The sequence below is a fragment of the Pecten maximus genome, chromosome 12, assembly GCF_902652985.1.
Source record: "Pecten maximus chromosome 12, xPecMax1.1, whole genome shotgun sequence".
In the NCBI taxonomy this organism is placed as follows: Eukaryota; Metazoa; Mollusca; class Bivalvia; order Pectinida; family Pectinidae; genus Pecten; species Pecten maximus.
This window is the reverse complement of record NC_047026.1, coordinates 17,796,192-17,857,864: the sequence shown is the minus strand read 5'-3', so window position 1 is coordinate 17,857,864 and position 61,673 is coordinate 17,796,192. Positions and strand designations below refer to the sequence as shown.

At 35.5% G+C, this 61,673-nt stretch overlaps 2 protein-coding genes across 3 annotated transcripts; both read right to left on the bottom strand.

Moving 5' to 3' along the window:
• Positions 1-8,072: 8,072 nt before the first annotated feature.
• Positions 8,073-44,446, bottom strand: LOC117339316. Of its 2 annotated transcripts, XM_033900844.1 has the most exons (14): positions 44,260-44,446; positions 37,729-37,784; positions 36,091-36,286; positions 26,352-26,422; positions 26,068-26,184; positions 24,068-24,145; positions 22,413-22,452; positions 21,299-21,577; positions 20,295-20,389; positions 16,236-16,364; positions 13,607-13,681; positions 13,217-13,252; positions 12,429-12,579; positions 8,073-11,973 (listed from the first exon to the last, which is right to left on the bottom strand). In XM_033900844.1, exons 2-14 carry the CDS (start codon positions 37,749-37,751, stop codon positions 11,668-11,670), a joined length of 1,596 nt encoding a protein of 531 aa, XP_033756735.1. In that variant the 5' UTR covers positions 37,752-37,784; positions 44,260-44,446; the 3' UTR covers positions 8,073-11,667. The 2 variants fall into 2 exon arrangements, with proteins under 2 accessions (XP_033756735.1, XP_033756734.1); XM_033900843.1 differs by lacking the exons at positions 37,729-37,784; positions 44,260-44,446 and having other exon boundaries at positions 36,091-36,406.
• A 7,070-nt stretch (positions 44,447-51,516) lies between these two features.
• On the bottom strand, positions 51,517-54,143 carry LOC117339990 (methyltransferase-like protein 24). Its single transcript, XM_033901718.1, has 4 exons — positions 54,019-54,143; positions 53,255-53,329; positions 52,272-52,422; positions 51,517-51,849 (listed from the first exon to the last, which is right to left on the bottom strand). The coding sequence occupies exons 1-4, from the start codon at positions 54,141-54,143 to the stop codon at positions 51,541-51,543; spliced, it is 660 nt and encodes a 219-aa protein (XP_033757609.1). The 3' UTR covers positions 51,517-51,540.
• Positions 54,144-61,673: the final 7,530 nt, after the last annotated feature.

Genomic DNA, 61,673 nt, shown 5'->3' with positions numbered 1-61,673 from the left:
TAACGACGTACTAGAACCGTAAGTTATGATCGTTCAAAAAACGTCCAAATTTTTTCTATTTATAGATCTGTGACCTTAACCGTTGAACGTATGACCATAAAATTGCACCAAGATCGACAACTTGATATTGTCTATCATGTACTAAGATATAAACGTTCTATCTGCATTCGTTTTTGAGAGATTTTGGTCACAAAAAAAGTGTTAAGAATAATAATAATAATAATAAGAAGAAGAAGAAGAAAAACATAACAATAACAATAGTGATTTCCATCCGAAATGGAAATCCCTAATAAAAGGCGGCTAAAGGAAGTGTATTGTAGTGAAAGATCAACATTTGATCGTTTAAATAGAAAAGCCAAACGTCGGTACCAACTAAGTGAGCAAGCAAAACTACATGATTTACATAAAACCAACTCCGGTGAAATGTGGCGGGAAATAGGAAAGCTTGGCATGGCCAATAATAGAATGTCTAAAATTCCAATGGAAGTGGTCAATGACGGAAGTGTAATTTGTGACGTTCCGGGTGTCCTCCGATGTTGGAAGTCTAAATATGAGTCGCTTTACAATGCGACGCCTGTTGATTCTGGTTTTGATGATGTACATTTGGATAACGTAAATCGTCAGTTACAGGAGCATAATTTTCAAAGTAATATTGATATATCTATGTTAAACATTCCAATTAATTATGAGGAAGTTCGAAGTGCGGTTTTTCGAGCAAACCTCAGGAAATCCATCGGTGCAGATTGTATCCCAGCGGAGGTCCTTCGTAACAAAGCCTGTGTTGATATGTTGTTCAAAATATTTTCATATTGTTTTGAGCGCAGTGTTATTCCTTCGGAATGGTCAAAGTCTATTATTAATCCAATCCCGAAACCGGATACGCAGGATGCCAGGGATCCATTGAGCTACAGAGGATTATCGATATTGTCTATTCCCAGTAAAATTTACACCGATATTCTTGGAGTACGGCTCAACAATTGGTTAGAGCGAAATAACGTCATTTCCGATGAACAAAATGGTTTTAGAAGAAAGCGGAGCTGTTTGGATCATTACACTCCTTGTATAGTATCGTCAATAACCGTAAATTATCTAAACTTTCGACATTCGTGTGTTTTGTCGACGCGAGGAAAGCTTTTGACACTGTAAACCAAAAATGTCTTTGGTTCAAGCTGCTATCCATTGGTGTTTCCGGGAAAATGTTGGGAGCAGTACAAGCCTTGTATCGTGATGTTAAATGTGCAGTGAGACTTAATAACCACCTATCGGAATGGTTCACTGTGTCACAAGGGGTAAAACAGGGCTGTAATATCTCCCCGACACTTTTTTCTATATACATTAATGACCTTGTGCATGACATAAATGGTCTGAACTGTGGCATACCGGTAGATAACATTTACATTTCACTCCTCCTATACGCCGATGATATCGCGCTGATGGCCCCGGATGAACACTCTCTCCAACGTATGTTAGACAGTCTCGGCGAGTGGTGTAGAAAGTGGCGCTTACAGGTTAATCAGTCAAAAACCAAAGTGATTCACTTCAGAAACCCGTCGGTGCCTCAATCTCTCGTGAGCTTTACCTGCGGCGACCTTGACATTTCGACCGTGGACCGTTATAGGTACCTAGGACTATGGTTCACTGAACACCTTGATATGACTATTACTGCACGTGAACTCTCAAAATCAGCGGGTAGAGCTTTATGTGCCCTATATACTAAATTTATACTAGCTGGTGGAATGACATATTCAGTTTTTAAATCATTGTATGAATCGCTGGTTGAGCCTGTTTTATTTTACGGCGCGGGTATATGGGGCCTAAATACGTACAAGTTTATACAAACTGTTCAAAACAGAGCATGTAGATACTTTCTTGGCTGTGGAAAAAACGCATCAAATATCGCAACGCGTGGCGACATGGGCTGGGATTCCTGTATGGTGAAACAAAAACTTGAAGTGTGTAGATTGTGGCTAAGACTTCGTAGTACAGATATGGACAGAATAACGTATAAGATACATGCATGGTCTCTGTCTACTCCAAAGAGTTGGGAAACCAAAACTAAGAAATTTCTCCAGGATCGTGATCTTACAGACTTTTTAATACATGATGTTGATAAAATTCATTGTTTAGATATTGCTAAAATAGTATTAAGTAATGAGGATAGAGGAAACTGGTATAGAGATTTATGGAATGATATTGGTAATGAGAACGGAAACAAACTTAGAACTTACAGAAAGTATAAATATTGTGTTACACCTGAATATTATGTCACCACGATTATCAGTAGGCACCACCGTAAATGTTTAGCGAAATTTCGCTGTGGTAACTTAAAATTGAATATAGAGACCGGTCGGTACACTGTTCCAAAAACTCCATTACAAGAACGAGTTTGTCGATTATGTAGTTCAAACCATATTGAAGATGAAACTCACTTCCTGATTTATTGTGATTTTTACGATGATTTAAGAAATACTTTGTTGGAGCAAGCAGGAGTGTTTAATCCTACTTTTTTTGAGCTTGACTCCCAACATAAACTTATATATTTAATGAATAATAATGCACTACAGTGCTCATTATCATCTGTTTTATATAAAATGTACAGAAGACGGCAATGCTTTTAAGGGTGAGATATTTTAGAAATTGTGTCAGATTTATCTGATTTTATCATAGTTGAATATTTTATGAATTGGATCAGGTTTATTGTACATTTTAAAATTGTAATATATTGTAAGCAAATGTGACAATACTTTAGAATATTTTAGCATGTATTTCTTAAATTTAGTTAATGCATAGCTCTTATTAGATGATGATATGACAGTGTCTCATAGGTCGAAATCGGCCGGGTGTTTTAATAACTCAGTGATGAAAACTGTATTTTATGTATTGTATTGAAACATGTGACACTTGAATAAACTATTTACTTACTTACTTACTTACTTACTTATATGTCTCTGGTAATATGCAAGTTAAACGACTAGATTTCGCAAAAATTCATTTTTCAAATAAGTGATATCACCTATTCGAATAGGTGATATCACTCATTCGAATAGGTGATATCACTTAATGAAACGAATAGGTGATATCACTTAATGAAACGAATAGGTGATATCACTTATTCGAATAGGTGATATCACTCATTCGAATAGGTGATATCACCAATTGGAATAGGTGATATCACCAATTGAAATAGGTGATATCACTTAAAAATATTCTTAAGTGATATCACCTATTCGAATTGGTGATATCACCTATACGAATACAAATGTAGGTGATATCATTTATGAAATTTTATAAGTGATATCACCTATTCGAATGAGTGATATCACTATGGGGCGCCGTTTTACTATTTATTCCAATTTGGTGATATCACCCATTCGAATAGGTGATATCACCAATTCATTTTTCAAATAAGTGATATAACCTATTCGAATAGGTGATATCACTCATTCGAATAGGTTATATCACTTAATGAAACGAATAGGTGATATCACTTAATGAAACGAATAGTTGATATCACTGGGGCGCCGTTTTACTATTTATTCCTATTTGGTGATATCACCTATTCATTTTTCAAATAAGTGATATCAACTATTCGAATAGGTGATATCACTCAATGAAACGAATAGGTGATATCACTTAATGAAACGAATAGGTGATATCACTTATTCGAATAGCTGATATCACTCATTCGAATAGGTGATATCACCAATTGGAATAGGTGATATCACTTAAAAATATTCTTAAGTGATATCACCTATTCGAATTGGTGATATCACCTATACGAATATAAATGTAGGTGATATCACTTATGACATTTTATAAGTGATATCACCTATTCGAATGAGTGATATCACTATGGGGCGCCGTTTTACTATTTATTCCAATTTGGTTATATCACCTATTCAATTAGTGATATCACCTATTCGAATAGGTGATATCACCAATTCATTTCTTGTTAAAAACCAACTTAGCTAACCGAGTGTGTTCATTACGATATTACGATAACAAACAGCGTTTCCGACATGTTAAAATTTCTAAATTGGCATATACATCATGACCACAGTAACCACTTTTATTCACTTGGCATGTTTTTTGAAAATTACAAAATCATGGTCGAATTGCTATTGAGAGAAGATTATTAATCCTAATCCTAATAAGAAGACTTGAGAATTTTCAAAATGACGCAATATCTGAATGTGAATGGGGAAGGAGTAATTGCGACATGAAAGAAGAATACTCTTTGACTCTATCATCGGGATCACAAAATGTGGTTAAACCCTCGGCAGGTGGAATTGGTTTTGGAGGACTTGATCTCTGACAACTAAACAACTAATTTCACTCCGCATACACTAAGGGAAGATACCGCCAACATGCCAAACTCACAGACAGCCTGTTCTTCGCAATGACCAAAATTTCAGTAACTGAGAATGGCATTCTAAATATTCTGAGCAAAATTAACATTCATATAAGTCTACTGGTACATAAGTCTACAGGCATCAGCATCGAAGGAATTTGCTCCCGAAATAACTCTTGTTCTTAGGGGGACAAACAAATCGTTTCCAATTACCGTCCGGTATCTCTGACCTGTCTCACCTGTAATTTGCTAGAGCACGTACTATACAGACGTAATCAACATGGCCCCAGATCTAGATGTCCCACAGAAAGTCATGTAATTAATTAATCATCTCTGTCATAACCCGGAAGACAAAACCCAAACATACATGTACATTGTTTCCCCAGTACTGGATAAGATCTTTACTGCAATCACGTGACCAGTTGGTATTACTAAATGGACCTAAATCCGACAAAGCCCCTAAGCCTGAAAGTCCACCAAGTAAAAAAATGCATGATGATGTCATATACAGTAGTATTTATGAAGATATTTATGACATAATGTAGATCAGGCGAAGAAAAAGCTCAAGTAATTTCTGAAAAAAACTGCGACCCAACACTAATTCATATCATTATATATCATTATTGTTAGGAAAAGTGTAAACAAGTGTAAATTCGCATGCACGTTCGTTGCGCGACATTGAGATATCGTAACTAGGTTGGAGTATTCCCGACAGACAAAGAACGAAAACGATCTCGTGATTCAAATGGGACAATAAAGCTAAGGAGACGATACTTTTAATGTTAAAGCGAGAGAACCAAATGGGATGTCCATGTCAGTCTTTGAGCTGCTTCCTGCCAGGTGGAGTTATCTAACGTGATTTACTGTAATATTCCTTCTTATTTGCATTTGCTCTGTGTAATTTTGTGACGCATGATATGTAAATGCGGTCGTTAATTTTGACCGCTCTGCTTCATGGATATACTGGTTCTCATTGCAGAGTTCATGTATATAATGCATTGTACTCCCGCAAGCTCTTACAGCAATTGTCAATTCCTGTGGATTTATCAGTTTTATGAATCCGCCAGATTACAAATTCCGTGTAGTTTGCAGACTCGATCTCGCAGATCCGCGATTTACCTGTTGGTCATCTGAGAATTTTGCAGTACTTACAAAGAATAACAGCCGAATGACAAAATGACTCATTGAGTTTCACAGATAAAGGTCTATGATTTCAGGAAAATCAGGAGGATAAATAAGGTGGTATCAGGTATAGAAATTTAGCAAACTAGTAAAACTTGTATTTTCCCTGCAGCGATGAGCAGTGAAAGTATAAGATTTTGCAGTGAAAATATAGGTTTATATAAATCCTCTATTTATTACATTTTCCCCAGTGAAATATCGATTTTTTTTCATTCTACAGTATAAAAGTGATATTTTTCACTAGTTAGAAAAAAATCACTTTTTCTGATTTGACCAATCAGAACACTGCTTGACATATAGATATCAAAACTAGGTTGGAGGATTCCCAACGAAAGCGAGACTAAGCACTCGTGAAAAATATCAAAATATTAGCCACTCTCCTGAAATATATCTGGTATTACTGCATGGAGACACTGTTAGATATCCTCTATCTATCCAACGGCTTTGAACGTGGTAGCCCCATCAACATAATTATATACTGAACCTGAAACGCAACATCTCAATATGACCACTGAGAACATGTACTCGTATCCCTATTCTTGGCATCGTCCAGGCGAAAGTTCAGACACCCTGATAACGATAGCATGTGTTATTACAGTCTGAATGATGGGAGGACACGAGGCGATGTATCAACCACACTTTACTAGCAGACACGAAATCATCAAACTACCAAAGGAAAATGAAAAATAAGAAGTGCGTATCATATGCTGGTATTATTGCAATGTGATTGTGTGCGAGATGTTTTTGATTGGCCAATCCAATATATTGGTAGTCATCACGAGGACGGTCCTTATAGGCCTAGTGTCTATACTGTATATAAACTTTTATCCTGCAACTGCCACCGCATTGTCGGATTTACACCCACCATATATATATATTTGCTGTACGACAGTGACGGAAAACAGCTGTATTTTGGAATCTTAGCATGTGCGTCAATTCGACTGACCTACTTCAATGTGAAATAACGTTTAAAATGCGAACATATTTCTGTCATTTTTGACACTGTTTCACTTCAAAATGATTATTTTTGATGATTATTTTTATTACTGTTGCAGGATACAAATAGAATACATGGTCAGTGTCTTAAAATATAAGCTGTATTTTTGGCTCGGGGCAGAAAGACAAAAGTGGCTCGCCAAGGCTCGCCACTTTTGTCTTTCTTGACCCTCGCCAAAATACAGCTTATATATTAACACACTGACCATGTATTCACTATATATATGTATGGATCGTGGGTTGGGAATTTTTGCGAAACTCCATTTACCTCCTTTTTTTTAAACTCATATGTTTCTGATCTTTCTTTATCTTTTATTGAAGTCAAGGAGGAATGGAGCTCACAACGACGTAATCGGTGGATGGTAGATGCTTTTACGCAATGATTTAAACTGGTAAGTAAATTTACATCTCTTTCAGTAAAACCGTTTCAAAAGAGGAATCTGTCGAATATCGATAACGGTTTGCGGTTAAACTGTTACGTTTGAAATAGCCGATATATAAACAAAATTCGTACTCTAACCCGAAACCAGTAAAACGTTAGAAAGAAAACGTACTATGAGATTAATACCCTGCTGGACCCGTATTAATGAAAACATTTTCATGATCAAGCACGAGATTTGTGGTTAACCCAACTTCCTTTAAACTCATGATCACTTACTTGAAGTATTTCCGATTTTTTTTTCAAATCTATCAAAGTATTTGAGTCTGAGCACTAAATGTGTATTTGAGCTTGAGAATAGTTTCATGAATACATATCCAGGTGTTCCAGGGGGTGTAGCGTTTTCTGTTTCATTTACGACACACTCCATGTAATTCCAATCCATGCTATTTATATCGATATCCCCTCGACATCCTTGTTCATACATACTATATACATTTGTCAAATATATTTACTAATCCAGTTACATTTGTGTGCTTCGAGGTGCTAATCAACGAGCACTGGTGTGAACTTGCTTGTTAAATCTACATATCATAGTATTCCCGAATTCACTTACGAAAAAAAGAAGAGAAAACAATTCTGAAATAAGAACGGCACCATATTAAAGTCTATAAAACATAGGTAGCCATCAGCTATTTTTAGTAGCTTGATGCTGACATGTTTCGGTTAAAAGATATCTGGTTTGTGAATTAATATTGTAAATGGACAAATGCTAGTAAGTCTAGTTACATAAGTTCTCATTATTCTTCCATTAACATTCAAAATCAACGTTTAAATGTAGAACACATTCATGATACATAAAATCAGTTGTCATTAAAGGTATAATTTTAAGGTTCAATTCATCGATCAAAAAAGAAAACCTGGTTTGAAAAGAGTATTTGCTATATACCAAATAAGGTTTGCTATAATACAAATGATTATTTTCTTATAAAGAGCCTTCTTAAACATACTGCTCCTCTCCCAAATGATCTAATCTTTAACTGTTAAAGAGATTTATTCACCGCTTTGGACTGCATGCAGACAGGACAATGTTGCAGATAATTTTATTCAACCATTGATCCCAGCCATTATTAAAGTCATAAACAAGAAAACAAACGAGGCGCGAGAGATATGTATGATGGTTTTATTCAAAAGTGAAATTCCCAACAAATTATGTTTTATAAATGGTACATAAGTCCTGAGCATAAAAGCAAAGCTTTGAACAAATTGGAGTTAGTTGTGTTCACGACAATTAAGGTGGATCTAATCAGCAAGCATGTATTGACTACTAAAATCTATCAGTGTCACTATAAGTATAAATGTTTAAATCTTTGCATTGTTTTGCAATAAAATACTCTATTTATTAACAGCGTGTTGAAAGAGATTTGTTACTGAAACTGTAAATAAAAACAAACTATTATCATCCAATGTAATGTAGGAAAATATATCAGCCACTTTAAGACTAGAATGAATGGATTTAACTAAAACTAGTGACTTTATTAAAACCTAATAAAATAGATAAAGACCATTACAATATAATCTGTGAACTAAACAAGTCATGTATGGTGATATAAAAGAAAAAATACCAACAAAATGTACAAAAATGACAATAATGTTGTTAGCACCAAAACATTAAGTGATATCAATATTTTGATCTGATGTTAATATGTATTAACCTAAAAATGTTGCTTATGGACATTTGGCGAGGTCAATATGTTGTTGCACCGATCTGATAGAATCAAATGAATTATATTCTACCAGGTCGTTATAACAGCAGAGTGATCAAAGGTCCTTAATTTTTATATTTGATATGGAACTTGCTTGTTTGCAAACGGATGGAATTGCATCAAAAGTTATCTTGATAACAGGAAAATTACATTGGTTACAATAATTATGACGTCATAAACGCAATATCAATTCAGTGTTTTCAAAATTAGAAACAACCGGGCCCTGGTCAATATCTCACAATACTAACCTTCGGGTAACCATGTTTTAGCCAATGAGAAATGAGGAAAATCGGACGATATCTAATATATGATATCACATAGTCTAGAAATGTTTCTAGTACTGACGTTAAACAACTTGTTATGAAGGAATGTCTTTGTTAAATTGTGGTATCGTTCACGCCTAATACAACTTAACTGTCACAACTTGAAACGCAATGTACGTTGTAGCATTGCAGCCTGTCCATTTCAAAAATAACAAAATAAAGTTATAAATAACACACATTTAAACATTATATAGTATATGCTATTAATAATTCTATTAATCAAGAGGAACACAGATACTAGATCTAAATTAGATCTATGGAGATTGCATTTTAACTGCTTAACACACTATATAAGGAAGTCGTAGCCGTACTGATTTATCAGGGTAGGGAACTGGTCACCATGACCACATCGTCATCTATATCTTAAAGGTACTCCGCCGCCGACAAAGAGTGATATTATAAGATTGATTGAAAACAAGAATACTGTTGTAGTTTTGATACAATACCTAAAACTAAACCCTTTACACTATCACCACCCTCCAAAAGTTACATACTGTTACATACTTTACACTTTCACCACCCTCCAAAAGTTACATACTTTACACTATCACCACCCTCCAAAAGTTACATACTTTACACCGTTACCACCCTCCAAACGTTACATACTTTACACTATCACCACAGTCCAAAAGTTACATACTGTTACATTCTTTACACTATTACCGCGCTCCAGAAATACCAGCTTTACACTATTACCATCCTCCAAAAGCTACATACTTTACACTATTACCATCCTCCAAAAGCTACATACTTTACACTATTACCGCGCTCAAAAAAATACCAGGTTTACACTATTATCATCCCCCAAAAGCTACATACTTTACACTATTACCATCCTCCAAAAGTTACATACTTAACACTTTTCAGCTTTCCAAAAGCTGTATATTTTACATTATTACCATCCTCCAAAAGCTACATACTTTACACTACTACCGTGCTCAAAAAAATACCAGGTTTACACTATTATCATCCCCCAAAAGCTACATACTTAACACTATTACCATCCTCCAAAAGCTACATACTTCACACTATTACCGCTCTCCAAAGGTTACTAACTTAACACGATTACCATCCTCTAAAAGTTACATACTTTACACTTTTACCACCCTCCAAAAGCTACATACTTTACACTTTTACCGCTCTCCAAAAGTTACATAATTAACCCTATTACCGCCCTAAAACAATTCATCCAACTTTACACTATTACCACATTCCAAAAGCTACATACTTTACACTATTACCACATTCCAAAAGCTACATACTTTACACTATTACCACATTCCAAGCGATCATTCGTTTTTATGGGCGCCTCTGTATACAATGTACATTTTTTTGGCGTGAAGCAGTCGCCGAGGTAACATCTTTTATCAAATGCTTCAACACATAAAGCTCAGTGTTTATCCAAGTACACACACATTTATTCATAGTATGATGCGAGACAGACGGGATTTCCTTATGTTGATTATTAATGCTCTCTCAGATATATGTACACAAAGTTAAATATCAGAACAGTAAGACTTCCGTGTCGAACACCATAGCCTAGGATACAAAGGTTTATCACACCATGTTAAAAACACGTTTGTTCTAAGATATCACTATTTAAACCACAAAAGACAAGCGCTCATCGGACCATATAAAAAAGTGCATCACACGATCTCACTATTAAAAGCAGAGAAGACAAACGCTCCTCGCACCACGGTCAGCACAGGTCCAGATAGCTGAATATGCAACACATTATAATTAAAATTTTCAATGCATATCTACTTATGGCATGCAATTAAATATTTCTTCTCACATGTACAAATTACCTCTTGTGAAAAGGAAAGTTTGATCAGTTTGGTTCATGAGATTCATGAATTGATTTTGCACGTTTTTAATCTGTTAATCAATTTTCTTATTGTGTGCGTTCGATTCCCTTACAGTTTGTCACGTGGGGATAATTTACACGATATACATAATAAGAGATTTTTATATGAATTTCATATTTATTATTGCTCTGAGCTAACACACCCTATTGATAAGGAAATAGAGTTGTAAAAGATTCAACTTATAAACAATATTAAAAAGAAAAACTATTTACTCATTGAGCTTAAATTCATTTGCATAAGATAGTTATATCAATAGTTGTGTGTTAATGTATATTCGATTTTTGCAATATTCAATGTGTTTAGCTTGAAATGAAACACTGAAAAGTGACGGACATGGTCAATCCTTCGCGGTATTTCTATCCTCAGCTAAGTGGCACTTCGAGCATGGCATCAAAGTTGGCAAAGAGACATAAAGGCAAGATATGTTATGTAAAAGTGTTGCTTATATTAAAATTAGTCATCATATAATTAGACACACAATTGATGCGTTTCGAGAAATTTGCAAAACTACGAATATAAACTATACATGTACCATCATATGGAATTTTTGAACAGTCCTTCATAGAAGAAGTTTAAAAGATAACAATGACAATAATAAAAATGGTTTTCTAGAATAACGTGACAGTTGCTATGACTACGGAGATTTACAATCAAAGGGACCGTTGATAAATGTAATAAAATACCTACATGACAAAATGCAAAATAATCTTTAAATCCATTTGCCACCTGAAATAGTAAAATACGCAATGAGAGCTTTTTCGACAACATCTATATCAATATAGATTAAATTAAACTGTTTGAATTAAATTACATATATATTTATTAGATTTAATTGGTAGATTTTTGTCACTTTTGTCTTAGTAAATGTAGACATAAACTGATCTCTGTCATCCGGTTTCGCTAGAGCCCAAAATGACCTGAAGCCGATGTCATGAAGATTTCGTAACACTAGGAGTCTTTGGTGGTATTGGTCTCCTCCATCATCAACATCACCATGCAGCTCCAACAGTAGCTGCTTTACTTGTCTAAGTAAACCTGAACTGATTAATGAGGGCAACACTTTCCACTCGGAAGAGTCTATGTCAATTCTTAGCACGTCAAGCTGCTTCTGAAAATGAATATGTTATTGTTAATTATATGAATAATGAAGAACATGTTCTAATCGTATATTGTCTTCGCACCTTCGAGGTATTAAAGGCGAACTTGAACGCATCCATTTACATATTTAATCAGTTAGGCTGAAATCTGTTTGAGAATTACAAAATCATTATAGTCCAAACTTTCTGACGCGACTTTTATACTAACGTGCATTTTCTTTAACAAAGACACATGAAAAATCCCTGAATTTCGAATTTCTATGACATATTTCAGGGGCATACAGAATATATCTCTGTCTATCTGAAACTCACTAGAACACAGATTTTTTGAAGATAGTATGATCGAGCGTCAATGAGATATATGAAATTCTCGACATTTCTTGCTAGTCCCTATCTATGAAGTTAATTATGCAGCCTATCTATTCATATACATGTACATTATTGAATATGTAAAAACAAATCTTACATTCAAATGCCGTAATTTTTTCTTGATTGTTTTTAATGTTACACCGGTCCATATCTGTCCATCTGGTCTCCGGATGTTTGTATTTCTATCCCAGAGTGCACCACTATGGTAGATAACTGCTCCTGCCCTGTTGTTACTCGGTACCATGTCGCTGTCAACAGACAAAATCATGTTGACATTCTCATGACAAGGCCCGCCAAATCACTCATATATGGCGATGCATGTCATGGTGATTTGTGTATTAGCAAGGGAATTATACTTTCTCATTTTTGATTTTTATAACATTTTTATTTTCTACATTTTGTATTCGCCTATTGGTCGAATGGGTCATTTGAAAATTAAACTGATGCTATACATATAGTTATATACGTATTTACTTTCATAGCTTTCCTACAAGGACAAAACGTTGATGCGTTATTTGTTGAGTTTAGTTATTTTTTATTCACTGGTATTGTTTTCTACGGTAACTACCCACTTGTGTAAGAAATGATGCTAAACAACTCTTGTACGAAAGATGCGAATCCATTTGAGTACTAAAATTTGCCAATTCTCTTGTGTACGAAAAGCTGCTTATCCATATACACGTACTGTTAGTTGATAATCCAATTTTGTATTAGACCAATAATTGCATGCCATTACAAAAGTTTCTAACTCACATATCGGTTTTGCGAATCCATTTTTACCTCCAGGTGAAATTTGGTCAACAAGTCAGCTTGTTTGACTTAATATAACAGGTAAGCACAAATGTTACATTTTTAGAATTATTTTGGGGGAGGGCGTGTAATTACCTGGTACCGTTGCCGTTAGATTTTGTATTTTGATATCTGGAACAAACGAAAAGACGTTAAATCAAAAGAAGTTTTACCAAAACTATAATTTATACTGCCATCCATTTTGTGTAATGAGTAAGTATGTTGTAGACTGTATAGATATATATACATGTAGTGCATGTGATAAAACGGATATCCTATTGGCTTCCATTTTAGATATTACATTTATGGATGCATATTTTTCATTAAACTTTGACAAATCTTATTAAAATGGAAGTTTCTAATATTCAGTTCTATTATTTGTGCTTGAGTTAAGATAATAAAATACCTTATACTTTTATTTGTTAGCTACCACACTACCCATAACCTTTCTGTATTTTGAGTGTCTTATATATGTAGATATATTACCTTGGATCGAAACTATGTACTTCACATCCAAAGTGATTGGCCATTGCACTGTCGAACGCCCAATCATCGGCGGATCTATAGTGATACAAGAGTTTGTTAGATTATATGATTTACATATCCATCATAGACAGATCTAAGCCAGAGAATTAAGACAGCAAACATTTACATGTGTTAAGTCTTGATTTATTGTACAATAACCTTAACCGTATGTATGTTAAAAGTAAGTTAAAATGTTAAGATAACGAATATTTTCCATAAAAACGAGAGAGAGAGAGAATACCGACATAATAACGAAACTATAATACAGGCTCAGATTCGATTAAAAGAGGGGAAAATATAAACAACAAAAAATGAAATAAAAATGAAATAAAAAAACAAAACAAAAATGAATAAAACGCGACTAAGAGCGGAAGAATAAGCGTCTTCTGCTTCATCGACGACACACGCCATACAAATCTAGGTCACGACGACACCCGCCATACAAATCTAGGTCACGACGACACCTGCCATACAAATCCAGGTCACGACGACACCCGCCATACAAATCTAGGTCACGACCACACCCGCCATACAAATCTAGGTCACGACCACACCCGCAATACAAATCCAGGTCACGACCACACCCGCCATACAAATCTAGGTCACGACGACACTCGCCATACAAATCTAGGTCACGACGACACCCGCCATACAAATCTAGGTCACGACGACACCTGCCATACAAATCTAGGTCACGACGATACCCGCCATACAAATCTAGGTCACGGCGACACCCGCCATACAAATCTAGGTCACGACCACACCTGCCATACAAATCTAGGTCACGACCACACCCGCCATACAAATCCAGGTCACGACCACACCCGCCATACAAATCTAGGTCACGACCACACCCGCCATACAAATCTAGGTCACGACCACACCTGCCATACAAATCTAGGTCAAATCCGGGTTAAGTAACAATCTCAAATGAGTGGTGACAACGGAATAACTAGGCATACCAAATTTTTGCAAATAGCAACAAACACGTCTGACGTCGACAACTCATATTATCTAATCAGTCGATACAGTTGGTTTAAGTTCTATATTCAAGACTCAAATGAGTACACGAGACAGGGCACTAAAACTATACATAGCGAGCTACTCAACCAAACGAGTACACGAGACAGGACACACTGGGACTATACATAGCGAGCTACTTACCCAAACGAGTACACGAGACAGGACACACTGGGACTATACATAGCGAGCTACTCAACCAAACGAGTACACGAGACAGGACACACTGGGACTATACATAGCGAGCTACTCACCCAAACGAGTACACGAGACAGGACACACTGGGACTATACATAGCGAGCTACTCACCCAAACGGTTACACGAGACAGGACACACTGGGACTATACATAGCGAGCTACTCACTCAAACGAGTACACGAGACAGGACACACTGGGACTATACATAGCGAGCTACTCTCTCAAACGAGTACACGAGACAGGACACACTGGGACTATACATAGCGAGCTACTCACCCAAACGAATATATGAGACATGGCACACTGGGACTATACATAGTGAGCTACTCACCCAAACGAATATATGAGACATGGCACACTGGGACTATACATAGTGAGCTACTCAACCAAACGAGTACACGAGACAGGACACACTGGGACTATACATAGCGAGCTACTCACCCAAACGAATATATGAGACATGGCACACTGGGACTATACATAGCGAGCTACTCACCCAAACGAGTACACGAGACAGGACACATTGGGACTATACATAGTGAGCTACTCAACCAAACGAGTACACGAGACAGGACACTGGGACTATACATAGCGAGCTACTCACCCAAACGAGTACACGAGACAGGACACACTGGGACTATACATAGCGAGCTACTCACCCAAACGAGTACACGAGACAGGACACACTGGGACTATACATAGCGAGCTACTCAACCAAACGAGTACACGAGACAGGACACACTGGGACTATACATAGTGAGCTACTCACCCAAACGAGTACACGAGACAGGACACACTGGGACTATACATAGCGAGCTACTCAACCAAACGAGTACACGAGACAGGACACACTGGGACTATACATAGCGAGCTACTCAACCAAACGAGTACACGAGACAGGACACACTGGGACTATACATAGTGAGCTACTCACCCAAACGAGTACACGAGACAGGACACACTGGGACTATACATAGCGAGCTACTCACTCAAACGAGTACACGAGACAGGACACACTGGGACTATACATAGCGAGCTACTTACTCAAACGAGTACACGAGACAGGACACACTGGGACTATACATAGCGAGCTACTCACCCAAACGAGTACACGAGACAGGACACACGGGGACTATACATAGCGAGCTACTCAACCAAACGAGTACACGGGACAGGACGCTGGGACTATACATAGTGAGCTACTCACCCAAACGAGTACACGAGACAGGACACACTGGGACTATACATAGCGAGCTACTCAACCAAACGAGTACACGAGACAGGACACACTGGGACTATACATAGCGAGCTACTCACCCAAACGAGTACACGAGACAGGACACACTGGGACTATACATAGCGAGCTACTCACCCAAACGAATATATGAGACATGGCACAGTGGGACTGTACGGTTTGTCTGCACAAACTTCCCAACCACCTCTCCCGTGGCTGCCCATTGGGGATAGCTTCTTACAAAAGGTCTGTGTCGTCAAAAGATATCTTCACAGAAGGGGAAAAAGCAATGCATCTTTATAAGTACTACCATGGATTATGATTTTAATGTATGCTGTAAAATGTGTTGTTAAATTGTATGGCAATGAATATACATTTATCTCATTGATTTAAATTGGTAATTGAAATTCGTACTTACAAGGTATGAATCACCGATAGGCCATACATGATTACGAGTAAAGTGACAGTACAACTAAGTACTGCATGATTTTCATTACCAAACAACAAAAAATAAAAATGTTAACAGAAATTATATTATTCTTTAACTGTTATAAATGTTTTAAAACTATCACCGGTAGACACAGTTTCGTCAATTTCGTCAGATCATGTTGGCCCAGACACGACTATATTTGAGGGGATTTATTGATGCCTTTGTGTAGCTATTATTTTTCTATCCACAAGCAGGAATTAAATAGGATATCACGAGTGTGGGTCATCAACTATTGTTTAAAGTATTCAATTCTAGTGTAGAAAAGAAAGAGGAATTAATTAAAAAATGTACGTACTTTCCTAAAACATTTCGATTTTATTAGTTATTTTTGAGTCAGTTCGTGTGGTATTATTAATCTGATTTTGGCTGTAACTTTCTAGTAATTCATATACTATATATATTACAGGTGTTATGTAGAGTATTGGAAATAAATATCAAATAATTATCAAATAAATATCAAATTTCGGTTCGATAGTGACTTTTGGGGTCTGGCGTCATTTTATAAGAATAATAGCTAACGACAATTTCCATATAAAATAAAAGAAATACCAATATGCATCATGTATTTTATATCGCCTGTGGTGATAACCGCTAAATATAGCTGTAGTAATAATATGGTATGTTTACCTGTAGTAATGATATGGTATAATTAACTGTAGTAATGATATGGCATATATACCTGTAGTAATGGTATGGTATAGTTACCTGTAGTAATGTTATCGTATGTTTACCTGTAGTAATGATATGGTATATTTACCTGTAGTAATGATATGGTATGTTTACCTGTAGTAATGATATGGTATGTTTACCTGTAGTAATGATATGGTATGTTTACCTGTAGTAATGATATGGTATATTTACCTGTAGTAATGATATGGTATACTTACCTGTAGTAATGATATGGTATATTTACCTGTAGTAATGATATGGTATATTTACCTGTAGTAATTATATGATATATTTACCTGTAGTAATGATACGGTATATTTACCTGTAGTAATGATATGGTATATTACCTGTAGTAATGGTATGGTATAATTACCTGTAGTAATGATATGATATATTTACATGTAGTTATGATATGGTATATTTACCTGTAGTAATGATATGATATATTTACCTGTAGTAATGATATGGTCTATTTACCTGTAGTAATGATATGGTATGTTTACCTGTAGTAATGATATGGTCTATTTACCTGTAGTAATGCTATGGTATGTTTACCTGTAGTAATGATATGGTATAATTACCTGTAGTAATGATATGATATATTTACCTGTAGTAATGATATGGTCTATTTACCTGTAGTAATGATATGATATATTTACCTGTAGTAATGATATGGTATATTACCTGTAGTAATGATATGGTATAATTACCTGTAGTAATGATAATGATATATTTACCTGTAGTAATGATATGGTATGTTTACCTGTAGTAATGGTATGGTATAATTACCTGTAGTAATGATATGGTATATATACCTGTAGTAATGGTATGGTATATTTACCTGTAGTAATGGTATGGTATATTTACCTGTAGTAATGATATGTTATATTACCTGTAGTAATGATATGGTATATTACCTGTAGTAATGATATGGTATATTTACCTGTAGTAATGATATGGTATATTTACCTGTAGTAATGATATGGTATATTTACCTGTAGTAATGATATGGTATGTTTACCTGTAGTAATGATATGGTATGTTTACCTGTAGTAATGATATGGTATATTTACCTGTAGTTATGATATGATATATTTACTCGTAGTAATGATATGGTCTATTTACCTGTAGTAATGATATGATATATTTACCTGTAGTAATGATATGGTATAATTACCTGTAGTAATGATATGGTATATAACCTGTAGTAATGGTATGGTATAATTACCTGGAGTAATGATATGGTCTATTTACCTGTAGTAATGATATGATATATTTACCTGTAGTAATGATATGATATAATTACCTGTAGTAATGGTATGGTATAGTCACCTGTAGTAATGTTATCGTATGTTTACCTGTAGTAATGATATGGTATATTTACCTGTAGTAATGATATGGTATGTTTACCTGTAGTAATGATATGGTATGTTTACCTGTAGTAATGATATGGTATGTTTACCTGTAGTAATGATATGGTATGTTTACCTGTAGTAATGATATGGTATATTTACCTGTAGTAATGATATGGTATATTTACCTGTAGTAATGATATGGTATATTTACCTGTAGTAATGATATGGTATATTACCTGTAGTAATGGTATGGTATAATTACCTGTAGTAATGATATGATATATTTACCTGTAGTAATGATATGGTATATTTACCTGTAGTAATGATATGATATATTTACCTGTAGTAATGATATGGTCTATTTACCTGTAGTAATGATATGGTATGTTTACCTGTAGTAATGATATGGTATAATTACCTGTAGTAATGATATGGTATATTTACCTGTAGTAATGATATGGTATATTTACCTGTAGTAATGATATGATATATTTACCTGTAGTAATAATATGGTCTATTTACCTGTAGTAATGATATGATATATTTACCTGTAGTAATGATATGGTATATTACCTGTAGTAATTATATGGTATAATTACCTGTAGTAATGATAATGATGTATTTACCTGTAGTAATGATATGGTATGTTTACCTGTAGTAATGGTATGGTATAATTACCTGTAGTAATGATATGGTATATTTACCTGTAGTAATGGTATGGTATATTTACCTGTAGTAATGGTATGGTATATTTACCTGTAGTAATGATATGGTATATTTACCTGTAGTAATGATATGGTATATTTACCTGTAGTAATGATATGGTATATTTACCTGTAGTAATGATATGGTATATTTACCTGTAGTAATGATATGGTATGTTTACCTGTAGTAATGATATGGTATATTCACCTGTAGTTATGATATGATATATTTACCCGTAGTAATGATATGGTCTATTTATCTGTAGTAATGATATGATATATTTACCTGTAGTAATGATATGGTATAATTACCTGTAGTAATGATATGGTATATTACCTGTAGTAATGGTATGGTATATTTACCTGTAGTAATGATATGGTCTATTTACCTGTAGTAATGATATGGTATATTACTTGTAGTAATGATATGATATATTTACCTGTAGTAATGATATGGTATATTACCTGTAGTAATGGCATGGTATATTTACCTGTAGTAATGATATGGTATATTACCTGTAGTAATGATATGGTATATTTACCTGTAGAAATGATATGGTATATTACCTGTACTAATGGTATGGTATATTTACCTGTAGTAATGATATGGTATATTACCTGTAGTAATGATATGATATATTTTCCTGTAGTAATGATATGATATATTTACCTGTAGTAATGATATTGTATATTACCTGTAGTAATGATATGATATATTTACCTGTAGTAATGATATGGTATATTACCTGTAGTAATGATATGGTATGTTTACCTGTAGTAATGATATGATATATTTTCCTGTAGTAATGATATGGTATAATTACCTGTAGTAATGATATGGTATATAACCTGTAGTAATGGTATGGTATATTTACCTGTAATAATGATATGGTATATTTACCTGTAGTAATGATATGGTATATTACCTGTAGTAATGGTATGGTATATTTACCTGTAGTAATGACAATGATATATTTACCTGTGATAAAACCTGTTGAGTTGGTTAGAGGTAAGGTTACCAAGATATGTTTCTGAAGGTATCACTAGAGGTGCTTTCACTTGGGAAGGTAGCATCTGTGGGTAAGGAAACGCGAAAACTGTAAAAATTCTGGTATCTATTTATAGTAAAAATGACAACTTTACAAGTGACAACCGTTCCAAGGATAGCATCAAAGTTGCTATATATAGGGGGGAAAGGGATCAGCTTTCTAATGACAAACAGAGAGTGGAATTTGTAATCACCAATGAAGGTATGAAATGGAATTCTCGAAACATTCATCAGCGACAGAACTAGAGGGGAATGTATGATGCAGTTTATTCCTTAATCGACATACACGATTCATTATCTGATGCTGAAAATGCACTCCGTGACCCTAATCATTACACGCAAATTTACCGACTATAGGTTCTCTTCGCCTGTTGGAGATAATTTATCAAAGTTCGACTTGTGTATACACTATTTGACGCTTTTGGGGCCCTGCAACCAGATCCCTCACCGATTCCTCACTCGGGTGCTGGAGGATCAGTAACTTGTCGAATATAAATTATACTTCCATTGCGGTATACGATTATTGATGACAAGTTATTTTGGGGACGGTTAATTAAGTTTTGGATCAGATTCTCAGGCATTTGATATCATATTTGACCACACGTACATTAAGGCGTCGTGACCTACTTTTCAGTTTCCAATTGATTTTTCCTTAAACTTTGGTTCCAATGTTGAATTGGTATGAGCTTAAAATACAATTTTTATTTAGCATTCCTTAACTTTGACACCCCAAATTTTCTTACTTTCCAGATCTGATATTTTCAATAGCATACTACATGATCATGCAAAATATATTATCCATTAAAGGCCGTGGAATGGAAATAATTGACACTTTTTTAAAATATAAATTATTGCAATTCTACTTTTGTATTTTGTAAAAAACATTTTTTAGAAAAATATAAAAATATCAAGGCACCTTTGTTACACGCACTTACCATACTGAGGGTCACACATCCGGGTCTTGGTGTTTTGTCACAATGCGTGCACTGAGTGTTCCGAGTGCGGTGGAATATTCGATATCCTTGGTGGAGTAGGTCTCTTTGTAAAGCCAGTCTGTCCTGGTACTGTTTGGCATTCAAATTTCCCTCCATGTCGCCATGAAAAGTTACTAATAGTTGTTTGATTCGATTAACGACACCCAAAGACATCATTCTTTGCAGCAAAATGGCTTCCGAGTCGTCCACGTCAACAGCGAATATATCTATACTTTTGTGCTATAAAGGTAAGGATAAAACATTCTGATATATGTAATGTAATGTATATGTAATAGGGGGAGGGGGAGGGGGGTCTCAAAAGCTGTGTAAATTAGCAGAGATATGTATACACATATCATTCTCTGTACCGATTCGTACGGTACATGTGCCCTGTCTGGTGCCTGAGGTATTGCCTGTGTAGAGTAACACAAAGTCGTCGGTTATGCTCCTGCGACTTCTCGGGAATTTTCGTATGCAAAATGATCATGCAACATGCATAACTTCAATCCTACCTTGAGTAGCAGGTAAGAAAAGAGAATTTCATACGAATATACTTATTTATTACATTTTTACCAGTGAAATATCAAAAATTATTCATTCTATAAAAGTGATATTTTTCACTAGTGACAAATGTCATATTTTTCACTAGTGACAAATATCATATTTTTCACTAGTGACAAATATCATATTTTTCACTAGTGAAAAATATCACTTTTGCTGATTTGACCAATCAAATCAATGATTAGAAAATACCAAGATAATTGACCAATCAGAAAGCCCGACATATATGTCAGCACCTGGACAGGGGAAACTATTTTTTTGTTTACGAATTATCGCTGTAGTCCTAGTTAGCATACGGGGTAGGGTTTTTATTGATAAAAAATGTAATAAACAGAATATCTAACAGTGTCTTCAGTAATATCAAATATATTTCACGAGTGGGGCTAATATTTTGATATTTTTCACGAGTGCGCAGCTACACTGTTAGATATCCTCTATATTTTATAAAAAAATATTCAAGCACAATCGCAGTTTTCCCGAAAGCTAGCTAGCGTCATGGTAACTCTAGACTCACCTTGTCACTGATCTGCCTCAGCGTGTTTTCGTTGCAGTCCCTGAATATAATTGAAAATATAAAATAGTTACATTTTGTATTTGTACATATAGTTCAATATTATTATGATGTTAATTATTTCTAATGCGTCATTTGATGTTCCCTGTGTCGTTTGCCGCATCTGATATACAACAGACAGAATTTGAGAGCATGCTAAAATGTCAACAGCTGTTTTAGAAGATTAGTATACAATATATGTCCTTATCTTACAGCACTGGATTAAATAACTAGTATTTTCTAAACGTTTCCGATATAACACTTAGAAACATTATAAAAATTCGTTACTTTTTCCAATCGGATACTTTCGAGTGTTTCGTTAGGTCCTTTTGTGCATGAACCGAGAATGATGTAATGAAATTAGCAAGAAGGAAAATGGAAGATCCCTCAATGATTTCCAATTTATATGTGTCTACAGAAAATTGTAACATTAGAAGGTACACTGGATGGATCCCCCCCCCCCCCCCCCCCCCCCCCCCCCCCCCCCCCCCCCCCCCCCCCCCCAAAAAAAAAATATTTGAAGTGTAGATCCCCTTGGTCCCTTTCTCTGCCCATTCAATTTTAGGTCCGTCCAAGAAAACAAAATGGCTGACAGACACCCATTTTAAATTTTACTAGTTGAAGTTTGCTATCGTTATTTCTTGAAAAGCACTGCAAAAATATGTTTCGAACATATAAGCTCCCTCTGTTCCCAAGTTATGCTTGTTTAATTTTTGAGACTAAGGTGAAAACAATAATGACTGACTGGTTGCCATTTTGAATGTTGACCATTGACGCAAAATTGTTATCGGCATCTCTCAGAAACTGCTTCATAGATTTTTCTCAAAATTACAAATGATCAATTTGGAGACTTGAAGGAAAACAAAATCGGCTGCCAGACGGCAATGTTGACGTAGATATTTCACTAATACCAAATGCACATTTCCATTGACCGCCAAGTGTTCACAACAGGTGATTTAGAAATGACAGAAGAAGCATGCTATTGTTATTTCCTGACATATCTTTAAAGTCTCATGGCTCTAATTGTGCATGTTTGGGTCGTATCAGAAGAAGAAACGTCCAGACATGTTTTGTGAATACCACATATTGACAGAACAGATGATTATAAAGAGATAACTGGAAGAAAGTACAGAAAAATACAGAAATTATCATATTTCTTTAGAACCAATATACGTCACACAATGGTGGGCGCCAGGATCCCCCTAAGATCTGTTGTACATTATCGTTATGTGAACCTGTTTTGAGTCCTACCTGCAGCTTTCCAATAAGTAAACTACCGTGTTTTGAAATTAGATTTTCATCCACTAATCCGACTATTAGATATTTATTATTTCCATAATTTATTGAAAGCAATTTTTATCAGTTCCTTTCCACGGTTCACGTGCCCTGATGTCACAATAATTGGTTGGAAGAGAGCACTAAAAGTCCTGATACCCCCATATGGAGGTATTTCTATAACGCTTATCATTGTCCACTACGTGTAACGGTCCTAAATCCTCTCCGTATCTGTCCAGTAAGTGTACTGCTGTTTTTTATAATTAGATACTGATCCGATTATCAATACTAGTTCACGGTTCACTTGGCGTAACGCTACAGTATTTGGCCTTGACGGGACTTACTTTTGTTCTATTTTGAAGACCTGGCATCCCCATATAGAGCTGAGTTCCGCCAAAAATGAACTGGGGTTTGGATTACTCCTGTAACACAAAAATATTATCAACATGATTTGTACAGATACAATATTATTATATCCCCTCCGTAAACGTATAGTTCTGTACCATCAGTCATTTCACCCCCTCCGTAAACGTTAAGTTCTGTACCATCAGTCATTTCACCCCCTCCGTTAACGTTTGGTTGTGTACCATCACTCATTTCACCCCCTCCGTTAACGTTTGGTTGTGTACCATCAGTCATTCCACCCGCTCCGTTAATGTTTAGTTCTGTACCATCAGTCATTCCACCCACTCCGTTAACGTTTAGTTCTGTACCATCAGTCATTCCACCCGATCCGTTAATGTTTAGTTCTGTACCATCAGTCATTCCAACCACTCCGTTAATGTTTAGTTCTGTACCATCAAGCATTCCACCCCCTCCGTTAACGTTTGGTTCTATTCCATCAAGCATTCCACCCACTCCGTTAACGTTTAGTTCTGTACCATCAGTCATTCCACCCACTCCGTTAATGTTTAGTTCTGTACCATCAGTCATTCCACCCACTCCGTTAACGTTTGGTTGTGTACCATCAGTCATTCCACCCCCTCCGTTAACGTTTGGTTGTGTACCATCAGTCATTCCATCCCCTCCGTTAACATTTGGTTGTGTACCATCAGTCATTCCATCCCCTCCGTTAACGTTTGGTTGTGTACCATCAGTCATTCCATCCCCTCCGTTAACATTTGGTTGTGTACCATCAGTCATTCCATCCCCTCCGTTAACATTTGGTTGTGTACCATCAGTCAGTCCACCCGCTCCGTTAATGTTTAGTTCTGTACCATCAGTCATTCCACCCCCTCCGTTTACGTTTGGTTGTGTACCATCAGTCATTCCATCCCCTCCGTTAACATTTGGTTGTGTACCATCAGTCAGTCCACCCGCTCCGTTAATGTTTAGTTCTGTACCATCAGTCATTCCATCCCCTCCGTTAACGTTTAGTTCTGTACCATCAGTCATTCCACCCACTCCGTTAATGTTTAGTTCTGTACCATCAGTCATTCCATCCCCTCCGTTAACATTTGGTTGTGTACCATCAGTCATTCCACCCGCTCCGTTAACGTTTGGTTGTGTACCATCAGTCATTCCATCCCCTCCGTTAACATTTGGTTGTGTACCATCAGTCATTCCATCCCCTCCGTTAACGTTTGGTTGTGTACCATCAGTCAGTCCACCCGCTCCGTTAATGTTTAGTTCTGTACCATCAGTCATTCCATCCCCTCCGTTAACGTTTGGTTGTGTACCATCAGTCATTCCACCTGCTCCGTTAACGTTTGGTTGTGTACCATCAGTCATTCCATCCCCTCCGTTAACGTTTGGTTGTGTACCATCAGTCATTCCACCCCCTCCGTTAACGTTTGGTTGTGTACCATCAGTCATTCCATCCCCTCCGTTAACGTTTGGTTGTGTACCATCAGTCATTCCATCCCCTCCGTTAACGTTTGGTTGTGTACCATCAGTCATTCCATCCCCTCCGTTAACGTTTGGTTGTGTACCATCAGTCAGTCCACCCGCTCCGTTAATGTTTAGTTCTGTACCATCAGTCATTCCACCCCCTCCGTTAACGTTTGGTTGTACACCATCAATCATTCCACCCCCTCCGTTAACGTTTGGTTGTACACCATCAATCATTCCACCCCTCCGTTAACGTTTGGTTGTACACCATCAATCATTCCACCCCCTCCGTTAACGTTTGGTTCTATTCCATCAATTATTCCACCCCTCCGTTAACGTTTGGTTCTATGCTGTCATTTGGTCCACCCACTCCGTTAACATTTTGTACTATGTTATCAGTCATTTCATCCCCTCCGTTAAGTTTTAGTTTTATAATCTCCTCTGTTGACATAAGTACATGAACAATAGCTATACATATGTTGTATGGACCATATAATAACGGCACTCTACTCACGTGATAAGATAGACAACACATTTCTTCCGCTGTTCTGTTGAACACACATTCCAGCCATCATGTGTGCCACCAAAGACAGTTTTTACCGGACAAAATATTTGAAGATTATTCAGGTTTCTGAAAGAAGTTTATAAAAAATAAATCAACGTTGGTTTTAAAACGGCTGTTTTTCATACATTTACCCGTGCGCTGTGATAACGTATGGCATCACAAACTAAATAAAACGCACGTGATCCAATCCTATTAAGTATGTAGTTAAGAGATATGACAGTTAATGAGCTCACCTCTTGTATAGTTCTTCCAATCTGGGCAAAGCCAGCAACTCCAGCTGAGATCTCTCTGGAATCATAACAATCTGTGGAGTAGAAAGAGTACACAATGCAAAGGCACCTAAAGATAAAACTTCCGAATTGTACTGATAAACCAGCTATATTACAGTATAATGGTATTATAGATTGACTGGCATGGTCATTATTTGTTGTTGTTGTTGCTGCTGCTGCTAAATTTCACGTGACTTAAAACAACGTAATACATGGTGATTTTTTAGTCTTTAATAAAAGACAAAATGCAAACTTGGTAATAAGCCAAATTTATTCTATAAATAATCTGGTTAAGCTATTTTTTTAAACTAAGTTTTATTACAAGCATGGCCAAATTTTACTATAATGGTAATTTACACACCTGACCAAGTTTACTTTAGTGATAACTTACACACTTGGCCAAGTTAACTATAGTGATAATTAACAAACACGGTCAAGTTAAATATAGTGATAATTAACAAACACGGCCAAGTTAACTATAGTGATAACTAACAAACACGGCCAAGTTTACTATAGTGATAATTTACAAACACGGCCAAGTTTACTATAGTGATAATTTACAAACACGGCCAAGTTTACTATAGTGATAATTAACAAACACGGCCAAGTTTACTATAGTGATAATTTACAAACACGGCCAAGTTTACTATAGTGATAATTTACAAACACGGCCAAGTTTATTATAGTGATAATTTACAAACACGGCCAAGTTTACTATAGTGATAATTAACAAACACGGCCAAGTTTACTATAGTGATAATTTACAAACACGGCCAAGTTTACTATAGTGACAATTAACAAACACGGCCAAGTTTACTATAGTGATAATTTACAAACACGGCCAAGTTTACTATAGTGACAATTAACAAACACGGCCAAGTTTACTATAGTGATAATTTACAAACACGGCCAAGTTTACTATAGTGATAATTAACAAACACGGCCAAGTTTACTATAGTGATAATTAACAAACACGGCCAAGTTTACTATAGTGATAATTAACAAACACGGCCAAGTTTACTATAGTGATAATTAACAAACACGGCCAAGTTTACTATAGTGATAATTAACAAACACGGCCAAGTTTACTATAGTGATAATTAACAAACACGGCCAAGTTTACTATAGTGACAATTAACAAACACGGCCAAGTTTACTATAGTGATAATTTATAAACACGGCCAAGTTTACTATAGTGATAATTAACAAACACGGCCAAGTTTACTATAGTGATAATTAACAAACACGGCCAAGTTTACTATAGTGATAATTAACAAACACGGCCAAGTTTACTATAGTGATAATTTACACATCTGGCCAAGTTTACTATAGTAATAATTTACACACCTGGCCAAGTTTACTATAGTGATAATTTACAAACACGGCCAAGTTTACTATAGTGATAATTAACAAACACGGCCAAGTTTACTATAGTAATAATTTACACATCTGGCCAAGTTTACTATAGTAATAATTTACACACCTGGCCAAGTTTACTATAGTGATAATTTACACACCTGGCCAAGTTTACTATAGTGATAATTTACAAACACGGCCAAGTTTACTATAGTGATAATTAACAAACACGGCCAAGTTTACTATAGTAATAATTTACACATCTGGCCAAGTTTACTATAGTAATAATTTACACACCTGGCCAAGTTTACTATAGTGATAATTTACCAAAAGGACGAAGAATAGTATAGTGGTAAATTGACAAATCTGTCATTTTTAATTATTAAAATCTCGGTAATTTATTCATGTTTAGGGGTTGAACTGGGCTGTTGGGGTGTTAAAGTGATCACTGGCCTCTGGGTCAAATCAAGACAAAACATGTTGCGAGGTTTATCTTCGTGTGTCGACGCATCCCAGGTAGTATCCCATTTCTTTTCAAACAGGGGCCGTGGCATTGTTTTTTTCCTATGACATCGTTCATGATAAAAGTCGATTAACAATTGTAAAGAAATTGGAGAAAGAAAAATAATATTATTCTACGGCCATCGGATTACAGTTTAAATTCCGTTTTTTCCCCTTTGGTAATGCCTTTATTTTTTTTTTCAATTCAAGTTTAGATATTATGCATTTGTTATTCGATGTTTTTAAAGGTAACTGTCTTAATAATATGCTTGCATGCCAAGCCCTTGTTGAGTTTGGACAATTAATTGGATTAATCGACCTTGACAAATCTGTGTCAATCACATACAGAAGGCGACCCCTTTAATAGAAATATCCATAATAGGCGAACGACACATTAAGGACATAATCCAAACAAATTGATGTGTTTACAGCAATCAGTCACGTTTAAGATTTTTAAGAATTTACATTCAGTACTTTATTTTATTTTTCGAATTCTAAATACATGCTCATCATAATATCTTACGCAGTAAAAAGGTAGGGAAAGGTGGGGTGCAACAATATCAATTCTGTATTTTGTTTTAAATTATGATTTTTTATTTGAGAAAACAAAATATGAACATGTTGATAATAACATGTCAGATATCAGATATTCAAAGCAGGAAGCTACAATTTTAATACATTAGGAATAAAAGATAAAAATGTGATTGATTTTGAGTGAGAACATACATTACTTTCTACTGCAGTCTATTGGTATGTGCTAAAAACATCTCCAATCAGTATAAATAAATTCCGCAAAAAATAGTAATAAGGAGTTTTGTGTAGAGTAATTAAAATTGATTACCTGGCTGTGTAATTTTTAAACGAAAAACGAATATAGAGGAAAATCCGTTTTGCATTAAAATATTGTCAAGTGAACAGATATAAAATGTTACTTGGTTCCATATGTACACAGGGACTGATACCTACACTAATAATCAATTAAAGTGAAATTTCCACTTTTAAAATGACCACCACGTCCCCTGATAACCGCAAATATCAAATGTTCTCACAACTGCTGAATCATGTTTTTGACAAGAACGCTACTTGGTAGATTTATGTTGGTTTGCACATTGAACCACCTATTCTGGAATGCAATATGGCTTCCTCGTCCAAAAATTTGATTGGCCATATTAGTGTTGGTCTACATTGTAGATCTAGTTGTCCAAGTCGACCATACCGAATACATGGAAAATGACGGTTAGTCGCAAAATCTACATAACTTGAGGTTTGTCTTAAACACTTCTGACTTTTGGATTCAAAGGCTTACTGGTTTCTAAATGCATGTAGTATCCTAAATAGCATATGATACTGGCTATGTGGACACATACACCATGGTTCTCTGTCCAGTAGCAACAATAATACTTTATGGGATTAATGATGTCGGAGTTGCCATGCTGTGTTTTACATTGCTCTTGTGCCTCGAGTGGATCTGACATCGTTCAATGTCAGGATATCATAGTCACCATCATCACTGAGGTGCTCACCGATCTAGCCAGCTGCAAGTGATATTTGGAATGTACTACAGCAGATTGTCCGAAAGTAGTCCATGTCTAAATTTAGAAAGTCACAATTATCCACAGTTGCATCTAGTTTGACGAACAGTGACTTGGAATTTCTGTCAAGATCTGGCTCATATTTCACACACTGAGCTAGGGTGTTGTGAACACTTACTGCGTATACGGCGCTTTCATTTGTCAGCAAGTACTCTATTCTTTGTGTCTCGCTCTGGTGTTCTAACATATATGGGTCCTCGGATTCCATTCGAACAGGCTGTTGTCTAACGAGTGCCTCGGTGGCATCAATGAAATAGTTTGAGCCAAGTTTTGAAAAACAGCCATTACTTGGAGCGTCCGTAATCTGACACCGCAACCCATATGGATTTAGTTATGGATATATCAATTTTAGCTTGCAGGTCGTCATGTTGAATTTGCCCAGGTTTTATATAAGACGGCATCTTTGTTGTCAAACCACGTGATTCCAAATCTGGCAAAACATCCCTTAACCAGCTATTCTCGTGGTTTGGAGAATAAATACCGGTGTCAATAGAATACAAACAATGTGGAATAATTTCTAGAAACTGTTCTTGTCCAACCTGTCAAAGCTTTATAATCTGCATCGTCTAGAGAAGAGAAACGCAGACTAAAGGAAGACTCGTACTTTTTTATGTTTCTAGCAGATTTATTGGTTTTATTGTCTCCCCTTAGGATGACTTTACAACCCGCACCTACACACTTATCTCTCATTATGAGAACGGTACTGTATTAGGTAGTTAAAGAGTTCGTCAATGGGGATTTTATAAATAGGATAGAAGCGCTTTAATAATATAATGTTTCAAATCATAGACATAGAAGATATTCTAATTGTAAAAAAAATATCAAAAGGTAATGGCAAATGAACAATGAGATAAATGTATATGGGATATATTGGTTGTTTAGTCACTATCGGTTATGTAATATATCGTATTCAACGTCCTAGTTATAATTAACAGCAATGGTCTTTTAAAGACGTGGCCTCCATGTGTCGACATTACTTGTATGCGTGCTACGGGTTGTTCTATATAAGGAAAGGCACCTGGAGTGACGCACATCAAAGCCACAAATTAACACTTTGTACTAATGGTAAAGCTTTGATCTTAAGGCATGGTTAGGGTAAGTAATAAAGCTGTCTATACGCCAGATAATTTTGAATGAACTGAATATGGAAGACAATCAAAAATGTCATTTATTCCCCAAAAAATTGACGATTTTTTTTTCACAAAAGGCTGAAGAAATAAATATTATCGTCGGTATACTTACTGATTTAGCATTTTGGTATTTAGTTTATGGTTCAAAACTTTCGTATTTCGTTAAAATTTTCATTTAAAGATACACATGAAGCGATAAAAAACGTGAAAGATGTATGTGTTTTTCATGATAAAATACTGGGATATCTTCACGATAGAGTTACCAAAGATACACGAGAATATGTGAATAGACATTCGTTAATTAAGGTTTATTCGTGTCGCTTCGGTGGCTTCACTTGTATTTACTTTGAGACGTAAAACGAGATTGTAATACAATAAACAGGTCGTTTTTTGCATTCGGAACACCTTGAGGCATTTGCTTTTACAATTACGTGTTTCAGGGACAATACCCGATGAGTTCAGGATGATCTTGTTTTCTACTAAACTATACATGTTGTCTACCTGTGGATTTGATTACAATCGTGTTCACTTCACGCCTAAGTGTAACTATATATTACTCACTAGTTTACTTTTTCTGATGAAGGTGATAGAGTACATTCATTGAAACGTGACGAACCAAACCCATAACCGGATGAGATATACAAGATACATATATAAGAACGCCCATTCACATACACATTTACCCCCAGTCTCACCACCCCACCCTATCAGCTATCAAGTTTATATCTATACCATAGTAAAACGGATGGAAATAACTCTCTGAAAGATATGACTTACCCGTGCGTGGATAAACTAACTGAAGACACTGTATCATAACCTATGCGAACCATACCCTTTAAATATATCAGTAACAGAAACAGTACATGGCGAATCATTAATCCTTCATTTAAGGATGACTAATTGCCCTGTGTCATAATGACCGTTAAGTCGGAGTAGCAACTACCATTGTCGTAAATTCACGGCCAGGAGTCAGGACCCAAAGCCTTTCTGGCAGGGTCAAACGCTCAATTAAAGGCCAAAAAGAGGCAATGTCAAGAGATATATCAGAAAGAAGAATGTTTAAAAAGAATAGAAGACATCCGCTATTTGCAAGCACGCAATGGGGGCTGGCAGCAGGTATATTTTTACGCCCTACCGACAAAGCAGTATTATTTTTACATGTCGGAGTTCAGCGCAAAGGTTTGCAATAATTCACAAAAGGTACGGGATATAAAAATGTTTACATAATGTCAGCTGGGTATAGAGGCTGCTATTGTAGGCTTACTAAGGAACTCCATAGCAACATCGTCTCTCCTTCTACTTACTAAGGAACTCCACAGCAACATCGTCACTCCTTCTACTTACTAAGGAACTCCATAGCAACATCGTCTCTCCTTCTACTTGCGTACTTCTTGCTTTGGTAGCTTATCCTTATATGATCCCCATACATATATTTGGAACATATTTGTTCACACCGATGATTTAAAACACTTCGGATTCTTCAGATTTGCGTAAGTAAAAAAATGTCGGATTTTATCCAAGGCATTGTTACATTTTATCCTGATGCTATTTCTATTTTGCTAGATAATGTCTAACTTTCATGCATGAGATAATCTTATTATTCTCAAAATGTCGGGAAGAAGCATTCGGCCTTTGCTATATTTTTTTCTATGAAATAATAATTTGATGTTACTTATCTTTGGGTATTATATTTTTTGATCCATGATAAGTTTATCACTAAATGTACTTAGAGAAGGTATTAATCAACAGTGATTATTTGATCTTCAGAGGGGATATCAACAGGGGAGATAATCCAGAACAGGACGGGTCAGTAGTACCACACTATCCTTTTACACAGGCAGAGGTATAGTGAATGGGGTCACGTGAGTTTGCTTACATTCCCGTAATCAAGAGTGATAAATATTTGTATAGTCGGTTTATGATATATTTGTTATAGATTGTTTCGACGTTGTTTTGAAATAAATAACGTTTACATTTTTTTTCAACCCCAGAACTGGACGCAATATAGTGAACAGAAACGCGCCCCTATAATGAAAACAGGAGTAAATTTTAACTAATTATTCACGAAGACCACTTGCTAGAAAGCTTTTAAATAATATTAACAAACTAATGTGACGTTTGTTTAAAAGCAAAACAATTTTAACAGTACCAAACTAATACGTCCTCGTGTTTACACACTCACTTGTATAGCAGTACAGATGGACATCAAGTGTTATCGTAGGCATTATTGTCCATTTCAGGCACGCGAGTCTACCTGTACAGATCAGAGTTAAGCTGGTATTAAACTGTTGGACACGTCGCCATCAACCCATACATAATGTGTAACATGCTGACATAAGTCACCGATGAAATAATTTCTTAAATGAAAAAAACACACACAATGTGGTTCTTTGTTTATTTGCATACCTCTTATTAATTGCACTTGCACATAAGTGAATATTACACCTTAATGAAGAGGGTAACATCTAAAATCGGGGTGATTCGGGGGAAATGTACCATTTAAGACAAGTGTTTTAACTTTGCTTTAAATATTCTGAAAAAATCTTGGATCATTCTATCGAAACATTTCCTGAAATACAGGTTTATGTATATATATATATATATTGTTGTGTAACTGTTCCATGTTCTATGTCTATATGTGATCGTATGTAATTTACATGTGTTTTGATAAAGGGGCAGATTGCCTCGAAAATTCGACAATTAACTTGTCTGTACTGTCGTTATTACTACTTGACATATATATACAATGTATATATATATATATATATATATATATATATATATATATATTTGAGTTTGATTTCATCGTAAAAGCTGGTACTACGCGGCGATCGATATCTAGGAGAAAAAAAAGATATGAAGGTGATCAATGTCCAGTCAGTAAAAGACACAGAAAAGTCACCTATTAGCAAATTTATGGTGAGATATATTTTCATAATCAACCTGGATTACATTTCCTCACAATTCAACTGTATTCTTAGCATGCATTATAAACACACAGCTACGAAACATACACTCAATAGCGGTTTCGTATCCCTTGCATAATGTAGCTTCTGTTGTTCTTTTGTGTCTCCGTGGATTATTCCTTCAGCAAAGACCATTAATCTAGGGTTAATTGCATTCAATTGTATGAAAACGCCATATTATAATACATGTATTGGATAATACAACATACATTATGCATGACCATTACCTTATTCAAATCATTCTAGCCGCAGAATATCTATGCGTGTGACTATTGTTAGTAACGCACAATGAATGTTGATTTTACACCTTACAATGCACATTCTCCCAATTCATTGACAAGCCAAAGGTGTTTTATCAATATTTGTCAAAATTACATAATCACACTCTTATTGGATAGTATTGCAGATCACAAATAATTTAAATCGCTTAAGGTCCGGTTTCGACATTTTATGTATTTTAGAAAAAATATGACATATTAAAGTTTAAATGTGTCCTTTTAATAGGTCAGGCTAGTGGGAATTTCCCCTTATTCTAGTGGTAGAATTTGGAGAGTATAAGTCACCTAACTAGCTCAGACTAGTGGAATTTACCTTTAGCATAGTGGTAGATATGTCCACTTGGGTAGGGCGAATTCGCCAGTTTAAAATATCAAGCATGGATCTTATCTTGTCATAACTCTTTCAATTAACACTAAGATGTTTTAGTGATCCTAGAGACCAAAATGTGGCACAATGGACAATATTTAAACGTACTGAAAATAACAATGAACACAAACACAATCGCTTTAATGTCCAGTGATAACATTAGCGTAAAGTGTACCGTAACCACTGAATTGTAGCGGAAAACTTCCCGTGTTCAGGGTTCTGGGTGGTCGGGTGACACAGCGGCAACATACTTGCTTTTCGCCTTGGCGGCCGGGGTCTGATTGCCCGATCGGAGGTGAAAAGGTATGGGGTCACCTGCCTGGCCACGTGGGGTTTCCCCGGGTTCTCCAGTTTCCTCCCGCAGTAAGACCCCTAGCGAGCTTCCGTCCAAACCAACAAGAGTGATTGATATATGTTGGTATAACTTGTTTCGCAATTGTTGTAAAATAAACAAGAGGCTCAATGTCCTTAACGATTATCTGACTCTCATCGAAGTTTGCAATTTGGCTTTAGATATAATATATGTTAAACAAGAACTTTGAACAATAGGTAAAACATTGACACATTAAGATATTGAAATGATCTAAATATACTGCTTGTCTTATAAGCAATATTGTATAGACCTTTTTTGTGTTTTGAAATTTAAAGCCAGGTCACTGATGCTCAGAGTCTCGGGTTCGATCCCTAGCGGAACAATGATTAAGATTTTAAAGCAAAACAAAATCACCGAAGTCCCCATTTTTGTGGCCCGATCCCTTTGACAACCCCAGGGGTCACGCTGGCCACATATAAAATATGATTGCCCTCCCGCAAGGATTTTTCACGCCAAATTTGGTTGTAATCTACTAAAGGTTTAGCTTTTTGAAAGTAAAAGTTTTTAACGGCGCAAGGCGGACGACGGAAGGTGGAATGAGCCCGACGGCTATAGGGCATCCGTATATCTTGTGACCTTTGGCGATCCTCCAGTGTAACAAATGTATAGCCAGGGATCAAACCCGGCACATATGCTGTACACATATAATGTTATATAAACTATGATTTTTAACAGTTTTACGTCCGCTCCACTACCCTCTAGTCCAAGATTACCATGGCGACACACGCAGTATTTATAGTATTGATTGGGTCGATTACTGGTGACGAAGTAGCTATATTGACGTGCTTAATATTCCTGACATGGCTTCGTTTCACGTTCCCTCTGTCATGTTACATGAAATAACGAAACTACCATACAATTAAAAAGAGATTGAACAGATCGATATGTGTGTCGTTTACATATATTTTAGACAATTTGAATACAATCCCCGATGTAAAATGCAGACGACTGGGGGAGTCCAATTAAATTGACTAATATCATGGAGTAGCAATGATTGCTTCCACAGTATATTTCAGTGTATATTACAACATACAATCCTGTAATTAAAATATTATATATATATATAATGTTGTACATACAGTTTCCATTTAGGAAGATATATATCGCAACTAGGTATCAAAGGTGAGAAAAATGTTTTACCGAGTCGTCAACCATCTGTACTTGTCCAAACGTCTCAGGGATCGCGTTAAACTCCCATATGGCCTTAATGCCAGACTCGTCGACATTGGATGGGGCGATCTCGTGTTCATTTTCAAATGAGTGAAATGTCCAAATCAACAGCAGAATAAAACACACTAACAAAACGTTCTTCTTCCGGACGGTAATTGTACTGTGTCTGTCAATAAAAAGATAAAAGTCAGTCGCCATTGCTGTACACAGTTTTAATGTTATCGGCCTTTAATAACCAGTATCCGGAAATTGCCCTGTATAGTGGGTAGGTCGATCTATAGCGATTCCTTGTGATAACATAATATATGTGCCTCTAATGAATTACGATTTGGATTAAATGGCTCGTCATGCTGTATATACACATAGCTTACCTGAGGGGAGGAAATAAATGACATTGTCAAATGTTTATTTTGTTAAGAGTAAAGTAACATGGTTACTATCCTGTATATAATTGCACGATTGTCGCCTGTAATGCTAAATTGTTAAAGTTGTTTGAGTTTTATCTTTTATTTTCTCACCTATGTTTCTTAATCATTTATGGATTTTAACAACATGTAATACATACATCCGAATCCAGTAATAAGATTCAGTAATCAGCAAAATAACATAGAAATAACATGGAAAACGAGTATATGAATGTAAAGTATATTTTTACTATGTTTTTATATGTTGTATAAAGATTCATGCTCATTCTTTAATTAATTATTTCATCAATAAACGACTTGTGACCTTTCAACATGAATTTATGACCACCAACACTTACCAAACTCGATGTTTTGTTACTATATGCTGTGAACATGGGAATATGAACTAAATATTTTGAGAAGTTCACTCAATATCTTGTATAGGTAGTGAAAACATTTACTCAGGTCCGTCAATAATTTAGATTCTACCAGGAATAACACTATATCGACAGGTACTTAATTTTCATATTGCATATTATTATTTTTCATATTTCATGTTACATATAAAACGTTTTTGCAAATGGTAGAATCGCATTACATGTATATTAATCTTTTTAACAGGATTTTTATATTTTAGCATTGTGACGTCACAATGGTTATGACATTATAAACGCAATGTTGAACAGTGTATCTAAAGTTAGAACGACAAGGTTAATATCGCAAAATATTAGAGTCATTGTTATCATGTTTCAACAAATTAGAATTTAAGAAAGACGGACCATATTTAATGAAATAGTACTAATAGTGAATATCCTCCACGAAAGTATTTCCTGTTTGTGATGAATTAATTTATAGTTATATACACAACATGCAGAAATCTTAATGATCAATGACGAATTTAATTAATCTGTGAACAAACATCAGGTTGAGTTTAAACTGACATTGTGTGTTGATTCTCCGAGAGCAAACATATCTTTATCGGTGAATTACTGGATCAGAGGTTTATTACCCCAACTATTGACCATACTAAACAATATCATTCTCTGATCAAAGGCGAATAGCTCAACATTACCGCGGAGAATATATGATCAATATACAACAAGAAAAAAGAAGATACCGGTATGCATATATCGTTCTGTTTACTACCATTTAACCCAATCACGATCCATTTTATACAAAAACAAAGTGACAATATGATGCTTACCTTTGTGTTAATAACGTTCTCATGGTTACTGCTTGTTGCTGCCAGTTACATTAATCCTTTGAAAACCAATTATATATATATTGGATTGAGACATTCATTTTATGCTGAACTGTGTGTGAGTCGCCGATTAACATTTTGCCTGTATTGCCAGGTATTTGAATGCTTGTAAGCTTTTGAAACGTGTGACGCTTTGTATTATATGGTCTTTACAAAACATATCTCTGAATTATGAGGCATTATCTATTTTGTTAATTGGAGCTCACACTTTTGGCTGAATGTGTACACACAAAACATTCTGTCAGTGAAATAGATAATACTGTCATCGTGTGTAAGGTGTTAACACTTTAAACACTGTTCAGTATTACAAACTTATAAATAACATCTTCATTATATATTTAATCCAAAATGTAACCGACCAAAATAAAAATATATGCACATATAATAAGAATTCAAAGTTGTAAGAATCGAATCGACAACTGAAAATGCATTAGTCAAATATGTGTAAATGAAATCGGATGTTACAGTTTTCAATTAAAACATCGTCAAGCTGACATATATGCTATCGTTCTCATTGTTTATGCTTATAACTTCAGACTATAAATGGATTTAAAGAAACACATACGACTTATTGATCAAATGTAAACTTTAAAAAGATCTCTGATTTTATTTAACAGGCCTTTATTTTCGCCATCCATGGTCTGTTGACGTTTACCGTTTAAACCCTAATGTTAAAGAATAGTACAGACATTTTTGTTACCTGAAAAATACATGTCAATCATCAAGAATAGAATATTATCCAGCGTTTTTGTTTTTTCTATTATTATCATTATAAAATCAAAATAATAGGATATATCTGAGTAATTCTTAAATTGAATGATATCGCTAAAGTTCGACAAACAAAATTAAAGAAAATGCATCAATAGTTCACTTGTAGGTTAACCTGCTATACTACACTACATACTCAAGGCCTTGTATATTAGCTTGCGCCATAATGTTGGCAATGTTTGAAAAAAGGATATTAATGCTGCTGAAATAGGTTATCATATATAGTGTGTGGCTTTTGTACAATCCCTTGATTGTAGGCGGTAGTCACTGCTGATTGTTAAACCTGCTTGTCACGGTTAATTCGATTGAATGATGACACTCATCAATTATTGAAATGTGTTAATATCTTATTTTGTACAATCTGGAGTGTTGCGTGTCATATCCAACAGGTAGCATGCCCAGGGGAGCAAAAGGTAAAGTAACATACATGTATATAGTTATAGATTACACATTTTATAGTATAATTACATGTATGTTACATATCTTTGTTACAATTACATGTATGTTACATATCTATGGTACAATTACGTGTATGTTACATATCTATGGTACAATTACATGTATGTTATATATCTTATTGTACAATAACGTGTATGTTACATATCTTTGTTACAATTACATGTATGTTATATATCTTATTGTACAATTACGTGTATGTTACATATCTTTGTTACAATTACATGTATGTTATATATCTTATGGTACAATTACATGTATGTTATATATCTTATAGTACAATAACGTGTATGTTACATATCTTTGTTACAATTACATGTATGTTACATATCTTATTGTACAATTACGTGTATGTTACATATCTTTGTTACAATTACATGTATGTTACATATCTTTGGTACAATTACATGTATGTTACATATCTTTGTTACAATTACATGTATGTTACATATCTTTGTTACAATTACATGTATGTTACATATCTTATGGTACAATTACATGTATGTTACATATCTTATGGTACAATTACATGTATGTTATATATCTTATAGTACAATTACATGTATGTTACATATCTTATGGTACAATTACATGTATGTTACATATCTTTGGTATAATTATGTGTATGTTACATATCTATAGTACAATTACATGTATGTTACATATCTTTGTTACAATCACATGTATGTTACATATCTTTGTTACAATTACATGTATGTTACATATCTTTGGTACAATTATGTGTATATTACATATCTTTGGTACAATTACATGTATGTTACATATCTTTGGTACAATTACATGTATGTTATATATCTTTGTTACAATCACATGTATGTTACATATCTTTGGTACAATTACATGTATGTTACATATCTTTGGTACAATTACATGTATGTTACATATCTTTGTTACAATTACATGTATGTTACATATCTTATGGTACAATTACATGTATGTTACATATCTTATTGTACAATCACATGTATGTTACATATCTTTGTTACAATTACATGTATGTTACATATCTTATTGTACAATTACGTGTATGTTACATATCTTTGGTACAATTACGTGTATGTTACATATCTTATATTACAAAGAGTACAAATTCATGAAAAACGTTTTCAGGGAAAATCTTAGACAGGCTTTTGATGATTATATGTCTGGCCAGTTATCGGAGATCGATCAGTCAAGTGAAATAGATCAAAAAATGTTGTGGTACCTATTTAGAAATAAGTCGAGAAAGCAGCGAAATTATCAAACGGAGTTTACATCAAATGGTGAAACGTTTAGAGATCATGAGATTATTGTAAATAAATGGGCAGCGCATTTTGAAAATATTTTCAAGAATGATTGCAATAGTTTATTTGATGAAGAATTCAAACAAAACATTTCGAGTAAAGTAAGAGAGATAGATGACACAATCTGTAAAGAGGACAGGTTTTTACAAGAGCCTATCACTGTATCGGAAATCAAAAGTATTTGTGAAAAGTTAAAAGCAAATAAGTCTCGTCTATGAACATTTAAAATTTGGGAACTTGTTGTTGTATATTCACTTGTCAAAATTGTTTAATGCCCTTATTAAGAATCAATGCATACCAACAAAGTGGAAAATGGGAACAATAATTACACTGTACAAAGGTAACGGTAAACCTAGAGATGATCCGAATAGCTACAGGGGATTAACTCTGTTACCGGTCATTTTTAAAATCTTCGAAATGATTTTAGCTAAAAGATTAGAACCAGTTCTCAATTGTGATAACTTCCCGAATAGACAGCAATCGGCATATCAAAAAGGATTGTGTAGTTTGTTAACTTCATTCAATTTACAAGAATGTATACATTGTAATTTAGAAAGAGATGAAGATGTTTATGTAGCCTTCTTAGACAGCAACAAGGCTTTTGATACTGTATGGCATGATGGGTTACTGTACAAACTTAATGACATTGGTATTACTTCAAAGTCATGGCATATTTTAAAAGCAATATATACAGATATAACAAGTAGTGTTTTATTTAATGGTTTGGCTTCAAGATGAATCCGTATGGAGAGAGGGATTTTACAGGGGAGTGCGTTTTCTGCCAAAATGTACCTTGTATTCATAAACGGTTTATTAAACACAATATAAAAATGTGAAAATGGTGCACTAATTGTTGACTTGAGAATAAACATACCAACACAAGCTGATGATATATGTCTGATTAGTATACAACGTAAAAGCTTACAGAATATGCTAGAGATATGTGATTTGTATAGTAAAAAGTGGCGTTTCACTTTTTCTGCGGTTAAAAGTAAAATAATGCGTTTCTCTAGAAAAAAGAATCGCAATCCTGATGCGAAACTGTATCATTACGAGCATCTTCTCCCAGTGGTTAAAGAAATAACTCATGTTGGTGTGATGTTAAACTATAATTTTAATAGTATCGAACGCACAGTACGTGCCTGTAATCAGCTTAAGAGTGGTGTCATGAGTTTAATTAGAAGTGGAGCTCATCCATGTGCGTTAAATCCATTAACTATTTGTAAAATGATAAAATCAAAACTATTTGCCTCGGCTCTTTATGGGTGTGAATTCTGGTGTCTTTCGAAAAGTGAACTTTTAATACTAGAGAGAGCACAGCGTTTTATTTTAAAATCAATTCTAGGTTTTCATACAAGAACTCGTACTGATATGTACACGGGTCTTCTTGGATGGTGGAGTATAGAAGCATACATAGACACTAAGAAATTATTGTTTTTTGGTAGATTATGTAATCTTGAGAAATCTTGTATATCTTATTCGTTTTTTTTTACTCGACATTTTATGGCAGATATGAATACATGTACATCAACGGGTTTACAAGTGACATAATAATAACTCTAAAGAAATACGATTTATACAAATTCTAACAAGAATACTTATCAAATGGAGTATTTCCAGTGAAAAGTAAATGGAAAGCGAAAGTGAAATATAATGTATATTTATACGAAGGAAAAGTATGGAGAGAGAAAATGATCGGTGATCCTGATTTTCATAGGTTTCTGATAGTTCATGACAATTTAACTCCTCACATGTTTTGGAAATTATTGATAAAATTCCCTCACAGTAGAGAAGCCATTCCTAAAATAATGTCAGTAATTATAAGTTTAAGACAACCAGAGAAGGAATTATGTCACAAGTGTACAGTAAAATGTATAATTATGTATATGTTCGTATCGTTTTACAATGTGTCTTTACAGAACAATTAAGAGCTCAGTTATGATGTGAATTAATTAATACGTATGAAATTATGTTCAATGTATATTTACACTCCCATTCAGATTTTCAGTTATTTCACATACTTATTGGTGGCAAAATTATATATGAACTGGATATGTCAGAGTTAGAGGACTTCCGACTGCTATCTGTAGTACCTTTCAAAAATTCTGAACAAATATTATAAATAATTACCTTAATATGTATTTTTCTTTCTCTCCATATAACTCTTATGATTGATATTGTTGTGTTCATTTTTTCCCTTTATATTGTATACTGTTTATGTATTTTATTTATATCGATTATCCTGTTTACGATTGTAACTATGTCATTCTGTTTATGTAATCTTCTTTAAGGAGCAAATAAAGGGAATAATAATAATGGTACAATTACATGTATGTTACATATCTTATAATACAATTACATGTATGTTACATATCTTATAATACAATTACATGTATGTTACATATCTTATAATACAATAACATGTATGTTATATATCTTATAGTACAATTACATGTATGTTACATATCTTATAATACAATTACATGTATGTTATATATCTTATTGTACAATTACATGTATGTTATATATCTTTGGTACAATTACGTGTATGTTACATATCTTTGGTACAATTACGTGTATGTTACATATCTTTGGTACAATTACATGTATGTTATATATCTTTGATACAATTACATGTATGTTATATATCTTATTGTACAATTACGTGTATGTTATATATCTTTGGTACAATTACGTGTATGTTACATATCTTATTGTACAATTACGTGTATGTTACACATCTTATAGTACAATTGCATGTATGTTACATATCTTAAAGCAGAGACGCCTCTGCTTATAAAATAATTACACGTGTGTTACCTATATTATAGAACAATTACATGTGTGCTACCTATATTATAGAACAATTACATGTGTGTTACCTATATTATAAAATAATTACACGTGTGTTACCTATATTACAAAATAATTACACGTGTGTTACCTATATTATAGAACAATTACACGTGTGTTACATATCAAACATTATCTACCATATGTTACACTGTATGTGATTTATAATGTTTTACGAAGATTGACGATACCTTTAAACCGAATCCCCATTCGGACGTGAACAGGTATAAGAGTCAGCTGTCCAATTATGATTTATCAGAGTTAATTCCACTCGTTTCACATCTTCACCCGGTCAATACAGCGATAAACTGACCAAGGGGTCGATATCCCTCGCTCGCTTCCGTGTGGAGATATTTAAAATCCATGTTTACCAATGTATCATCGTTTAGTTTAAAACCATTTGATCTAGAATGATTTGTACTTGTTATCGTAACATTTGATGTTGAGGTACTCGTGGGGTAAATTTGTAAAAGTTCAGAATTATATCAATACAGTTTAAAAACAATCTTCTCCACCCTCGGTTTGAAATATATGAAACAACGCACTGTTAAATTAAATGTGCGGCTTTCTTTTTTTAGAAGTTATGTATGTTACTTATCAGAATAATACAACCTGGCGTTCATTGTTTTTCCTTTGTGGATATGGCTATATACATATTTCTGATACATGAAAATTACCCCCACCTTATTGTTTGATAGAATAATAATAACCATATCGTTAAAATTAATACATACAATTTCGAAAGCAAGTGCATAGAGCACGTTATTTTATCCGTATAAAATGCCTAATGTCGAGTAATTCTGCACATCCATATATCCGTTAGCAAACCTCCAGAGTGTTTGGTGCAATCTGCCTGATTTATCTACACTCATTTACTGTTGTGAGATGTTGATTGCAGTCAAATAGCCAAACCAACCCCATAATTCAGGTATTTGATATAATAATGCACTCCTTGTTTACAGGTATACCCTATTGTAGGCCGTACAATCTTCGCCATCTCACAAGTTAACGTTTTATAATGAGATACCGACTCTGAAGGTATATCATATGTATTCACATCCAAATGTATAACACGATGACAATGTGTACTTACCTATGATGCTCGTAGTAGACTGATTCCTTTCGGTTATCACACATAAATTATGTAAACTGCTTTAACCCGTACTTCTGCTGCTAACGCGCCAGACCTAGTGTCCCGCCTGTCGCTGTGTTTACTCAGAGCTCTGTTACCTGTGCGACTTCCACACCTGTCCCTACCTGTAATCTTCAAAGTGATTTCACAGAACCTGGTTTGTTTTTGTAATCATATCATAACCAGGTTTTTGTCTGCTCAATCAAGATCCAATCTCTTTGATTCATTTATAATTAAACAATTAAATAATTACCTCTAATCAATTATCTTTGTGCGTTTTATCTGTCACCCAGGAAGTATTAACCATACTAAGATTTGTGTTCTTTACATGGTGTATCGTTTTGCGTTTGTCGGTGATGTAGAAAGTTATAATCATCACGTTTATACTTTACCATTAAGTGCTACGAATCTTTATTTATATATGAGATTACGTATATTTATAAATATATACATAATTTTTATCTTTCCCTATTGAAAATGTAAGATATATATTTCTTTTCTTTTTCTCCTATCTGCAGCTTGATCTATATGTTTGGACGGTAAAAGAACAAGCCACGCACAGACCCGGAAGCTTGAGTTAGGGCGAGCAAGAGGGGAAATTGTAAATGGTTACTACCTGTTTTACGCCAAAACTTTCTGCAGCTTTACCTTTAAGTATTGGTAGAAAGAGTTCCTACAACCCTTCACCAACATTACTCTTCACAGAGGTACACTGTACATGTATATCCAGTTACATTTATAGATCACGGCAAATTCGAGAACTTTCTCCGTGGACAGACATTACATTGTAGGTATTTTTACCTTAAATATCGTCATTCTACCCTATATATATATTTCATGCCCGTCACGACCTTCACTGGAGATTGTATTACACTACATAAGGCCGCGAGTAAGCTCCTCACTTTGTTTTTGTGTTGTGTATATTTTATTTTGACATTCACGAACATTCGTTTCCTATTATTCTGAATAATGCCATCTTACATGATTGTCGTAGTATTTTACTTCATTTAACAGTTTCTTATTCGTTGTTGACCTTACATGGTGTCATTACAGGGGGATTGAAAGTCATTTTGATGACCTTCATGGCGTTCCGGTATTACCGTGGTAAATCGGTCACACCCGTATTTGATGAAGGATGGTGGTGGTGGTGGTATGTTTGTGGGCTGGGAAATGGGGCGTGGCGAGATAGTTAAAGAATTTAGCTGGAAAAATTCTTTCAAAAAAAGAGGGATGAGAGGAGGCTGATAGCCTGTCTATAGTTCATAGCAAAATTACAGTTTCATGATCCGTAAATTTCTTTCAATCGGATAATATCAGGACATCATAACATGTTGTCGATTTAATATAAAGTAATGAATTGTTATGATAACGGTATATAATTATATAAGTGAGTATGTGTATTTGTATCAAAGAGTATATAAAAGAATGTATGTCTATATAAAACGGTATATATTAATAGAAAGAAGTTTTCTGATAAAAGAACATTTATTCTTTGAAATACAGTCAAACCTCGATGATTCGAACTTCGTTGATTCGAATTTCTCGCTGTATCGAACTTTTTGCTTGGTCCCGAATTTCCTCACTATATAACGCTACTAACGAACCTATGCATGATTCGAATTTTTATAAATCGAAGTTTTCGATGTATCGAACTTTTTTCATGGCCCGTTAGCTATGATGTCATAGGTAATTGACATCTCATGATTCGAACAAAAGTTTACCTGTACTGACCACTGGACAGGTGTTGGTCGTGACCCCCGCGGCAAGATTTCACACTTCTCCCCTAGATGCCCTGACTGACAATAGGGATAACGATAGCGTGTGTTGTCACTCCCGATCATGGGGTTAATTATTAATCAGACCAAATTGATAGATAAAAGGTGTATTTAGAAGCCATGACATTTAATCACTCCGGTAAAACATTTCGGTAGTCGTCTCTGATAATCTTCGCCGCCATTGAAATCAGCAGTCGGTGAGTAAATTTTACGGAACTATAAAACAAGCGGACCAATTTTAAACACAAACAATTAGCAATGTCGTCACTCATAAATGTCATAAATATCCAAGGAAATCGATTATTTGTCATTCAATCATGCATTCTCCAACCGATCGGCATTCCGTATTTTATATGCACATAACGTAACCGCACGTGACTTTAGCAGAAAAGCCTAACGACTTACGTAAGCTTCTTTTGCTTTATCTGTTAAACGCGATATAAGTGTTTTGTAACCGATACATAGTTTGTTTAATTGATAAAATGCTTAGGTATAATTAATGAAAAGTATTTTTATTTTGTTGTGTTTGAGGTATAAATTAACTTTTGAGCCTGACAGGCGACGATCATCACGAAGACACCGAGGACATGTAACGTTAACATACATGTATATGGTCATTATCAAGAAAACATCGATCTATTGTCAACCATGAATAATTCGAAGTCCCGCTGTTTCGAAGTTTTTCTGTTAGTCCCTTGAACTTCGAAACATCGAAGTTTGACTGTAGTATATATTCGCTTAAAAAGAGTATCTATTCGTATAAAAATGATTATATTCAAATGAAGTATATATTCAAATAACATATGATGACTTCATATAAGCAGTATTATCCATGTATTCTAAACGCATTATCTATAGAACATGTTTACCTGTTGCCATGGGCATGGGATTGTCGATTTCATTGTTCGGGAATAACGATATGTAACCTGTAGTGATCATTCTCATCAAAAGATCGAGTTGTGTGCATACCAACACGTTGAACATGTATTATCTGTGTCTGATTTTAGATTGACCCTATTTGTGTGGCGACGGACCTTGTGGTAATTATAAATATTTTTGAAGACAATCCCTGTTTTACTTCGGAAGATGTTTGCATACCAACACATTCAATATGTACATGTACTGCAGTCTGTGTTTGACTTTAGGTGGACTTAAATGTATTATTTGCATGACGGCCGACCTTTTCGTAATTATAAGTAAACCTTGAAGACAATCCTTTATCTAAATCTGTGTTGCAACAGTTCAATACTCCAATCTGATTTCCCGGTAAGGCCACCAGATCTTGTCCTTTACCTTGAACAAAAACCGCCATATAATCTTGAGCCTGCACAGACAAATTACGTATAACTAGCCAGGGTATTGTAAACCATACATATGGTACAATCATCAGTGTTCCAAATCCCATAGCGACTTTGGATGGCTATTGTCCGATCAATAACGCGTATTACTTTATTCTTCATGCATAATTAATTAATGTAGAACAATGTTTGCTTTCGATACTGGCCCCATGCACCACTACAATCAAATGTTGAATCTCTAGTTAGATAATTGCCTATGAGAATTGTTCTCAAGGTGCATGTGTAATCTTATCCGCTTACCGATAACACACACAACATGTAGTACATGTCTTTACATATCAATAACAAAAATGCAAATGCTAGCTATTGAGTGCAAAGTCATAATTATAGTAAATGTAAAACTAACAGGTTGCCATCTTAATGGCTGTTCCATCTAAAGTGTCACACTGGCGGTAATGAGTTATTTTAGTATCAATAGAATTAGAATGAGTACTTATTATCTTTGATATTTTGCAGGAAAACTATAGAAAGATGTATTGCGATAGCGATTTCTCGACGTTATTGTGACACAGGTCTGGTGTACGACGTTACTGTAAGGTAGATCTGGTGTACGATGTTACTGTAAGGTAGATCTGGTGTACGACGTCACTGTAAGGTAGATCTGGTGTACGATGTCACAGTAAGGTAGATCTGGTATACGACGTTACTGTAAGGTAGATCTGGTGTACGTCGTCACTGTAAGGTAGATCTGGTGTACGACGTTACTGTAAGGTAGATCTGGTGTACGTCGTCACTGTAAGGTAGATCTGGTGTACGACGTCACTGTAAGGTAGATCTGGTGTACGACGTTACAGTAAGGTAGATCTGGTGTACGTCGTCACTGTAAGGTAGATCTGGTGTACGACGTTACAGTAAGGTAGATCTGGTGTACGTCGTCACTGTAAGGTAGATCTGGTGTACGACGTTACAGTAAGGTAGATCTGGTGTACGACGTTACGGTAAGGTAGATCTGGTGTACGACGTTACTGTAAGGTAGATCTGGTGTACGACGTTACAGTAAGGTAGATCTGATGTACGACGTTACTGTAAGGTAGATCTAGTGTACGGCGTTACTGTAAGGTAGATCTGGTGTACGACGTTACTGTAATGTAGATCTGGTGTACGACGTTATTGTAAGGTAGATCTGGTGTACGACGTTACTGTAATGTAGATCTGGTGTACGATGTCACTGTTAGGTAGATATGGTGTACGACGTTACTGTAAGATAGATCTGGTGTACGACGTTAGTGTAAGGTAGGTCTGGTGTGTGACGTTACTGTAAGGTAGATCTGGTGTGCGACGTCACTGTAAGGTAGATCTGGTGTACGACGTTACTGTAAGGTAGATCTGGTGTACAACGTTACTGTCAGGTAGATCTGATGTACGACGTTACTGTAAGGTAGGTCTGGTGTGCGACGTTAGTGTAAGGTAGATCTGGTGTGCGACGTCACTGTAAGTTAGATCTGGTGTACGACGTCACTGTAAGGTAGATCTGGCGTACGACGTCACTTGAAGGTAGATCTGGTGTACGACGTTAATGTAAGGTAGATCTGGTGTACGACATTACTGTAAGGTAGATCTGGTGTACGACATTACTGTAAGGTAGATATGGTGTACGACGTTACTGTAAGGTAGATCTGGTGTACGACGTTACTGTAAGGTAGGTCTGGTGTAAGACGTCACTGTAAGGTAGATCTGGTGTACGACGTCCCTGTAAGGTAGATATGGTGTACGACGTTACTGTAAGGTAGATCTGGTGTGTGACGTTACTGTAAGGTAGATCTGGTGTGCGACGTCACTGTAAGGTAGATCTGGTGTACGTCGTTAATGTAAGGTAGATCTGGTGTACGACATTACTGTAAGGTAGATCTGGTGTACGACGTTACTGTAAGGTAGATATGGTGTACGACGTTACTGTAAGGTAGATCTGGTGTACGACGTTACTGTAAGGTAGGTCTGGTGTACGACGTCACTGTAAGGTAGATCTGGTGTACGACGTCACTGTAAGGTAGATATGGTGTACGACGTTACTGTAAGGTAGATCTGGTGTACGACGTTACTGTAAGGTAGGTCTGGTGTACGACGTCACTGTAAGGTAGATCTGGTGTACGACGTCACTGTAAGGTAGATCTAGATCTGGTGTACTACGTTACTGTAAGGTAGATCTGGTGTACGACGTTACTGTAAGGTAGATCTGGTGTACGTCGTTACTGTAAGGTAGATCTGGTGTACGATGTCACTGTTAGGTAGATATGGTGTACGACGTTACTGTAAGGTAGATCTGGTGTACGACGTTACTGTAAGGTAGGTCTGGTGTGTGACGTTACTGTAAGGTAGATCTGGTGTGCGACGTCACTGTAAGGTAGATCTGGTGTACGACGTTAGTGTAAGGTAGATCTGGTGTACGACGTTACTGTAAGGTAGATCTGGTGTACAACGTTACTGTCAGGTAGATCTGATGTACGACGTTACTGTAAGGTAGGTCTGGAGTGCGACGTTAGTGTAAGGTAGATCTGGTGTGCGACGTCACTGTAAGTTAGATCTGGTGTACGACGTCACTGTAAGGTAGATCTGGCGTACGACGTCACTTTAAGGTAGATCTGGTGTACGACGTTAATGTAAGGTAGATCTGGTGTACGACATTACTGTAAGGTAGATCTGGAGTACGACGTCACTGTAAGGTAGATCTAGATCTGGTGTACTACGTTACTGTAAGGTAGGTCTGGTGTACGACGTCACTGTAAGGTAGGTTTGGGTTATGACATTCACTGAAAATATAGGTCTGACATATGAAGTTTCTGAGAAATATAGGTGGTTTGTGCAGCTGGCATGAAATAGTGATCTTGTACATACAATAGTATATTGAGAACATTGGCCCTTTTTAATAGCTTCCTTTTGTATCATGAACATATTTTTTAATAACCGAACTAATCGTCATAAACAATAATGAACAATGTTTTAATCTAAACCCCTATTGTAGCTGACCATATGCTAACATAAAGCCAAACTAAGGAAGTTGGTGACGCTATAAAAAAGTAGTGGAATATAATTTAAGTATTTCACAAAGACTGATAAGCGAAGGCCAACATTTAAATAACGTTAACGTTTAATCCCTTTTGTAAAGGATTCATTTCAAAGTGTAATGCTTCTAAGTATGTAATTCCGATTATTCCATTAAATTGTTGTTTTTACGATTAGCTCGTCTGAAGTATATTGTATGTTTTGTAAACATGTCTGCATTAGCCGTTTGATAAAATGTCAATGACAAAAAAAAAAAAAAAAACAACACTAGCTTAATGTATTTCTTCCTCATACTTACCTTTCGCATGAAATAAAATCCTTTATGTCATTTAATGTTTAGATAGTGTTTACATCGATAACACTAGTCACTGCTGTATAAAACAGCACTTAATACATTACAACAATGAAGAAGACGATTAGATAGCTACCGACAATATCTAGGCGAAGGTATCTATCAAATATTGATATATGAGTTTATAATTTGAAAGCCATAAGAGTACTTGAATTAAAGCCCAATGAGATCCACACTCTATAAGCACATAAAACATTGCAGGCATCATGGGGTAAACACAATCCTGATGTAAAAATAGACAAGAGTCTAAAAACAAGAGTCTTGCCCCAACCCAAGTGACTTTGTTTCTTAGACACACTCATGGTGTAAAAATATCCCTGGGTTCGTACCTACTAGTTTATATCTAGTTTATATAGCATTGTTGGACAATATAAATATAACTAATTAACTCCCCTTCTATTAATAGAATAGACATAATGTTACCCCAAACTCTCCTTAGTTCTATGAAATAGCTGAAGTATTGCCAATGCACTCTTATTCTTCTCTATATAAAATCAGAGAGCACTACAGATAAACACTCGCTATACTCACAATTAATTTTGGAATAGGACACAGTTTTAACAGCCTGTGTCGATGCATCTTCGGTAACCAAGGGTTACTCTACGCTACTACGCTAAGCTCCATTTCGTTAGCGTAGAGTAAACCTTGGTTAGCGAAGATGGTGCCAATGGGGAACAGAGTCAATACAGTAGGTTTAATTTTACAGGAAAAAAATAACTGACGTACAGCTAAGTGTCGGTGTAGAATGTTAATGAATTCATGAAACATATTTTTTATTAATGAAATGTAATTCGTAACAACATGTTGTGTGTTTCTGGTTTACTGAACACCTGAAAGTCTTTCCGGGCTCATCGCTAGGGTGTGACCAGAACAAACGGAACCCCATGTCATACAGCTCCCGGAGAATTACCAGCTTCTCCCGGAAATGGATATCAGCACCTTGTATGGCTACGTGAACCTCAATCAGAAGCTGTCTTACTCCCAAAAGGGCACCAGTCTCAATGATGTTTGGGAGAATGTGCCATTCAGCTGCACCAATGTCGATTTTTATAATGTCAATGGGGATCTGTTTAAAAATAGATAGTTTGACGTTTATCATCACTAACCAAAAATTGAATGTGGTAAATATTTCAAAGTTATATAAGGGCTAGTATTATCTTTTTCTTATTGAACTCCTATCTTAACTTCTTGCCGGGTAGTGTGATAAATATAGATTTGAATATTTCAATCTTAAATTATATAACTATAAAGTAGGATGTGGGCTATCTGATATAAAATATGAGATTCCCTATTGAATCATAATTCAAAAATATATGTATATTTCTGTTAGTGATATTTTAACATATTCATTAATACTTATTTCGAGTCATATAGCACTTTATGTGTTTTTATAGGTTTTACGGACGGCGTCTAACACAAACATCACGTGGCGATCTTGCATAAAATGGAAATATTTTATATTCATATTGAACACAAAAATGATTCTACCTTGTCGTGCCCCATCCTTGTACGTAACAACTTTAACGTTTCCATCCGGAACTTCTCACCACCATTCTTATACAGGAATGTATCTTCATGCCATAGCCCAATGAAATGGCGTCTTATGAGACTGGTATTCTTGTACGATGGAAGATTCACTCTTTATTATAAAATACATTTTTACATTAACAAGGGGTTAAGCTTCAAATGCTATTTCACAATACATGTATACATTGAGTGGGTAATCTTGTTAAATTGGGCAATATATCACGATACACATAAATCCACACATGGTCTTTAACTTTAATAACTGTAAGATTGGGTAGTGTAATATAGGTTAGGATTGAAAATAGATCTCCACCGGGAAACTAATTCCATTGCTTGCTCTGAACAAATATCACCGATATAGTTGATAACGGAAATAGCTTTTCTCCAAACATACAAAGGCACATACATATGATAATCTACAATATCACAGTGATTTAGCATTACGAGGCAATGTACATATCTCATAATTAGATTTATTTCACTGAGAACGTCGCTACAATTTGTTGTTGTTTAGGCCAGGCTTCCTCCTATCTTCCATGCTGTACTGGGGTGGATAAGAGACGTTTATTGACGATATTGAGACAAGGTAGCAATAGTTTCAGATGTATACCTGCATGGATGTCTTACATGAATATCAGGGACAATTCGATAAGCAACAATACTTTAATCATTTATTGTTACTACATCTCGAAACTCGGGCTTTATATAGAATTATATATTTATTAAGCTAATTATCATACTGTATTACGTTTCAATTCACGTTCAACTCCCAGCTCAATGTTACCTCCTTAACAATACAACACTTCGTCAGAAGATCATTGCTAATTAATATAATATGATACTTTGCAAATATCTCTTTTATTTCTCTATCGGAACAAACGTTGTCAAGACTTATACATATCAGTTGAATTCTCACTCACTCTTACTGTGGTAGTACTACTTACTTCTGATCAAAGGAGTGAACAGTGCAACCAAACTTTCGTATCATGTCTATTTCAAACGCCCAATTCCCATTCATCCTGTATGTAACATATAAATAATAATACAAAAAAGTAAATAGATAAATAAATTGATAACAGTGTAACAAACATTACATATAGCAATATTTTTCAAATGCTCAATCTCCAGTATGCAACATGTAAATTAATTTTATTTACAAATAAATGAATGAATGAATGAATGAATAGCAATGGAACACATGTTACATATGTATTTCAACTTCAGTGATGATGTAAATACCAATATCTAGATGTAAATTACATTATACATGTACATTTTTTATATAAAAATTGTTGAAATATTTTGGTGATCTCGAAACAGAAAGGATTAAAGACTTTTTACACTTAGGGTATAACACTTTCGGTTCGCCACACGCAAAGTCCGGAATCAAGATGGTTTTAGGCTTCAATACCAATAAAGGCGCAGCTCAATTTCAGTCTTGTGAATCAAAAGAATCCTTAAGTGACTTTAATCCTCACTATATCTACCTGCTTCTCCAAGTTATTTTATCAACGCTTAAATCTAAACTCTTTGTTTCTAAAGGAAAATGTAACAATTTGTGGACTGCTTTGGGGCTGCTATGTAGCTGTGATATATTGGTACACACATGTATATAAAACTCCTAATTATAATTAATATGATCTATAGAAACACTGTTATTTACTCAGTACAAAAGAGGATGTCTCTTGCTGTGAATTCCTTGACTCACCCGAAGGAGTAGACTAAACACTCTGACGCTGGACGTACATCCGTGTCGTTACAAATTTCCCAGCCGCCATTACCGATCTGACCGACCCGTACCAAGGCATTGCATAGAATCTGTGACTGTAGCATGTAACTGAAACAAGGAACCGAGAAATTGCTCATAATCTGAACACAGAATTTACTGATGCTTTTACTCCGCGTTATTCTTATTCTTTGGAGCTCTGTTAGGAAATGTTGAATTGTATGTTAATATTCAAAACATCAGCAGATTTGCAGTGTTGTTTCAGCAGATGATGCATATTTATTCCAGAATTTTGATTGTCCGTCAATTTTGTATTCTATATTTTCATTGGTTAAGAAAAATAAGTACATGAAAACGTTCTTTAAAGAAAAAGTCACTTTACCGTGTCAATAATGCAATTATAAATGTTAGATTGTGTGTTTGGATTACTATATAGTTACATTTTACCGAGACAATATTTCGGGGTTGAATTAAATTTCGCGCAAGAACACCTTTTAAGCTTTCTGTGCTAAGCAATAGACCAATTATATATCCATTTATGTATATATATTATATTATATAAATTCATAATTCATGGTATGAATATTCCATGACTGCGAACATAGCGATATCAAATCTCTTGCAAATATTGTTTTTCGAGCCAGAGAACAACTATAAGGACAGCATCTGTTCGGGAGAGGAAGCTTTCCTTTTTACAGTTGAATAGTATGGCATTTCAGTGAAAAAAGCATAATATCGATTATATGCATACATAGGTTCGTTAGTAGCGTTATATATATATATTGAGAAAATCCGGGACCAAGCAAAACTTTCGATACAGCGAGAAATCAAATCAACGAAGTTCGAATCATAGGGGTTTGACGGTACAGTTATAAATTAAGTACAAGTACATGAACATATTATTAATACTGTATGTATATACACACACATATATATATATGCTTAGTAAATGGGGTTTCATTAAAAAACAAAGGGTTTTGAGAAGTGCCAACCTGGTAAATAATGTCGGCTTATTTTTTCAAGAACGGTCTATTTTCAAAGCAGGCATATTTTAAAGATACATTTGACAGCAAGAAATCCAAGTCTTACTTTCAAGACCGGCCTATTTTCGATTCAGGCTTATTATCGAGATGTCACAAGGCTCTAATGAAGAGGATTTCATGAAGCATAACATCATATACTGGTGACTTACTCGTGGTATAAAGCAGCGCCCTGGACAGCAGTGACATTCCTTAGATATGTAATAAGAGGTAATATTGGAGCTGGGGACACGTTTGATTTATCGCGGATCTATAAAGTAAACAAAAAAACAGCATGATGTTCATGGATTTTAAAATAATTCTAATGTTCCTTTGCAGGCACAACAACTGGCGTGCAACTATTATCTATTTGATTAAATTGATGTAACTCATTATTCATTTCCTGTTGGGAGTCCAGCCACATTCCTATACAAGCTGAAGTGTGTATTATGGCACAAATTACGGTAACCCTTTCATAAATAAGAACAAAATGAGTTCAAACTGTCACCTCAAAAGATTGTTTGAACGGACGGTGGAGTTTGTTGATGTATTCTCCCTAAAAGTTTCATAAAATATGGAAAAGTAGGTGTAACGTTTGACCTCTGATCATATGATAAAATACATTGATAACTTTTTTTCTTTTTCCAAAACGAAGAAGACTACATTGAAAGGATTACTAGATCCGTAACGTCATTTACTCAGAGATCACAAATAAAGATGTTCTATGACTTATTGTCACACCCTTAGCAAATGTAATGTCACAATTATATCTGACTAATATTATCAATGTGAACATTACAAATCGGGGAAGTTACCTTTTTATTCATCTTCGTGTACAAGGAAGTTTACAGTGTTTAACTAAGGCTAAACAAATACTATTCGGAGTCATCAATCATTCACGCTAGTCTGTACACGTATACACTTGTTCTCGTAAAGCAATACGATTTCGTAATTCTATCTTATAATTAAGGATGCTTATAATGTTAGGTCGAAATACACTTAGTTTTATTGGAGCACTTCAATGATCATTTAAATGAATGAGTGATTGGAATACATACATTACTGCTCAGAAAGGGATTTAAATAAAGGAAATCTGAAGTTTAGACAGACCACATAGTGTCAGTATTAGTCTGAATACCGTCAGTAATAGTCCACATCGTGTCAGTATTAGTCTGAATACCGCCAGCAATAGTCCACATAGTGTTAGTATTAGTCTGAATACCGTCAGTAATAGTCCACATAGTGTTAGTATTAGTCTGAATACCGTCAGTAATAGTCCACATAGTGTTAGTATTAGTCTGAATACCGCCAGTAATAGTCCACATAGTGTCAGTATTAGTCTGAATACCGTCAGTAATAGTCCACATAGTGTTAGTATTAGTCTGAATACCGCCAGTAATAGTCCACATAGTGTTAATATTAGTCTGAATACCGTCAGTAATAGTCCACATAGTGTTAGTATTAGTCTGAATACCGTCAGTAATAATCCACATAGTGTTAGTATTAGTCTGAATACCGCCAGTAATAGTACACATAGTGTTAGTATTAGTCTGAATACCGTCAGTAATAGTCCACATAGTGTTAATATTGGTCTGAATACCGCCAGTAATAGTCCACATAGTGTCAGTATTAGTCTGAATACCGCCAGTTATAGTCCACATAGTGTTAGTATTAGTCTGAATACCGTCAATAATAGACCACATAGCTGGATAAATGTATTATTCTGGAGAGATACCGTTTGTATTTTTAGATACTGTAAGTATTAAGGGATTCTTTTCATACCAACATCTATAATAAAATGTGTTCTTGGAATATACATCAAGTTGAGATATATTTTGATTGTAAAAACACTGGCATCTGAACACACAATTTATAAAGATTAGGAGGATTTGTTTTAGTAAATGTTTTTAGTAAAAGTCTGAAGAAAGCATGATATTCCCATAATGAAAACTCAATATGCATAATGTACAATTAATGAGTTACGCATGCATGCACCAAAACAAGCGAAGTTGTATGCTTACAAAAAACAAGACATATCCACCGGTTCTCCACCTGTTGGACTTGTACGCATGTTGGTAAATTCTCTTGAAATGATAAATCCTGAAGCCACTCGAATGTATATCTCGAAGTTGTTGTAAATATGGCATATACTGCTGTGATGTTGTGTTCTCATTTGTGACGTCAAGTTTGACATATAGTTGTTGTACCTTCCTGAGGACGCCCCTCCTCGCTAGGCTGGAGAAAAACTCCAGCTGTTTGCTTTGGGTCGTCAGCATTACAGAGACATGGCCCTTTAGGTAAATAGATAAATAATAGAAAAGTCGGTATATATTGTATCCAAACACGTGCACGTTTTTTCAACATGTTTTCCTTATAGTGTGTTTATATGATAATATACTAAGCACATAAATTATACATTATTCAATAACAGTACAAACGTATATTATATTTAAGACATACCACTGATATGACAGTTCCGCTGCCCTACCAATTTCCCAATATTTTGCAAAATATGTGTTTCCCAGATGAGCAGCGACTTGGATAAAGTATTTCCTAAACTGAATAGTGACTGACAGTAAACCAGAACTCATAAGACAAGTGAGCGGCAAATACCATGCTGCCCCTGAAAGACTTACTAAAGAATCACCAGAACAAGACTAAACTGAGAGTTAAATACAGCAGAGCTAAAATAAACGAATATAAACAAAGGGTGGGGAGTGAGGTGTCAATATCTGGAAAGGGAGGTGCACAAACTCCTTGATGAAATGAATTTCAAAATTTTCGATATTGGATTTCACAAACAATTGTCATGCATGTGTGTAAATTCATTCAGAACCACGAGACAATTCAAATTAATTAAACGTGGCATTCAAGTTACAGCAAACCTCGGGGACTTAAATCTGACTGCAGTACCACGTGGTAACATACAGGCTACAGCAAACTTTGGGCACTTAAATCTGCTAGCAGTACCACGTGGTAACATACAGGTTACAGCAAACCTCGGGGACTTAAATCTGCCAGCAGTACCACCTGGTAATATACAGGTTACAGCAAACCTCGGGTACTTAAATCTGACTGCAGTACCACGTGGTAACATACAGGCTACAGCAAACTTTGGGCACTTAAATCTGCTAGCAGTACCACGTGGTAACATACAGGTTACAGCAAACCTCGGGGACTTAAATCTGCCAGCAGTACCACCTGGTAATATACAGGTTACAGCAAACCTCGGGGACTTAAATCTGCCAGCGGTACAACCTGATAATATAAAGGTTACAGCAAACCTCGGGCACTTAAATCTACCAGCAGTACCATCTGGTAATATAAAGGTTACAGCAAACCTCGGGCACTTAAATCTGTCAGCGGTACCACCTGATAATATAAAGGTTACAGCAAACCTCGGGCATTTAAATCTGCCAGCAGTACCACCTGGTAACATACAGGCTACAGCAAACCTCGGGCACTTAAATCTGCCAGCAGTACCACCTGGTAACATACAGGTTACAGCAGACCTCGGGCACTTAAATCTGCCAGCAGTACCACCTGGTAATATACAGGTTACAGCAAACCTCCGGCACTTAAATCTGCCAGCAGTACCACCTGGTAAGATGGCTTTCGTCATTAACGCATACATATACTATACAACTACGATACCTCTGCTGATAATTCCATCATGATCGATCCCGTACTATTGTTCTTCTCAAGCTGCATCGTGAATGATCTAAACAGAGGATGAATACCATTAATCAGTATCACTTATTTATTATCTTATATGATATATTTAAATTATTTTAAATGGATCTTGACTTAAGCCGCAGTTTAGATTTTATTAATGAAATAAAATGGTTGGAAATTACCTGTAATCGATCATCTTTACAGAGCACCTGAAGGCTGCTTCGAACTCATGTTTTTCGGCTACGTCAGCACTGCCGAAAATGATAAGTCAATGACTAACAAAATATTACAACGTCATTGATCAAGTTAGTTGATATGTACCTAACTCTTGTCTGGTGTTTACGAGTGGTATATACCTAACTCTGGTCTTCTGTTTAGGAGTGGTAGGTACTTAACTCTTGTCTGGTGTTTACGAGTGGTAGGTACTTAACTCTTGTCTGGTGCTTACGAGTGGTATGTACCTAACTCTGGTCTTCTGTTTAGTAGTGGTAGGTACCTAACTCTTGTCTTGTGTTTACGAGTGGTAGGTACTTAACTCTTGTCTTGTGTTCAGGAGTGGTAAGTGCCTAACTCTTGTCTTGTGTTTAGGAGTGGTAGGTTCCTAACTCTTGTCTTGTGTTTAGGAGTGGTATGTACCTAACTCTTGTCTTGTGTTTAGGAGTGGTAAGTACCTAACTCTTGTCTTGTGTTTACGAGTGGTATGTACCTAACTCTTGTCTTGTGCTTACGAGTTGTATGTACCTAACTCTTGTCTGGTGTTTAGGAGTGGTAGGTTCCTAACTCTTGTCAGGTGTTTAGGAGTGGTATGTACCTAACTCTTGTCTTGTGCTTACGAGTTGTATGTACCTAACTCTTGTCAGGTGTTTAGGAGTGGTAGGTACCTAACTCTTGTAAGGTGTTTAGGAGTGGTAGGTACCTAACTCTTGTGTGGTATTTAGGAGTGGTATGTCCTAACTCTTGTGTGGTGTTTAGGAGTGGTAGGTACCTAACCCTTTGATGGTGTTTAGGAGTGGTAGGTACCTAACTCTTGTCTGGTGTTTACGAGTGGTATGTACCTAGCTCTTGTCTGGTGTTTACGAGTGGTATGTACCTAACTCTTGTCTTGTGTTTAGGAGTGGTAAGTACCTAACTCTTGTCTTGTGTTTAGGAGTGGTAGGTACCTAACTCTTGTCTGGTGTTTACGAGTGGTAGGTACCTAACTCTTGTCTTGTGTGTAGGGGTGGTAGGCTTGTTTGGAATGTTCTTGTGTTGATAAGCTATTGAATTCGGTAAGGGTTGTTGCTATACTTTCGCTATGAAATACATATTACAGCTCTTCCCTCGCGGTGGTCTCACAGAACACGCAGGCCATCCGGTTCCTATCGCCCCCACCAGCACGCGGACCGGACATAACACCTGCAATGACGTCACGTACCTGTGGATAGTATTCAGTTGATATCAGATTTTGCAGTTAAAGAGATAAGCTCAAAAAGAAGTTATTTATGAGGAATAGAAAATAACTCTAAGAGAGGCACAAAAATGATTGACTTTGTCGGGTTTTACATTTTTTTTGAGAAATCTTTCTCAAGATGACTGTCCGGGATCTCCTCGGAGACGAGACTCTGGTTTCCGCCTTCACCCGGGCCAACACTGAGACTGATAAATATAAGTTGATATGACTGGCTTAACAATTTATAACGTTTATTGCTTAACGAAATGGTTAACCGGCATCAACCGTGTACACATGATCTATTTCATTTAAAAAGACAACTGTGGTCTGAGACCTTCAATTTGATATTTAGAAATAGAGGATACAATCAGTGATGACTACTGCGATTGAAAATTAACTAAGTTGAATATTTTAACTTGGTAAATTAACATTAAAAGCAAATGAAAGACAAGAGGCCCACGGACCCTAACGGTCATCTGACCCTAACGGTCAACTTAAGACCTACAGCAGGGAGAATGATAAATTTTATGCTCACACCACTTTCAGTAAAATCCCACTCCATTATGGTAGTTTTGGACAGCAGTGGGTAACTACTTTTCAGTAAAGTCATGAAAAACATTTCAGACCTAATTTAAGCTAATTTAGCCATTTTGTTTCATGCCAAATTTGATTGGAATTCACTCAGGCATTAAGGAGGAGTTTTGCTTTAAAGCAAAATTTCAGCAAAGTTCTCCTTTTCAGACCCTACCCCTCTGTCCCCAGGGATCAAGCCAGCCTCATGTATATAAAATCTTGCTTGCCCTTCCCCAGTAATGATTGAAATCCGCTTTGGCATTAAGGAAGAGTACCGATTTGAAAATAAAAGTGATGCACATAGCACGTCTACGGACGAAACACAATGACTATAGTTAATCCTATATAAAAACAAAGAGAAAAATGTCAACGTGAAGCGTTAATTCAAAGCAAATTTTGTAAAGGCATGAGAACAGTTTTCCAGAAGTAAGACCGTTCTCGTATCCTAGAGGGAATGGTCGTTTCCCAGACACATATCATACCCACAAATATGTTATCTTATGGTTGATCATGCAAATTCATTGAAGGAATCAAGGATCAAAGAATAATTTGTGTATCTATAGAATTATTAACGAAGGTTAATCAACCATCACTAAGAAGTGCAATATTTCATTACGAACAACTGTACATCACAAAACGTATCAGATAATATCCATACTCGTTCTCTGATATAACAAAGCTAAGTTATAACACTGGAAAAATAAAGATTCCATTTGCGATAAATTTGAAATGATTGAAATCCGATATCTGGACATTTAAAAAGCTTAAACCGTTTAGATATAAGTCTTGATGATCTGAAATACCGTAAAATAAGTGTAAATGAAATATTCTATTATAAATCTCTAAAACCAATTAAATAACAATTAAGGCTTTTTTTCGTAATTTGATACGTAAAATGTACCTGTAATAGATGTCTTCTAAATAGTTCAGTTCAAACGTCC

Excerpts from the sequence above, each read along its gene's own strand:
- LOC117339316 (XM_033900843.1), bottom strand. The coding sequence starts at position 36,318 with ATGGCGACTGACTTTTATCTTTTTATTGACAGACACAGTACAATTACC. Across the intron at positions 21,578-22,412 it reads TGAGGCAGATCAGTGACAAG|CACAAAAGTATAGATATATT; the intron begins GTGAGTCTAGAG and ends TTACCTTTATAG. Across the intron at positions 13,253-13,606 it reads GTACATAGTTTCGATCCAAG|ATATCAAAATACAAAATCTA; the intron begins GTAATATATCTA and ends CGTTTGTTCCAG.
- LOC117339990 (XM_033901718.1), bottom strand. The coding sequence starts at position 54,143 with ATGCTACAGTCACAGATTCTATGCAATGCCTTGGTACGGGTCGGTCAG. Across the intron at positions 53,330-54,018 it reads TGTTTAGTCTACTCCTTCGG|GATGAATGGGAATTGGGCGT; the intron begins GTGAGTCAAGGA and ends TGTTACATACAG. Across the intron at positions 52,423-53,254 it reads GTTCACTCCTTTGATCAGAA|AGTGAATCTTCCATCGTACA; the intron begins GTAAGTAGTACT and ends TTTATAATAAAG.